Below are 64,509 nucleotides of genomic sequence, written 5' to 3'. Positions count from 1 at the left end.
AGAGAGATTTAAGACGAACATCAGTAATTTGGAGACTAATGGACTTATTTGCATTTATAGTCACTCCAGCTAGGTTTCCTGATACGTTTAATCTGCAACAAGAAACTGACAAACACTAAAAAGTCGCGAAGCTGAAGTCAGTTTCTCATTCGCCAGCTTCTTGTTAAAATTTTCCCGTTCCACCTTAAATGATGCCACTGTTACATTCTGGTGCCTCACATACCATTTAAGGAAAACTCGAACACGAAGCCGGTGAATGAGAAGCGACTTCAGCCTCATAAAAAGTCGAACGTTGAGAGACATTTTACAAGAAACTGTTCTACTTTTGAGGAAAAGTTTCCTGCCAGAGATGTGAGAAAAGCAGCTATAGCTGAGTTAAAGCTTAAAGCAGAGCAAAGTAAGTCTGTATTTTCATTTATATTATACTTTTAGCCTATACTAGTACATCAGCACATACTGAGACATATTTATAGCCAAGATGCTAAAGTGTTACTTAAATAAATGAATATAAAATGTTGTGGCTCCCGAGTCAGATCGATTTTTGTAAAAATGACAAAATGGCTCTTCTTAACATTTGGCTTGCCGACCCCTTGTTTTGTCCACATAATGTCTATGAAACTGATATAGTAAACTATGAGACTGATTAATTAATGAGACTGATTAATATTTAGACACATAAAATATTAATATTGTCTAGCAAAACTCCTACACTAGGTTACAACTAAATTTTTTAACGGGTAATCGGGACTCTGTAAAGGAATGCATTTTTAAAGTTACCCCCTCAACCCTGCATACACGTTTGCAAGTTCAGATCATACCTACAACATACGGTGGTAGTACGAGAGGAGTCTGACTGAGAGGGGAGGGACCTCTGAGAACTTGGGATGAAGCTAGAAGACCGAACCCCACACTTTTTAATTGGTAGGACTGACATAGGACTGAGGAACAGGAAGGAGATGGGATGGTGGTGGGGATTGCGAAGACTTTGTCACAGGACATGGAAGGTAGAAATGGGAATTTATAGGCCATTACATGGGAAGGCGGATGTGTTTCAGGCATGGTCCCACCCCCAAAATTTCAGTTTTTCCAGAACTTTATTTAATGCACTGATGAGCCAAAACATGAATACTCACAAATGAAGTGAATAACGTTGCACTGTGAACAGCCATTTCCAGAAGATATTATACAATTGAAAACAGTTGGTTCCCTTAGTCAATGAGTTGGATGTGGGAGAAATCGGCAGACATGAAGACCTGGCAACTTTGACGAGGGTAGACTCATTAAGACCAGACAACTGGGTCCAAGCATCTCCAAAATGTCAAGGCTTGTAGGGTGCTCCTTGTCAGCAGTGGCGAGCACCTGCCAACAGCAGTCCGAAGAGGACAAACCACAAACCAGCGACAGGTTGCCAAAGGGTAATCAAGGTCCGACGAAGGCTCTTCTGTCTGGTCCGAATTGACAGAAGGGCTACTGTGGCACAAATCACAGACATTTGTGATAATAGTTACAGGAGGAATGTGTCACGTCACAGTTGACCACACCCTGTTGCAAATGGGGCTGCGTGGCCGCAGACTGGTCGGAGTGCTCATCCTAATCCCTGATGACTGTTGAAAGCACCAACAACAGACATGTGATCATCTGAACTGGACTTTGGAGCAATGGAAAGAGGTCACCTGGTCCGATGAGGCCCGTTGTCTTTTATGCCAAGTGGACAGCCAGGTACACATCCTTTAAGTACAGAAGTGATGGCACCAGGATGCACTCTGGGAACATGGTGGAGGGAGTATGATGCCCTGGACAATGTCTTGCTGGGAAACTCTGGGTCCAGGCATTCATGTGGACATCAGTTTGACAAGTGCCACCTACCTAAACATTGTTTCAAATCAGGTACGCTCCATCATGGCAATGGCATTCCCCATTGTCTGCGGCCTCTTTCAGTAGGATAATGCACCCTGCCACACTGAACAGATTTTGAACAGTTTGATAAGCCTCTAGGTGTTGCCCTGGCCTTCAAATTTCCCAGATCTCAATCCAATTGAGCATCTATGGGATGTGCTGGAGCAACAAGCCCGACAACTGACAGGACTGAACGGATCTGCTGCTACCGTTGTACCGCAGTGCACCTTATTCTTCTCTCTCTTGAACAAATACAACGAACTCTGCAGGGTGGTAGATCTCCAGGACCAGGAAGAATGTCTTTTTTAGGGCTTTGTGGCTTTTTCAATTTGAGTGAGAGCTTTAGGAACTTTTTCCAGATCCTGAGAACGTTAGAAAGTTCCTTCACCTTCACCATGGTTGCTACTTGTTGCGTGAAACCTTCTCAGCCAACGTCTTTTATAATGACTCCACATGCAATTTGCACAAGAATAATTTTGTTTTTATCTTTGCAGCATTGAAATTTGGAACTTTTTTTGGTTCATATTTATTAGTCAAAAGACAGCAGGTGTGTAAATCTGAAGGACATATGTGCACTAGAACTTTATTCAGTAACAAAAGCAAAAGTGTCTGTATACTTGCTTCTCCGTGAAATATGACAGAGAAAGCACACTTAATAAGCTTAACAAGCTTGAAGTTTAAAATGATCTAAAATCTGCATTCCCGCCCACCCGTTGTCATGGATACGCCATTTTTCTGCGCAAACACCAGGGGGCAACATAAACTGCTCAGCGGTTTGCAGTTAATGGTTTGTCATGAAGATGATGACCCACTACAAAAAGACAGGCCAGCATAAAAAGAGTCAAAAGCTTGCATGGTTTCCTCCTGTGGAAAGGCTACACTTGTGCTCCAGCTGCGGGCATTCAAACTAAGCTCTGATCTGACCGGCCATCAGAGCATGGCCTTTTTCATTTGTGGTCTCCATGGAAACATTAGAGAAACCAAAAGGCCTTTACTTGTTTATCATTGGCCAATTAGCTTCCAGAGACAGACCTTAGGACTGATCCAGTTCTTTTTTGTGTTTGCTTACACAATGAATGCTATGCTAAAAGTTATGCTAAATGGGCAGTAGGCTTAAATTAAGTCTCAGTATGTCTCGGTCATGAGGACACCATGCAGTGTGTTTTCCCTGCAGCAACACACCTGGTTTAAGTCACCAGGTAATTAAATTATCTGGGATCCACCCACAAATGTGTTCTTCTGTAGCTGCTGTTGGACAAGCTTTCCAAAATGTAGGCAATTGTTTATTCGGCCTAATGAGAAACTGTAGAACAGACTCAGTTTATATCACAATACCTACATTTAGAGCCAGTTATTCATTCAGCCAAATGAGAAACTATAGAACAGACTCGGTTTATATCACAATACCTACATTTAGAGTCGGTTATTCATTCAGCCTAATGAGAAACTGTAGAACAGACTCAGTTTATATCACAATACCTACATTTAGTCAGTTATTCATTCAGCCTAATGAGAAACTATAGAACAGACTCGGTTTATATCACAATACCTACATTTAGAGCCGGTTATTCATTCAGCCTAATGAGAAACTGTAGAACAGACTCAGTTTATATCACAATACCTATATTTAGAGTCGGTTATTCATTCAGCCTAATGAGAAACTGTAGAACAGACACAGTTTATATCACAATACCTACATTTAGAGTCGGTTATTCATTCAACCTAATGAGAAACTGTAGAACAGACTCAGTTTATATCACAATACCTACATTTAGAGTCGGTTATTCATTCAACCTAATGAGAAACTGTAGAACAGACTCAGTTTATATCACAATACCTACATTTAGAGTCGGTTATTCATTCAGCCTAACGAGAAACTGTAGAACAGACTCAGTTTATATCACAATACCTACATTTAGAGTCGGTTATTCATTCAGCCTAACGAGAAACTGTAGAACAGACTCAGTTTATATCACAATACCTACATTTAGAGTCGGTTATTCATTCAGCCAAATGAGAAACTGTAGAACAGACTCAGTGTATATCACAATACCTACATTTAGAGTCGGTTATTCATTCAGCCTAATGAGAAACTGTAGAACAGACTCAGTTTATATCACAATACCTACATTTAGAGCCAGTTATTCATTCAGCCAAATGAGAATGAGACACATATGCAAGTTCATACTGTACTATGCACTGTGGAAGCCATATATTGACAATGTCCGGAAACGCCGCCAACTTCTCTGGTCTAAAGCTTCTAATCTGATATGAACTGATGCACAGTGGAAATGTGTGCTGTGGTCTGATGAGTCAACCTTTCAGATGGTTTATTGAAGTAATGGACATCTTGTTCTCCGGACGAAAGTAGTACAGGACTGTCCAGATTGTTACCAGTGTTAGCAACAGTTGTAGCAGCCATCTCGTAGCCTGAATTTTCATACTTTTGTGCATTTTATGTCACACAGTGTCACTAGGGATGTGTGTGTGTGCAAGAAAGAGACAGAGAGAGAGAGAGATTAGTGAATATTGAAGGTCTGCTGTCTAAAACGGTACTCGAGTTTAATGAGTGCAGGAGCAACTGATAAATTCAGTTTTGAATGCGACTGTGCTCTGGCCTCAGATGCACCCTCTATTATTTTCCTCCATAGAGATGACCTGATGAACTCTCGTGAAAGTACAGAGCACCAGAAGCAGGATTTAATAACCGTAATAAAAGCGCAGCAAGCGGTGTGATCCTTGTCTTTCTTTTTGAAGCAGACTATCTGCACTGTGTTATCAGCGCCGTAGCTTTTAGAACGGGGTGGCCAGGTAAGATCCAGAGATTTTATTGGGGTGGCATACTCCAAGAAAAAAAGCTAAATACAATAACATTACTGTTTTAAAATGACAAAAAATGATGTGTTGGTTTTTCTCAGTATGTAACTGTCATTTCCACACAAATAAAACAGTGCATTAATACAATTTTGTCAAAGAGAACTGAAAGACAAAACTGTGTTGATGAATTTTAGTCATACTTTAGAAAAAGGTGTAGGTAAAATTAAAACTGTGACTATGTTAACTTTAGGGAAAACATTTAATATAGACTGACCATAGAAGTTATTAAATTTGGCTGCCCTCACTATCAGACTGTAATAACTGGTCTACGATGTCAGATTTTATACTGTTCTCCTTGTGTGTATATAAGTACACAATTTAACAGCAAGCCAAACTCCATTCAAACGAATACATGGGAGTCAGGATATAGCCTCCAAGCTCCAGTGCTTTACTGAGCTGCACATTCATGCACTGAGTGAATAGGAGTGAAACTATAGGAAAAAATAAAAATAACAATGTACAGCATAAGTAATGCTTTAGAGCTGTAGTATGCTCAGTATTACACAACAGTACAGGTTGACTGGAGAAGGCTACTGAATACAATGCTCTGCTGATTACGAAACTTACGTACTTTCAGCTTAACATTTAATAAAATAAGCATTTCAAAGCTATGCAAACCGCACTGACAAATTATAAATCTCGAGTATAAATGGCTTTAAGCTCTCATATGGTTTAACACATATAGCAACAAGGAATAGAAGCTAAGCTAACAATGGGATGATATAGGAACAAGGCTATATAGTGCTTTTCAACACGAATAAGAAAAAAGAGCTAAAGCGAACATAAATCTCACATACTTATAAAATATTAAACTAGTGTCTATATGATGTCTGAAACACTTACAGACGATGCTTTCGACAGGGTAAACAAACAGGATTGCACCAGATAATCTTTCACAGCAAAGCGCGGCAGCTGGAGTATCAGACCAAGCTATTTCCTGGTTTTTGCCCTAGCAAGGGAAAGTCAAAAGCTGCCAAACTAAAAGTCCTCAGTAGGGGGTGCTATTTAACATGAAATATGGACAGAACAGATTTTCTCTTTAAAGCGTAAAGCCAGAAACAGACTCGACGCAAACGCTCTGTCCTTCTAAAGACACTCAGTACTGAAGGGGGCGCTAGAGGACAAATCAGAGAGGGATCTACTGTTGTTCCAACAGCCTCAACAGCTAAAAGTGAACATTAGAGGAGAGTGAGCTGCTTTACCTCTTCTGCTGTCGAGTCGAGTCGGTACCATGCAGTAGAACAGCGGCTTCAGTTTGAAGCGCAGAATGTTAGCATAGCTAACAGTAGTTAAAGCCTTAAATTTGTCTCTTGTATGTCAGAACAATATCAGAAACCACATAATCAAGTCTGCTAAAAATTAGTGAACAACACCACACGGTTTGAGGCAAGGGCGTGGCGATTTACGCAGTTAGCATTATGCTAACTGGTGTGGTACAAGCAGTGAGTTTTTCCGACCAACATATGTAAATACATCAGATTTGATTGGCTGTCCTGTACTGTGCCAAATTCAAAAAGAACTCAGAGCCGAAACACAGCCTAGAAATTCAATATGAACGGGCGGGGCTAGACTGCTGTAGGTGGAGTAGGTGGATGTGTGACATCACAGTTCAAAATGTGCTTATTTTGAATGTACACTTTAATGTTTTTATTATTTTTTTTAGTTTGGTTTATATCACAATATTTATATGTCTGTCTGTTTGTTGGCTGTTTGTAATACTGTCTTAAATTCACACCACAGCTGGCATAACGATTAATACTTAAAAAGGCTTTCATGCTCTTTCATATATATGCCATATCAGACTCAGATATATGTACCACGAAATTGCAGAGGCTATCAGAGCTCTCTAATCGTATCTGCATCAAGTAGTGGGAAGAGGAGGCTCAGTGGCCTAGTTTAGCTTTCATTTCTAATGTGAATAATATCGACACTAATGCAACAGTCAGAGACCACCAATCATTTCATTTCCATCCATTCCAGTAAGTACAAGTTATTCCTTTTTCAGGAGATAAGTGCGAGGAGATATAGGACAATCCCCTTGCATAAAGAAAGAGAAAGTCAAGGGAAAATAGGCAAAAATGGGCCTCCTAACAACCACCCGGAAGAGCTGGCAGACCCCAAAACTGCCCCCATCAGATAAACGGCACTTAAAGCTTTCATCTTTGAGAGAGAGGAGAAAATCAAGCTGCTTCAGATCTGAAAACATCCACAGGTGTTTCTGTCGATCCTTCCACTGTGAGAAGACGACTCAGCGCTGTGGGTCTGAAAGGATGTGTAGCTGATCAAGAAGAACCTCACTGAGAAAAGGAGACGGACACATCAAACAAAGAAGCTGGACAATGGACTGACCACCCCAGAGTCCAGACCTCAACACCACTGAATGTGTTTGATTACTTCAGAAAATGATCAACCAGCTTCTAAGACTGAACTTTGGAGGTGTGTCTGCAGATTCTTTGAGGAACTGAAAGTGAGTCTCCTGAAAAAAATGGAAGCTGGAATGAAGGTAAAGAGCGACTCACTGAACACTGAAAATATTAATATAATATTTAGTTGTTGTATTTAATGCCTGTTTTGACTGGAAATGAAATGACTGTTTTTGACATAATCTGAAAATGCCTGTTGTTCTTTACATTGTGTGTAAATTTTATGATGAATGAACCAAAAGAAACGGCCAAAAATCACTTGGAAAGACGTCTGGTTCCATTGACTCACATTAAAAGTAAAGTATGTTTTTTCCTGTAAAGTTACCATTTTGGAGATACGAGGTTTTTTACAAATGCACATGCTTTGAACACAGTTTTATTTATTATTCGGGCAGCTAAATGGACGTATGACCTGGGGTGATTAACGGTAGATGATTCACCACAGATGAATCAGTCAAAATGCTCCAAGTTAAGCTCGATTTTATTTGAGGCACCCATTTCAGTGAGGACAAAAAAAAAAATCACTATTTACAGATCCCAAGAAGTCGGTTAAAACAGTTCTCAGATCAAAACTCTCATGAAAATGTCTTGTTTGTAATGTTAGCAGCTCTTCAGCAGGTAATTTCCTGCACTTAGCTTAAATACAGCTACAAAAATAAAGCCAGTTGGCTGCAAAGCTGAACAGAGTGCCAACACTAACGCTCAGCTGAGAGGATCACCAAAGAAATAGGAGAACTCCTTTTATTTAGTCCTAGCCCTTTTTATTCCTTAACCCCGCCCTCAAATATGGTCTGGACTATACCAATGCTAGGTAGCTATATAAGATACAACTTATATGTCTTCACCCTGTGATCGACTGGCGACCTGTCCAGGGTGTATCCTGCCTTCCGCTCAATGACAGCTGGGATAGGCCCCAGCACCCCACCGCGACCCAGAAGGATAAGCGGTTTAGATGATGTATGTATGTACGTCATAATACCACAGCTTTCAAAAACCCTCTGAAGATTTACATAATATTTCACCATGTTCTTTCTTTTCACAGGCTTCATTTCCGTAATACCCCCCCAACCCTAGAAGAAGATGAACACATCAGCGCCCCCATCAGTAAAGACACACCGGTACACATCAGATGCGTTTAACATATCGTTGCTGTCCAAAGAAAAACAAGTATCTCCAAAATAGTAACTTTACAGGAGAGGCAAAAACACTCTTACCTTTCAGTGGAAGCCAATGTAAAGCAATTTTATTACAAGTGATTTTATTTCTATTTCTATTGGTCCGTTCAAAATCTTCACACAACATACAGGACAGCTGGTGTGTTGAAGTGATGTAGAAAAATAAAAATCAACAAAAACGGAGATGCATGGTTTTCTTTGGACGGCGACAATGTCAATGTTATCAATGAACTCTCTTGGGGTGGGCGTACGCACAAGAGTGATGAGACGGCATCACAGACGACACAAGGCTAAGGGTGTTTTCTCACTGGAGGTTTTTTCCGGACCCGGGACTGCTTGCTCTGTGAGTTCGGTACGTTTGGTAGAGTCTGAAAGCTGTTTTTAAGTCCAGAGATCCGACCTCTGGTCCTATTGAAATCGGTGGTCTGGGCTCTCCTTGAAGCGAACTCCAGTGCGGTCTGTGTGATTGGTTCCATTTTGATTGGTGTGGGGTGGCGTGATTGGTTCATTTTGTAACGTAATTGCTTTGACTTATCACCTCACTTCCCTTTTCGAGTTTCGTGACAGCCAGAGAGGATTGTTGTGGACGAAAATCACTGTTCTTCGCCGCTCGACTGGTTGTATCCAAGGAAAACAATAAAAAAGCAGCACACAGATGGAGAGAGTGCCGGCCATTCTGTAAACCTGCAGCAGTAAAGTGATGTATGGAATTGCGCAATCGATCCAGATGGAATTCTTGTGTGTGAAAGCAAACCAGAGATAACGAGCCCCTCCCCCAAAATGAGCCCAGAATCCATCCTAGGTGTGGACCCAAGAATTCGGTATGTTTGGTCGAGTGTGAACGTTGTTATCGAGTCCAGAGGACCGAGCTTTCCTCCTGAAATCGATGGTCCGGGGCTCGCTTCTAGCGAACTCAGGTGTGGTCTGCTGCGCCTGAGGAAGGTATCCACTCCCGGCGCTGCAATTGGTTCATTTTGTAACATGACTGCTACAATTTATCGCATCACTTCCCTTTTCAAGTTTCATGAAGGCAGGAAAGAACTGTTGTAGACAAAAATCACTGTTCTTCATCACTTGAGTGTTTGCATCTGAGAAAAATGATTAAAAATTAACAAACGGATGAAGCCAGTGCTGAACATTCTGCAAACCTGCAGCAGAAAAGTGACGTATGGAATTATGCAATCAATCCACGGTTCGGATGGAATTCTTGTGTGTGAAAGCAAACCAGCAATAATGAGCCCCTCCTTCAAACGAGCCCAGAACAAGGTCTGGGTGTCGACTCAAGTATTCGGGACAAGTGTGAAAACGGCCTAACTGTGTGGGTGAGAATCTACAGTATGTAGATCTGCTGAACAGCTCCGCGGCGCAGACGCTGTGTGTGAGCTGTGCAGTCACTGCTGCGTCATTCATGACATGCAGAGACAGTCAGTGTGGAAAAAAAAGACAGCCTGGCTCGCGGGATGGAGCAGCACCGGGGAGATTTCGGACCAAGAGAGAACAACGGCGCTCCAACCGTTCGCGCTCCGGGCAAAATCACGCTGCACTGCTCCCTCTCCGCTCCCGCTCCGCACCTCTCACATACTCTGATCCGGACTACAGTGCTTAGAACCAACAGCAGTGAGTGGTGTTTTTCTGAATGTCGGCCTGCACTGTCCATAGTTTTTATCACAGCTTATGAGAAAGTTAGTGTTGGATTTAGTTCTGATTTCAGAGATATATTTACATGAAGCGTGTGTGTGTGTGTGTGTGTGTATGTGTGTGTGTGTGTGTGTGTGTGTGTGTGTGAATGCTCTCTGATTGAGCAGAAGTGAAGTCGATGTTCTCTCATTTTGCTCGAGGGAAACACATCAACACACACTGAACACATCACACTGACACACACTCAGCCAACACACACACACACACACACACACACACACACACACACACACACACACACACAAACATTAGGAGACAGGCCTGGGTGACAACACACAAGGAGGACCTCTCATCTTTCTCTATGTTTTAACCCTCATTCAGTACATCACTAATACAGTAATGTCTAATAATGAAAGAATAATAATGAGGGGCCGTTACATTCAGAAACAGTGAAAGATCATAACCCAGTAACTGACCAACAGGTGGAAAAGAAAGAGAGAGAGTGAGAGAGAGGCAAAAAAGAAAGAGGGGAAAAGAGAGAGAGAGAGAGAGAGAGAGAGAGAGAGAGACAGAGAGAGAGAGAGAGAGAAAGAGAGAGAGACAGACAGAGAGAGACAGAGCAGGCAAAAAAGAGAGGGGCAAAGAGAGAGTGAGGCAGACAGAGAAGAGTGAGGGAAAAACAGAGGAAGGGGCGAGAGAGAGAGAGGCAAAACAGAGAGGGGCAAGGGGGGAGAGAGAGAGGGAGGGCAAAAAGAGAGGGGCAGAAGAGATAGTGAGACAGAGAGAGAGAAAAGAGAGAGTGAGGGGAAAACAGATGAAGGGGCAAAGAGAGAGAGAGCAAAAAAGAGGGGCGAGGGGGGACAGAGCAAGGGGCAGAGAGAGAGAGGGGGGTAAAAAGAGAGGGGCAAAAGAGAGAGTGAGGTAGAGAGAGAGAAAAAAGAGAGTGAGAGGAAAACAGATGAAGGGGCAAAAGAGAGAGAAAAAGAAGGAAAAAAAAAAGAAAGGGGAAGAGAGGGAGGGGCAAAAGAGAGAGAGGGCAAAAAGAGAGGGGCAAAAGACAGAGTGAGACAGAAAGAGAGAAAAGAGAGATAGTGAGGGGAAAACAGATGAAGGGGCAAAGAGAGAGAGAGGGCAAAAAAGAGAGGGGCGAGGGGGGACGGAGCAAGGGGCAGAGAGAGAGAGAGAGAGAGAGAGAGAGAGAGAGAGAGGGAGGGCAAAAAGAGAGGGGCAAAAGAGATAGTGAGACAGAGAGAGAGAAAAGAAAGAGAGTGAGGGAAAAACAGAGGAAGGGGCAAAAGAGAGAGAAAAAGAGAAGCAAAAAAGAGAGAGAGAGGGGAAGAGAGGGAGGGGCAAAAGAGAGAGAGAAGGGCCAAAAAAAAACTCCCTTACCCTGGAAATTATTTGGCAGGGCTGAAAGCTCCCTCTGCTGGCCAGACGGAGAAACGCACTCAGGATCAGCTGACCTGCTCTGAGCTGAATCACATGACGAGCACAAGGGGCTCGAAAATAGGAAGCGTTTCGGCACATCTGAACGCCGTAATCTTCCTGTGGTAAGTTCACATTTTTAACAGCATAAATGCCGTTTTGTAAATAACGAAGCCGCTATATTATAATAAACAGTGTCTCGCTTTGGCCGAACGAGCCTGCTGAGTGCAGGAACTGCGCTAGGCTGAATTTTCCGTTCCACCTTAAATGGCGCAGCAGTTACGTTCCCTGCACAGGCGCCAGAACGGAACTACTGCACAGTTTAAGGTGGAACGGAAAATTCGAAGAAGTCCACTGTAGCCTCATTTGACTGCGTTATCTTGGTAATATTACCTCACACTTCTGCAAGCTTGCTGATTATTTTCATAAACATGTGTAATCTGGAAAGTTTAATGGCGAAAAGCTGCTCGGATCCTGTAAAACTCCTCTTTAAAGGCGTTTTGCTGCGTCTCCTGCAGGGACATGTGAACATGGCAGCTGCTGTGGAGAGGACGGATGATATTGTGAGGGAATATCTGATCTACAGAGGCTTCACCAGCACCCTCAAGCACCTGGATGTGGAAATCAAAGCCGACAAGGAGAAAGGATTTCGGGTAGGCAGCTCTGAGCAGCGCTCTGCCTTCAGTTCCTCACACTCTCCCATCCTTTAACACTGAAGGGGAACTCCACCGGTTTTTAAAAATTTCTGCTTGATTCAGTGGTTGTGAGGTAAACAAAGTCATCCAGAGTGGTTTGGTGTGAAATGCTCTCTTCTACACACTTAAAAAAATATGGTTCCTCAAAGTCTCTTTAGTAAAGAAAGTGGTTCTATATAGAACAATTAACACTCAAAGAACTATTTGCATGCTTAAAGGGTTCTTGCATAGTTAAACGGTTCTTCAGATTGATGGAGAACGTGTTGTTTATGATTCTGTTTACAGCTTTTTTCGGGGGTTCTGTATAAAAAAGGGATCTTCTATGGTTACAAGCTTGACATCTTCACAATAGCAGAACGCTTTTTGGTGCTATATAGAACCCTTTCCAAAAATGGTTCTATATAGAACCATATACAACACATTTTCCATTGATCTGAAGAACGATTTCACAATGCAAAGAACTATTTAAGCATGCAAAGGGTTCGTTGAGTGTTCATGGTTCTATATAGAACCATTCCCTTTACTAAAGAACCCTTGAAGAACCATCTTTTTAAGAGTGTGGAGAGACTTGCTGAGTCAGAGTTGTTCACAGTGGTGGTGATAGGAACCAGACGTCCACCTCTAAAAGCTCCCTCACAGAAAGTTACTACATGAAATGGTTATGAATTCACTGCCTGATGACCAAATCGTTTATTTAAGGTGATAAAATTTTGGCCTAAAATGTATTTTAAACCAATTTTATCCATTCATGGTGGAGGGATACATGCAGGGCACTGTGAGGCAAAATAGTCCCCAAAGAAAACTTATTATTTCAGATTTTCCACTATTTTCCATCATCAACATTCCATATAAAGAAGACTCGTGTAGGTTCACTGGTGGTTCTGGATAGTAAATAAAATGTCTATATCTGTGTTGTAGTCATGGCGACCCCTGGTTCCTATCACCACCACTGTAAAGACATCTGAACCGTTTCACACCAAACCACTCTGAGTCACTCTGTTTCCATCTCACACACTGAATTATGCAAACAATTTGACAAATAAGTGGAATTCCTCTTCCTAATTTGTCAACATGGCTCATAAATTCTGTCCTGCATATTCAAGGAAAGGAGCTTAAACATTATTCCACTGGTTGGTTTGACCTTTAGACCATTATATTAAGTTTTCCATTGGCAGGAAATAAAATATCAGCTTATGAAGGCTGGAATTGTCAGAGGATTATCAGAAAACTGTTTGGAAAGAAAGGTTTGTGTGGGGTCATAATCACAGATATGTTTAGAGACTGAGTTTGCTGATGGCACCACTATATACACACCGAAGTGAAGCCATTTGGCTGCCATATTGGTGCTCCCTCACTGCACTGTTGGGTGCAGTGTAAACATATTCTCCCCAAAATGGAAATGTAACCAAATTGCTGAAGTGTACTGCATTGGTGTACAAAGTACGGCCTGTGGCAAGACATTTCTTTCTAAGTATCCATGTTAAAGTTATATTTTATGAGAAATATAACCGAATCTCAGCTTTCTGATCTATTATTTCATAGGGATAGGTGTAGCTATTCAATACATGGGCATCTAAACTCATCTTAACATTTATATCACTTACATTAGTTACCTGAAAAAGGCATGTGCAGAGCGTGAAGCTTAAAGCTGCAGTGAACGAAAGAAAGCACATGAATTATGATTGCAGTCACAAACTGCATGTAAATGGAGTAAAATGTCTGAAACCTGCTACTGAGAGCTGATTGGTTGGTGAGATGATCAGCTCATTAATATAATAAAGCTTTCATCGTTTAGTGGATGTGATATTTTAAATCTTACTCTTAGCATTTGTCTGTTCATCTTGAAGACTTTAGACTGACTGCCCCTTCAGTTTAAACCTCAAGCAGAGTACGCCATTAACTGAGCGAAATATACAAATAACTCAGTGAAATATGCTAATTACTGAGTGAAATATGCTAATTACTGAGTAAAATATGCCAGTGGCTGAGTGAAATATGCTAATTACTGAGTGAACCATGCTAATAACTAAGTCAAATATGCCAGTAACCGAGTGACAAATGCCAATACCATATTGAATACAATATTGAAATATGCTAATAAATGAGTGAAATATGCTAATAATAGAGTGTGTCAATACCTGAGTGAAATATGCTTATAACTGAGGAAAATATGTTAAAAACTGAGTGAAATATGTCAATAACTGAGTGAAATATGTTAATAACTGAGTGAAATGTGCCGTTAACTCAGTGAAATATGCTAATAATGGAGGAAAATATGCTAATAACTGAGTGAAATAAGCCAATACCTGAGTAAAATATGCTAATAAATATGTGAAATATGCCAATATCTGAGTGAAATATGCTATAACCCAGTGAAATATGCTAATAAATATGTGAAATACCCTAATAACTCAGTGAAATATGCTAATAAATATGTGAAATATCCTAATAACTCAGTGAAATATGCTAATAAATATGTGAAATATCCTAATAACTCAGTGAAATATGCCAGTAACTATTTTACATCAAGGATCATACGAATCCTCTCTGGTTATATATGCTTATAATCAAATCAAGGATTTCACTTGACCGCATGCAAAGCCAGATGTAAACACACCTAGGATTCATTGTGATTGGATTACAATCAGATTACTTAAATCACAGTCTGAGGTGGTGAGAGAGGGATCCTGACCACGTTTAACACAAGTGTAAATAGAAAGCCTTTCCTTTATCCGTGTATAACTAAGTGAGTGGAATTGAGTCTGCTGAGTGCTGACTGGCTTGTGAGACAATAAACAGTGAAATGAAAGTGCAATTGGATGTCCATCCAGACACGGAAGACGTGATGATGCAAGGTGTAAACAGGCTCTGAGTGAAATACACCAGTAACTAGGTTGAATCTGCAGTAGCTGAGTGGAATAGCCACTTGGAAACTGTACATGTGCTTCGAGTGACTTGACATTTCTAGATTACTAAATAAGTGCTGCATGTAGAGCTTTACTCCACTCGCCATCCATAAGATGTTATAAGATACACTCCACTGATTCACTTTTAAGCATGAAATGCCTGAAAAACACAATAAAACAGCAATCTCTCTCTGAGTCTTACGTTGAGTGTGTGCATTTGCAGCATGTAAACAAAGAATAAACCCTGCCAATATGGCGGAATGATCACATAATACAGCATGATGTTGACTCCGAAGCCTTATAACCTGCACCACCCTGCACACATATAGTTCCTAAACTGCCAAAAAAGCATCAAAGCCTCAACTTTAATCAAGGTTTAGACCATCTGACGTCAGTCCATTTTCAACCGTGAATTAAATGACTTTGCTGTGAATATTCCAAAAAAATGACCATAAGTCAGGGTGGACATGATATTCTTGATCAACCATGTCAAGGATGGAGAAAACAACAATTATCAATGTTTAATAAAATCAGAAAATAACACAGTAAAATTATTATATTATTCTTATAAGTAGTGTTTTTATATTAAATGGATGTTTTCTATTAATATAGAAGCAGATATACTTTTGGGCAAAGGATTGATGTTAAAATTAGTTTTATTTAATGAAAAGGATTTTTAATTATCATGTAAAATAATATGTATTGTTGACGATGAGCGTTACGTTGATATATTTAAGGTTAAGAAGAATATAGTTAAGCATATATTCATACTTAAAGTGCACTCTTTTCAAAGAATTACTGTTACTGTAATTTCATATTTATTATTATAAATATGAAAGTACACAAATAAGTTTTATTTATTATTGAATTGCTTGTTTTTTCTGTCTAAGAAATAGTTTTACACTGCATTATTGTTTTCATGAATATTTTCATACTTTTTATTATTGTTGTTGTTATTATTATGTGATTCATTAATAATAATACAGATAATCTTCCATATATCCACATTAATAAGTGCTGTTTTGCCACAGGTTGATAAAATAATCGACCAGCTCCAGCAGTTCATTCAGAGCTATGACCTGGCCGGACTGAAGGAGTACTGGGGCTACCTGGACCGCAGGCTCTTCTGTAGATTGGAGGACGTCTACAGGCCCACGGTCAACAAGCTGAGGACCAGCCTCTTCCGCTACTACCTCGTGCACACCGTACAGGTAAAGCATTGCCTTTACTAAAGTTTTAAGAGCTTGTGAACTGCCTGTAGATGAGTTAGACCAATCAGAGGCCACCAAACCTCCATGTGTTTTTGATATCACAACCACAACTCCCTGGCAGTTTTGCACAGTATGTCCAGGGGTCAAACCTCGAGCCAAAAAAGGTGGATATTCTGGTCTTCTTGGACAAAATAAATCAGGTTTGAATCTCAGTTTATAAGAAATCGCAATTAGATATTTTCCCCCAAATCATTTAGCCCTACAGTCCAAACTAGAGTTTGGGTTTTTATGATGTCGTGTCTTTTCCATTAGTTATCACATTGCAATGGTTAAAGTGCACCAAGCAAAACACGTGGGTGGTCTTTGCATTTTTGATTGGTCAGAAATTTGGCTGGGACAAAAGTGCTCTGTTACGTTTGCCATTATACGATGCCGGGCTAATTTTTTAAGCTTATCATAGTATAAAATCCAGATCCATCCCTCACATGTATTCTTTATCTCACACAGTATGTTGAAGGAAAATAAAGACACATTGAATAAGTGTAATAAAAAAATAAACCTTCTTCTTGGTGATTGTTTTAAAGACATTTTGGTCAAAAATCTAATTTTAATCACTTACGTCAGATGTAGTCAAGCAGCCAAGACGTTTCTAGCCCAGATTTTGCTTCTTTAGTGTAGAACTGGAGTATCAAGGCTAACACTGCTAACAAACAATAGAACTCAATAGTCACCCAAATCGTTTCTGTAAAACCACACCCTCAAAACATCTTCCAGGTGGTTCAGGACACAGTATGACTTCTTGTGATGTATGAAAATAAACCACTTTAGACAACAGGATCTGTATTCACAAACAGCCTCTGGAGCAGAAGTCCTGATCTAGAAGCAGCATTTGTGACCATAACCTTCATAAATACGGAGAAAATGTGACACCTGTTCATTCGCTGTTATTACACTGTTATTAATAAAGGTTCTGTTCAGGTACATTTTTCATTCATCAAGGTACAAACAATGTAAATGTTCCCTCAAAGGTTCAACAGTGGTTTTAAGGTCTGATTGTGAACCTTAAATGAGTTTTTCCAGGTGAAAAGTTCGTATTTGTACCTTTTCATAACCGAATGTTTTAAACAGAACAGTAAAATAAAAGCCTGGAGACGAGACGGGGTGTGTGGAGTCAGTACAGCTTAGAACATATCATTTCAGTGGATTATGGTTCAGTTATGTTCCCTGACTAAAGGTACTGAGATGGACCCTTGAGGGTTCCACCCCAGTGACAAGAGGGGAACTGACCCAGTGACAGTTTAGTACCTTTATTTCTGAGATTGTAGTAGCAGCTTGTGCTGCAAGAACGACACAAGCCTCTGTCAAGAGTTAAGTGTGGAAATAGGAAGATTATGCAAACAGAAAAATCACAGAAATGCTTGCAAGTTGATTAATCCAAGTCAGATCTTGAGACTTTAGTAGAGCATTTGGGTTTAGTCTCAGTATTAGCTGCAGGTATTGCTTTGTAAAGTAAATATATTAATACCTCTCAGCTTTAACGCAGTTTCAAATAACAAGCCTTAGCAGCGGCATGTACCCCCCAAAAGTCTCAGAAATGATGACGTATTGTGTGTCCACAATGCTCAGTAGACTCATTTCAGCCAACACAAGGCTGTTTTCAGTCTAATTACAAGAGTGCCAGTAGCTCCCCCTTGTGGACTGTCTTATTAAAAAAGAGCGGATGAGTTACAACAGAGCCAGTTTATGAGGAGCTTGGCCTCTTCCTATTTCCCCCATTACATCAAAAACAGGGCTGCAAATCAGCAGAGGGCGCCTGCGAGCGAGTCCACAATGAATGGGAGTGAATGAAGCTCAACGGCTAAAAATGAACTGTTACAATAGTCTCTAAACACTCGCCCAGAACCTTCCTTTAATTTTAAAAATTTTAGAAAGTAGAAGGATGAATTTCAGTAAAAAAAAGCAAAGAAAACTCACCTGTATGTTTCCTTTTTTTCTACAGTAAACAGGTTTTGGGCAGCAGAACGCTAATATTACTGCTACTGAGAGCTGATTGGTTGGCGAGCAGAGCAGCTCATTGGCTGTTCACGCTCACAGACATCATGGACGTACATGAGGCGCTGTTTTAAACTCCTATAACTTGAGTTTAAAAGCTCTTAACAATATAATGATTGTATTATTTTATAATAAAATATTTGAGCATTTATAAACTATGATTTTACTCAAAGGCATCATATCAACCCATTCATTTTGGACTCACTCAGGAGCGCCCTCTAGTGTTTGAGAAACCTGGAAGACATTACAGAGTGTAATTCTCCTCTCTACAAGTTCTCTGGTTACAAGCCAGGTCCATGAGGAGCGTGGCTACAGTTTAGCATGATAATTGTTCATACTTACGTTGTTGACATGGTATTTCATGTTCAGAGTTGATGAGTAGGATTACTGTTTGTTTCTCCTCCTCAGATGAAGAATCAGGAGAAGACTCAGGAGTTCTTCCAGAAGCAGGCGGCGGAGCTGCAGGGGCAGGCGGAGTGGCGGGATTGGTTCGTTTTGCCCTTTATCCCTGTGCCGGAACAGAATCCAGCCTTTTCTCCGTATTTCTCCCGCCAGTGGGCCGACACTTTCCTCGTCTCGCTCCACAACTTCCTCAGCGTTCTCTTCCAGTGCATGCATATCCTTTCATCGTCACTACTGCCTGACTTTAACCATGTTCTTATTGCAGTTAATGGATGACACTTTAGGGTCTAACATTTCTGGAAAACACTTCATGGCCAATTTATTAGAAACCCCTCCCTTGTAGAGCTTTCAGTTAGAGACTGAAGCAACTGTTGGTGCATAGTGTGGGTTAGCCATCCTCTAGCCCTTCATCAGTGGTCAGTTTCTGACCACAGAGCTTCTCTTTCTGATATAGTGAGAAAATATAATAAAGTGGCCAGTGAGTGGGAGCACAAGGTAGATGTTTCTAATAAACTGGCCAGTGAATGGAAGTAGAAGGTTGGTGTTTCTAATATAATGGCCAGTTAGTGGAAGCACAAGGAGGGTGTTTCTAATAAAGTGGCCAGTGAGTGATAGCACGAGGTGGGTGTTTCTAATAAAGTGGCCAGTGAGTGGAAGTAGAAGATAGGTGTTTCTAATAAAGTGGCCAGTGAGTGGAAGTAGAAGATAGGTGTTTCTAATAAAGGTGGTTCTGACTGTTGATGATAAGTTTCCATAAAGCTCCTTAATGTTCCCACCCCAGCCAGTCCTCCTGAGCTTTGATGCGGAGGTGCAGAGGACCACCAGCATCCAGGAGGAGAACGAACAGCTGCGGCAGATAGTAAAGCGTTTTTACATTCATACAGTCACTGAAAGTTTAGCACACACTGCATTGATTAATATTATCAGTGTATTATGGATGTTATGAACTAAGCAGAAATAGAAATTTCTCTGCATACTTTGTTAGCCCCCTTTTTACCCTGTTCTTCAGTGGTCAGGACCCCCATGGACCCTCACAGAGCAGGTACTATTTGGGTGGTGGATCATTCTCAGCGCTGCAGTTACACTGACGTGGTGGTGGTGTGTTAGTGTGTGTTGTGCTGGTCTGAGTGGATCAGACACAGCAGTGCTGCAGGAGTTTTTAAACACCTCAGTGTCACTGCTGGACTGAGAATAGTCCACCAACCAAAAATATCCAGCCAACAGCGTCCTGTGGGCAGCGTCCTGTGACCACTGATGAAGGACTAGAGGATGACCAACACAAACTGTGCAGCAGCAGATGAGCTATCGTCTCTGACTTTACATCTACAAGGTGGACTGACAAGGTAGGAGTGTCTAATAGAGTGGACAGTGAGTGGACACAGTGTTTAAAAACTCCAGCAGCACTGCTATGTCTGATCCACTCGTACCAGCACAACACACACTAACATGTCAGTGCTCTGTGGGGGTCTTGACCACTGAAGAACAGGGTAACAAAGTGTATATATATACACTGCACAGCCAGAAAGCTAATATTTGACTTTTGTGTTCTACTTTTCAGTTGTTTGCACTCCAAGGAGAATTGAAGCCCAAGAAGTCCGAGGAGATGGTGCATCACAAACTGCCCGCCTACGTCCAGCACATGGACAGATTGGGTGACACAGAGCTGTGAGGGCCACTTTCAGACCGGGACGTTTTGGGGGCGGGGTGTTTTTATTTCACTACAGCCTTTGTATATACACTTCAGACAACTAACTTATTACACGACTGGTACTAACCAGCTTTTAACAGGGAATAAAAATTCACTTGAACTGTGGTTTTTCTCCCGACGGTCTACGGTCTTGTTTTTCTGACTTGTTTTTGCCAGAAACTCTCAGCTTTCTGTTTTTTGTTCCAGCTAGATTTCTAGCTGAATCTGATCAGCTGCCCAGTCTTGCTTATTATGCCTTACCTTGGGCTTCTCTATTGACTCTTTTCATTGGACCTTCAGTCCAGGATCCAGTCCTGGATTTGGTACATACCAGTAGTTAAAGGAAATGTTGATGTAAACGATTGGCCATCTTGTCTCATAATTACAAAATCCAGGATTTGATTTAAGGTCTGGAATCGAGGACCTGGGGCACAAGACGTGTGCAAAAGTTTTGGCGCCCCTGGTCGAATGACTTTTTGTTGATTTTGTAAAAAATAAGTGAACACATCCTCTACAGGGAACACACGTCTTTACATTTTAATACACATTTTTTGGAGGAGAATAAAACATAAAATTTAGCCTGGGCTAAAGCTAGGGCACATTTTATGTTTTGTGTTTAATTTTTTTAAGTAGCCCAGCCCAACTGGTAGGCCCAAAGTTTTATTACAAACATCTATAACTTAAGAATAGCTCAGCCAGTTTGCACTGAAGTCCCTGTAGCTACTGAATAATAAGCCTTAGTATGCAATAAGCCTCAAATACACAGCAATTGTGCACTGTAATCTTTAAGCCATATTTAAGTTTGCTTCCTTTAGAGAATGTGTATTAACTTGTAATTTGACCAGGGGTGTTCAAACATTTGCATGAAAGTGTATATGTAGACTACATAGTTAGTTAGTTAGTTAGTTAGTTATGTAGCTCTTCAGACCGAAGGCTGGCAGCTTATAGAGCACATTAGTCATACATGAAAAGGACCTTTAAATTAGTAATGGTTTAGTCTTTCTGTCATAAAATCTCTAAAAGTAGGCAGAGCTTCTTCTGCTGAAAGGAGTAGTTCATAAATTTTGCACCTGTAGCCAGTCAGTCATGACATGTTTGCTTCTTTAGTTGTAGCGCTGGAGCTACGAGGCCAACGTGCAGTCTTTAAATGCTGGTCGAACCACATGTTGTTTTTCAAAGAGTAAATAAGTTTTAATACACATTTTAATACACAATTATCGTTTATTTGCTAAATATGCTCTAACATATTGGAAGTAATGCAAAGATAAAATGTGGTATGTACAAGCATTTATGTTTATCTTCTGCCACAGTGTTACATTCAGCCAGTAAATTAAAATGTGTGATAAAACATGCTGGAAAATGTAATACTTAAGTTCTCTTTTAAGGATGTTTGAACTTATTTTGACTTAGAAAATCAACAAAATGTGTAATTTGACCAGGGTGCCAAAACTTATGCAAAAGTAATGGTAATCTGTCTCCCAAGTCGTGTGCCTCATATCTCCAGGGCAAAGACTAAACATGCAAACACCAAACATGTCTTAACTGATCGACTACATTTGGGGTGAATTTGATTTTCCATTATCACTTTAAGGTCACAAGACGATCTTAAAGGGAAATTCCACTATTTTTATTTTGAAATCTGCTTAATTAACTGGTTAAGATGTAAACAGAGAGTCAGAACTGTTCACAGTGGTGGTGACAGGAACCAGACGTCCACCTCTAAAAGCTCCCTCACAGAAAGTTACTGCATGAAATGGTTATGAATTCACTGCCTGATGACTGAGACACTGTTTTATGATAGTTTAGAGAACTTAAACTCCATTCATGGTGGAGGGATACATGCAGGGCGCTGTGAGGCAAAATAGTCCCCAAAGGAAACTTATTATTTCAGATTTTCCACTATTTTCCATCATCAACATTCCATATAAACTCAGAAGACTCGTGTAGGTTCACTGGTGGTTCTGGATAGTAAATAAAATGTCTATATTTGTGTTGTAGTCATGGCGACCCCTGGTTCCTATCACCACCACTGTAAAGACATCTGAACCATTTCACACTAAAATACTATTTTGGTGGAGTTCTCCTTTAACATTCTTATGTTGCAAACAGCTGCTTCTCAGAAAGCAGCAGTGCTCACACAGACCTTATTGTTTCCAGGGATTGTGGGGGTGCATTGATTTATCCGTCCAGAGAGCAGATGATGACAGAGTGGACAGTGTGAGTGAGGAGGAGAGAGCAGTGTGTGACGGTGTGTTTTTGCATGTTAAGGAGAGTGAAGTGTGTGTGTGTGTGTGTGTGTGTGTGTGTGATGTTTTTGGTCACAGGGATCTGGTGACGAGTCAGCGCGCCACTAACCCCTCCACGCCTTCCAGAAACTTCTTCTCCACCTTCTTACCCCAGGGCAGAAGAGCCACGACCCGAACCCCGCAGGGACCCCCGGGTTCCTCCCCCACCCAGGCAGCCCTCGGCAGGAAGGACACCGCAGCCAGTCAGGTAAGAGTCTGAGTAGCTATGGGGACAAGCCCACCCCACTCAGTGTTGTTGTTGTCGTTGTTGTTGTCTCCAAACTGTCTGTTTCTGCTGAGTCTTTATCTTCTAATTCGACTACTGTGAGTCCATATTAATACATTCTGTCATTTTAAATCTAACAGTAAGTATATAAACAATGTAGTCTCAGTCAATATTTTAAGTATCATGAATATATTCAGTTATGAAATAAATGGCGTAATTATATTGTCATATATTTAGAGTTTTCTGTGAAGTTACCACATTTGAAATAAAAGGTGTTCTGGATATTAAATTTATTACAGTTTTATTATGAATATTATTGTCATTCTAAATATTAATTTTATTGCAGTTTCATTCTGTTTATTTATTTTATTACTGCATCAGTTAGGATTTTAATTTTGTTACCACTTAATAAATTTATTAATTTATTAATCTTACTAAAATGTTATTCCAGATACTAATTTTATTATAATTTTATTTTTGGATTGTAATATTTTTATAAAAAACTTTATTCTGGATATTAATTTTATTAAAACTTCATTCTGGATATACATTTTTTTAGAACTTCACTGGATATTAATTTCATTATAGTTTTATTCTGGATATTAATTTTATAAAACAGTTCTAGATATTCTATTAGAACTTCATTCTGAATATTAATTTTATTAGAACGCTAGAGTAAAGCTAGAGTAGAAAAACTTTGTTTTGGAAATTAATTTTATTACAACTTCATTGTGGATATTAATTTTATTAGAACTTCATTTTAGATATGAATTGTATTAGAACTTCGTTCTGGATATTAATTTTATTCAAACTTCAATTTGGATATTAATTTTATTGGAATTTCACTGGATATTAATTCTGTTAGAACTTTATTGTGGATATTAATTTTACTGTCACTTCATTTGGGATATTAGTTTTATTAGAACTTAATTCTGTAAATTAATTTTATTAGAACTTTATTCTGGATATTACTTTTATTAGAACTTCACTGCTTATCAATTTCATTATAATTTTATTCTGTACATTAATTTTATTCTAGCTTTATTCTGGATATTAAGCTTATTAAAACTTCATTCTGAATATAAATTTTTATTAGAACTTTATTCTGGATATTACTTTTATTAGAACTTTATTCTGGACATACATTTTATTAGAACTTTGAATGTTAATTTTATTAAAACTTCATTCTAGATATTAATTCTATTAGAACTTCACTGGAGAATAATTTTATTAGAACTTCCTTCTGGATATTATTTTTATTAAATCTTCATTCTGGATATAAATTTTATTAGAACTTCATTCTGGATATTAATTTTCTAGAATTTCACTGGATATTAATTCTATTAGAACTTTATTGTGGTTATTCATTTTACTGTAGCTTCATTTGGGATAGTAGTTTTATTAGAACTTCACTCCGGATATTAATTTAATGAGAAATTTGAATCATTTTGAATGATGATTCCAGATTTGAATGTGAACAGAAGTGCCTGTGCAGATCTAACTCCCACTTCAGAACAATCACTGAAGGCTGGTTTGATCAATAGTTCTAATGTTGATTCTGAGAAAAACAGTTTAAACTGTGTCTTTGATCTCCAGGCTGTGAAGGCGAAGGACCCTACAGCCTCAAAGGATTCCAAGATGGTGGTGACCATAGAGCAGGGCACTGGTCACTCCAGACAGAAGAGACAGATGGACCATGAGAAGGAGAGGAAGGAACTGTTCTCCAAACAGCCAGCACAGGTCTAACACGCTTAGAGAACATGTTTAAACTTACGGTTCCTGATATATAGTTACGGTTCTTAAAACTGCTGAGTGATGTTCTGCTTTTACTAAACGAGACACTGTAGTGAAGGAAAAACTTATTATTCAGTAACTACTATGAATTATTCCACAGCTATTATGAATTATTCAGTATCTATTACAAATTATTCAGTATCTAAATTGAATTCTTTGTCTCTGTGTGTTTGTGTACAGAGTTCTGAGAAGAAAGCAGAAAGTTCGGACACAGAAACTCAGCCTGAGAGTGAAACCTCAGACTTGCCTACCAATCAGGCGCGAGTTGGAGGCGAAGTGGGCGGAGCAGGGGCGGGGGCGGAGCAACCGTTCATCAAGCTCAGTCAGGAGGAGTACGGAGAGCATCACTCGTCCATCATGCACTGCAGGTAGGCATCGATAAACGGTCTGAATGAGGTGACCGGTGCTGCCTGCTGGTTCTAGAGCTACTGGAACCTTTTGTGAGGATTTTTGAAACCAAGACTTATATTTTATTAACCTTCACTTTTAAATCAAACTTTATTAACTTTTATACACTAAGGGTGAACAAATATTCAGAAACTTTTGTTTTTGTTGTTTAATTTGCTTCCAGTACGTGTGTCCACTTCAGATTTACACACATGATGTTTTTTGGCTTTGCACTTGCAAATACGAGTAAAATACTAATAAATATGTATTTCTAAGAATAAATAAATATGTTAAAAAAAGTGATAGATAGAAAAAGTTGTTTACACATTTCACACATACCTAGAAAGGTTTTTTATCTAATCAAGTTCTAGATATAAACACTACCATAAATAAATGCTCGTCCAAATTGCACCTGGTGTCATTATAAAAGACGTTGCCATTGCTTAGGAAGCAATCATCATGAAGATGAAGCACCTTCCTAAAGCTCTTAAGGAGAACGTTATCAAACAACACTCGAATGAAAGAAGCTACAGAACCACAACAGAGAACTTAAACATCCCTTTTCTGGATATCCTTCTGGATATTAAGTTTATTAGAACTTCATTCTGGATATTAATTTTATTAGAATTTCACCCACAGTGAAGCATGACGGTGGGAGCATCATGATATGTGGCTAAGCCGTCTCAAAGCTGTAACTGCCAACAACAAAGTACTAATGTTGTTCATTTGTGGTGACTGAATACTTTTTTCCATATCAGTTTTTGTCAGTTTGTCTTTATTTCTGCTTATGAATACAATAATCCTTTTTTAGTCATGTTTATTAGTCAAAAGACGTGTAAATGTGAAGAGGATATATGCACTGGAAGTTTATTAAATAATAAAAACAAAAGTGCCCAACTACTGTATTCACCTTTGCTCTTTATTTTGTTTTAAGACATACTGTAAGCTTTTTTATAAATGCATAATACACATATTATTATTATTATTATTAGTAGTAGTAGTAATGTTTGTGTATTATATTATGACATTAATGTATTATTAGTAATTGTATATTACTAATATAAAGTATAAATATGTGTTTAATGTTTTTATTTATTTTAATTAATTCCTGTACTTGTTCATTTTAAACAGAGTGGACTGTTCAGGTCGAAGAGTAGCCAGTCTGGATGTGGATGGTGTGGTAAAAGTTTGGTCCTTTAACCCCCTCATGCAGACCAAAGCCACCATCATGTCCAAATCTCCTCTGCTTTCGCTGGAGTGGGCCACCAAACCAGATAGACTGGTGAGAGACCACCTGCTTGTATTCTTGCTTCCATTTTTCTTTAATACAGTAATACAGTATGATTATTAAATATGCTGGAGGTAAATTAGGGCTCGCAAATCCTGATCCACACAGTTTAGTTTGCCTTTTATTTTTAGAACATGAGCTTCAGCAGTCAGCGCATATTAAAAGAGAGTGCTAACAAGTCGCCATCAGTTTAAATGGAGAAATGCACTCAGAAAGTAACAGCTATCTTGGGTGATTACAGCTATAAAAGTGTAGTGAAAACTGTGATGCAGGTGAAGTTGTAGTGTTTATGGTAGTTGTAGTCCGTCAGATAGTTTCAACACTAAAGAATGAAATAGATAAAAACATCATAAAATACTTCTAAAACTACAACCCCATTTCCAAAAAAGTTGGGATGCTGTGCAAAATGTAAATAAGAACAAAACGCAATGATGTGCAGATAATTTAAACCCTATATTTCACTGAAAATAGTACAAAGACAACATATTAAATGTTGAAAATGAGAAATTTCATTGTTTTTTGAAAAATTTATGCACATTTTGAATTTGATGCCAATAACACGTTCCAAAAAAGTTGCGACGGGGGCAACAAAAGGCTGGTAAATTTGTGTAATGCTAAAAAAAAACACCTGGTGGTTGATTGGCAACAGGTCAGTAACAAGACTGGTTATAAAAGAGCATCTCAGAGAGGCGGAGTCTTTCAGAAGTAAAGATGAGGAGGGGTTCACCACTCTGTGAAAGACTGCACGATCAAATAGTGCAACAATTCAAGAATAACGTTTCTCAACATAAAATAGCAAAGAACTTTTGCTTTTCATCATCTACGGTACATAATAACATTAAAGGATTCAGAGAATCTGGAGAAATCTCTGTATGTAAGGGACAAGGCCAAAAACCAGCATTTGCTGGCCGTGATCTTTGGGCCCTCAGGGGGTACTGCATTAAAAACAGACATGATTCTGTAGTGGAAATCACTGCATGGGCTCAGAAACACTTCTGAAAAACACTGTCTGTGAACACAGTTCATCACTGCATCCACAAATGCAAGTTAAAACTCTAAAACGCGAAGAAGAAACTAGATATAAACAGGATCCAGAAACGCTGCCACCTTCTCTGGATCCAAGCTCATTTAAAATGGACAGAGGTGAAGTGGAAAAGTGTCCTATGGTCTGATGAATCAACATTTGAAATTCTTTTTGGAAATCATGGACACTGTGTCCTCCAGGCTAAAGACCACTCAGCTTATTATCAGTGCACAGTTCAAAAGCCAGTATTCATGATGGTGTAGGGGGGCATTAGTGCACTTGGCATGGGGGACTGGCACATCTGTGAAGGCACCATTAATGCTGAATGATATATACATGTTTTGGCAACATATGCTGCCATCCAGACAACGTCCTTTTCAGGGAAGGCCTTGATTATTTCAGCAAGATGATGCCAAACCACATTCTGCATGTATTACAGCAGCATTGCTCTGTATTAAAAGAGTCCGGGTGCTAAACTGACCTGCTTGCAGTCCAGATCTGTCACCTCTGATAACATTTGGTGCATTATGAAATGAAAAATACAACAAAGGAGACCCTGAACTGATGAGCAGCTGAAATCCTGTATCAAACAAGAACAGGAAAGCATTTCACTTTCAAAACTACAGCAGTGTCTCCTCAGTTCCCAAACACTTACAGAGTGTTGTTAAAGAAGAGGTGATGCAGCACAGAGGTAAACAGGCCCCCGTCCCAACTTTTTTGGAACATGGTGTTGGCATCAAATTCAAAAAGGGCATATATTTAAAAAAAAAAATTCAACATTTGATATGTTGTCTTTGTAGTATTTTCATTGCATTCTATTTTTATTTACATTTTTCAGAACGTCCCAACTTTTTTTTTTGGAAGTGGGGTTGTATTAATCCCAGTAAGTGTAACAAATTGTCATTTTAACAGTGTGATAAAAAATATTTAAAAAACATGTAGTTTGGGGTTGTAATGTCAGTTGTAAAGCCACCTACGATAAAGATTTTACAGTTCACCTTATTTTTAGAATTGTTTTTTTTTTTCTTAGAGTTATCTGATTAAATAAAAACTCATATATTAAGCCAGTCTAAGCCTTACCTTTACTTAATAAACTACACTTCTAATGTTGAACTTCATGATTCAAGCTATACGTACATTTCTGCTGGTGTGGGTTTTCTCTCACTCAATAATGCAGAAAAATGCTACTTCAGTGCTAATAGCACCCCCTTGTGGTGGATCTGAAGTATTGTGTACATTATGTGTACATTGCCTGTTTTTTTCCACCGTTAAATGACAATTTGTTACACTTACTAAGATTAATACTTTAATAAGCATTGTACGTTGTTTTTATCTCAGTGCTTCTATTTGTGCTTTAATACTGGCAACTTTTACAGCACCAACGCTACCTGCTCAAAAAGTTCACATGCATCCTTATGAAGCGTCACATAACTTCTTGCATAGCCACTGTTGTCTTTAAATATATTCCTACTTCTTAGTTATTAATCTTGCTGCTTGATTTTTTTGATTATTTATGTCTCTTTTTATGACAAGCTTAACAATATTAGTTATGGTATGAGTTAAAGAACACGTTACTACATATTACTTTGCATGTTGTGGTTGGTCTGCAGCTGCTGCTGGGCAGCGGCGTCGGCACGGTGAGACTCTATGATACAGAGGCTAAGAAGAATCTGTACGAAATGACCATAGACGAGGCTCATCCACGGTGAGTGACCAGCCTTCCACAGCGTGATTCAGTCTGAACTCTTCTAACTGACCTAGTACCGACCAGATCTGTATCTGTGCCAAATTGCAAAACTGTCCCTTCGGTGGTTTTTCAGTTATAAATGTTGAAAGTTTGCCTCATCAGAGTTCCAACCTAAACACTTAAAAATGATGGTTGTTCAAGGGTTCTTTAGTAAAGAAGATGGTTCTATATAGAACCATGATCACTCAAAGAACCTTTTGCACGAGTAAAGGGTTTGTTGCACTGTGAAAGCGTTCTTCATATTGATGGAGAATGTGTTGTATGTGGTCGTATATAGAACCTTTTTGAAAAGAGTTCTTTAATTGTGTCAAGCTTGACATCCTTATTTGGTGCTTTACAGAACCCTTTTAAAAAAAGTTCTATATAGAACCATCTACAACATGTTCTCCATCAGTCTGATGAACGCTTTCACAATGCAAAGAACCATTAAATCATGCCAAAGTTTCTTTGAGTGTTCATGGTTCTAGATAGAACCTTTTTGAAAAGGGTTCTATAGAGCACCAAAAAGAGTTCTTTAATTGTGTCAAGCTTGATATCGTAACAATAGCAGAACTCTTTTTTGGTGCTGTGTAGAACCCTTTTCAGAAAGGTTCTATATAGAACCATATACAACACATCTTACATTAATCTGAAGAACACTTTCACGATGCAGAGAACTATTAAGTCATGCAAAAGGTTCTTTGAGTGCTCATGGTTCTATATAGAAACTTTTTGAAAAGGGTTCTATATAGCACTATAAATGGTTCTTCAGTTGTGTCAAGCTTGATGCTGCAACAATAGCAGAACCCTTTTTTTGGTACTGTATAGAACCCTTTTCAAAAATGTTCTATACAGAACCATATACAACACATTGTCCATCAATCTGAAGAACCGTTTCATGATGCAAAGAACCAGTTAATCATGCAAAAGATTCTTCGAGTGTTCAAAGTTCTATATAGAACCTTTTTGAAAAGGGTTCTATATAGCACCAAAAAGGGATATTCATCATAACAATAGCAGAACCATTTTTGGTTCTATGTAGAACCTTTTTCAGAAAGGTTCTATATAGAACCATATACAACACATTCTACATTAATCAGAAGAATGCTTTCACGATGCAGAGAACTATTAAGTCATACAACAGGTTCTTTGAGTGTTCATCGTTCTATATAGAAACTTTTTGAAAAGGGTTCTATATAGCACTATAAATGGTTCTTCAATTGTGTCAAGCTTGACATTGCAACAATAGCAGAACCCTTTTTTTGGTGCTATATAGAACCCTTTCAAAAATGTTCTATACAGAACCATATACAACACCTTTCCATCAATCTGAAGAACCCTTTCATGATGAAAAGAACCAGTTAATCATGCAAAAGATTCTTTGTGTTCATAGTTCTGTATAAAACAATTTTGTTTGCTAAGGAACCCTTGAAGAACCTTTTATTTTTAAGTGTGTATCTCTGAAAGCTGGGCTTTCTGAATGTTGTTTAACTGGACTCAGCTGAATTATTGGCTGGATATAAATACAGCACTTATAATATCATATTTCACAATAAATTTACTGTCTGCATGTTAGTAATTTTACACAACAGATTCATTAATTGAAAGGTTCACTTTTCATATCTGAGCGTAACATCACTCATTTCTACATGGCCCATATTTAAAAAAAAATGTTTGTTTATTTATTATTTTTTTATGTATTATGTAAAAAAAAATAAAAAATTCAAAACATACCATTCACTCTGGAATCAACAGCCTCCGTATTTGAAAACTAAGCTGCAAAAACTGTTTTGAATTCACTGTTGTTTTATGATGTCACAAGAACCAAAATATCTGCCCATTCAGCCCACAGTAGCTTAGCCCCGCCCACTCATGCAGGAGTCATAAGAAGTGTTTCATCCCAGAAACAATGCACAATCCAGGACAGCCAATCAGAGCCAAGGTCATAAAGATGTGTTTTGCAGGATCTTGTCGTTGGCCTGCAGTCCCAGCGGGACGTCCTTCGTGTGCTCCGCGGCTGCCAACATGTCCCGTCCAGGGAGCATAACGGAGACGGTGCCTCGTGCTTCTCTGCCCGTCTCTGGGCAGCTACTGCTCTGGGACACCAAGACAGTCAAACAACAGGTATTGTCACCAACTGTTATAGAGGAGTTAGGAACAGGCCAGTCTGATTGGCTGAGAAGGGTTCTACCTGTGCACATGGGTCGGCAACATGCAGCCCTAAAGCGGTATGTGTCTCTTTTACTGCCCTGTTGAGGCTCCACAGCTGAATCAGATTTGTAGGTAAAAATAAAATAATCCTCCTTTACAGTAAAATAAAGCTCTGCTGATCGTTCAACACAGTTTAACAATAAATGGTTTTAAACTCTGGAGTTAATGTAGAACTGCTGATTCACCCTTTAACCCTGAAGATCAGCACAGACTGCTGGTCACCATAGCAATGCAGACAACAATCTTGCCTAGCTAGTAGCTAACGAAACGGCAAAGAGAGAGATTTAAGACAAACATTGATAATTTAGAGACAAACTGACTTATTTGCGTTTATAATCACTCCAGCTGGTTTCCTGATACGTTTAATCCGCGACAAGAAACTGTCGAACACTAAAAAGTCGCGAAGATGAAGTCAGTTTCTCATTCGGATTTTCCCGTTCCACCTTAAATGGTGCAGCAGTTACTATCTAGCTCCTCAGGCATCATTTAAGGTGGAATGGGAAAATTCAAACAAGAAGCTGGTGAATGAGAAGCGACTTCAGTCTTATAAAAAGTTGAACGTTTAGAGACAAGAAACTGTTCTACTTTTGAGGAATATTTTCCTGCTGGAGATGTGAGAAAAGCAGCTATAGCTGAGCTAAAGCTTAAAGCAGAGCAAAGTAAGTCTGTGTTTTTGTTTAGATTATAATTTTTAACCTATGCTAGTACATCAGCACATACTGAGACATCTTTACAGCCAAGATGGTAAAATGGACATAAAATGTTGTGGCTCCCAAGATGGTTTGATTTTTTGTTGAAAGGACAAAATGGCTCTTCTTAACATTCGGGTGGCTGACTCGTGCCCTAGAAGATGATATTTCACCTGCAGAGCGTTTGGTCAGATTGTGAAGAAGTTATGTGTTGTGTTGTGTAGCTGCAGTTTGCTCTGGAGCCCGGTCCCGTTGCTGTAAACTGCACCGCCTTCAATCACAACGGGAACCTGCTGGTGACCGGAGCTGCTGACGGCAGAATTCGCCTGTTCGGTAACACTTATGCATTTTTGTCTTTTAAGGAATACTCAGATATTTTACCTTCTTTCACTTTACTTCAGTTATTGTCATTTGCACATCTGAGAAGTCAAGGCAATTAACTGGTCCAGAAGGGACAGAGGGAGGGACGCTGCTTACTGACAGTACACCACTGCAGGAATTCACAGTGTTCAATGTTGTATTTCCACTAGAGGTGGCATAAGGCAACTTTTTCTTTTGAGAAATATGTTGGATATACAAGGCGATTCAAAAAGATTCAATATTTTTACAACTGTGAGGAGTCTAGGAACCAATCACAATCCAATTAAAAGAGGGGGTCATAGAGTTTCTGACGGTCAGTGGAAGATGGCTCCCCCTTCAGTCTGAGAGGAGATGAGACCCCTGAGTAGAAAGCGTTCTGCGTTCTCCACTTCAATAAGAGTGAATCCGTCATAACTGTGCAGTGTGATTTTCATCAGCAGTGAAGCTCCAACAGCTCAGAGCGTTCGGCGTTGGTTCCACAACACTGGATGATCTCCGAAATCGCACTGAAAGAGCCGTGAGTGCAGCGACACCCGACATGCTCAATCCAGTATGGGATGAGTTTGACTATGGTGTTGATGTTGTCTGTACAGCTGGAGGAGGTTCATACTGAGACCTTGTAGAATTACATAATAAACTTTATGCTCATTTAAACCATTTACAGTTTACTGCATTGATCTATAATGACTTACAAGTGAAATAAATCATTTTGAAATTGGATCAATCTTTTTGAATCACCCTGTATAATAACAGAGAAAGAGTGTATGAGAGATTTTACTGAATAAAAGAGAAAGAAGGGGATAGAGCAAAAGGAAAAGCGAGAAATAAAGATGGAGTAAGAAGGTGAGAGAACAAGACAGAGAGAAAGTGAGAGAAGTTTTGGGATTAAAGGAAAGAAAGATAAAATGAGAGAACTTTAAATGATTACTTGTTTGAACTGATGTGTCACTAGTGAAATTTTAGTTCTTTAATAGTAAGAACAAGTATTTCACATTTTTACGTGTAAGAATTGAAGTTGAGTCTCTCCGTCTTGTGCAGATATGCAGCGCTATGAGAGCGTGATGAGCTGGAAGGCTCATGATGGGGAGGTGTACAGTGTGGAGTTCAGCTACGATGAAAACACCGTCTTCAGCATCGGAGAGGATGGGAAGGTGAGAGAGAGAGTGTAGTCGTCAGTTTGTGCTGGTTCAGGATCTACAGAAGTACCTTAGATCTTTCACTTCTTCTACAACAACCTTAAGGCCCAATCCCATTTCACCCCTCACCCCTACCACATAGCCCCACCTCTCCGTTTTGCACGTTCATGCCTGAGGTGGGGGTGTGTCCCGATTCATGTTGTGATAGAGGGATCGGGAAACATCTTACATGTGTATCTCAAACAGGTTCATCAAACGTCATTAACGGATCACTAACAGAATCCAAAGTCACTATCATTATACACGCAAGCTAGCATGTTGTGTAGCTGGGCTATCTACAACAAAACTTGTTTGCATGCTATCCTACATACCACAAACCAGTCCACCAGCATTCCCAGTCTATCCAACATACCCCAAACCAATCCACCAGCATTCCCAATCTATCCTACACACCACAAATCAATCCACAGAATACCCAGTCTATCCTACATACCACAAACCAATCTACCAGCATTCCCAGTTTATCCAACACTCCACAAACCAATCCACCAGCATTCCCAGTCTATCAAACACTCCACAAACCAATGCACAGCATTCCCGCAATACCACAAATCAATCCACCAGCATTCCCAGTCTGTCAAACACTCCACAAACCAATACACAGCATTCCTGCAATACCACAAACCAATCCACCAGCATTCCCAGTCTATCAAACACTCCACAAACCAATGCACAGCATTCCTGCAATACCACAAACCAATCCACCAGCATTCCTGCAATACCACAAACCAATCCACCAGCATTCCCAGTCTGTCAAACGCTCCACAAACCAATACACAGCATTCCTGCAATACCACAAACCAATCCACCAGCATTGCCAGTCTATCAAACACTCCACAAACCAATCCACCAGCATTCCCAGTCTATCCAACACTCCACAAACCAATCCAAGACATTCCTAGTTTATCCAACATATTTTTATCCATTTTATATGTCTATATATTTATCATGTTTTATCTTTACTCCCCAGTTCATTCAGTGGAATATCCACCGCTCTGGTGTGAAGCAGTCAGAGTACTTGCTATCCCAGGATGCTGTGGGGCCATTTGTGCTGTCGGGCTACAGCGGCTATAAGCAGGTTCAGGTGCCGCACGGACGACTGTTTGCTTTCGACTCAGAAGGGCAGCACGTCCTCACCTGCTCCAGTACCGGAGGACTCATCTATCGAGTAAGCACACCTGACCCCCACTCTCGGACACAGTCTTAGGCTGACAGTGTCCTTCAGACAACAAAAGAACTGAACAGAATCGAACTATATGGTGATTTAGGCGAATCACAGGCAGGGGGCGGTGTCAGAACAAGCTATTTGACAGTGATTAAGACCAATCACAGTCAGGGGGAGGTCTCAGAATAAACAGTGATTAGGACCAATCACAGTCAGGGGGAGGTCTCAGAATAAACAGTGATTAGGACCAATCACAGACAGGGGGAGGTCTCAGAATAAACAGTGATTAGGACAAATCACAGTCAGGGGGAGGTCTCAGAACAAACAACAGTGTGATGTGGACCAATCACAGTCAGGGGGAGGTCTCAGAACAAACAACAGTGTGATGTGGACCAATCACAGTCAGGGGGGAGGTCTCAGAACAAACACCACATTGATTAGGACGCTGATAAACAGAGAAGTATTACCGCTTTAACACTGTGTTTGTTTGTGTGTCCTGTGCAGCTGAATAAAGGCGAGTCGGGCCTGGAGAGCGTGTTGTCTCTAGGAGGTCACAAGGCTCCAGTGGTAACAGTGGACTGGTGTTCTGCTGTAGACTGTGGAACGTGCCTCACTGCCTCCATGGACGGAAAGATCAAACTGAGCACGCTTCTGGCACAGAAACCCTGATCCCAGAACTGCTGCCTTGCAGCCTTTATCACTGTCAACATTCAGAACAGCTGATCTGAGAGCAGCTCTTCACACATGACCTGTGAGTCAGTAACAGGCTGGCAGGTCTCAGCTAGACTGTAGCGATGAACAACAAAAGAAATGATCAGTGTTTGGATTTATCTCAATTATGGTCCTTTACTCCTGCCACTTACATACATACATACTGTGCAAACATCCAAGACCACTGTTTATTTATTTAATTTAGAAACACAAGACGGACAAAAATGGGCCTCCTAACAACCACCTGGAAGACCTGGTCGACACCAGAACTGCCCCCATCAGATAAACAGCGCTTAAAGGTTTCATCTCTGAGAGAGAGGAGAAAATCAAGTTACTTCAGATCTGAAAACATCCACAGGTGTTTCTGTCCATCCTTCCACTGTGAGGAGACGACTCAGCGCTGTGGGTCTGAAAGGATGTGTAGCTGATCAAGAAGAACCTCACTGAGAAAAGGAGACGGACACATCAAACAAAGAAGCTGAACAATGGACTGACCACCCCAGAGTCCAGACCTCAACATCACTGAATGTGTTTGATTACTTCAGAAAATGATCAACCAGCTTCTAAGACTGAACTTTGGAGGCGTGGGAAAATATCCCTGCAGCTTTCGCTGAAATTGAAAAACTGAAAGCAACTTAATTCACCTGTAAATTAAAGAAATAAAGGGTGGTGTCTGATTTTTGCACAGCACTGCACATTATGTTAAACTAAAGGGTAGTAAAGGAGCTAAAAATAAATGTTGGTGAACCATTTACACAGAAAGCCTGCTCATAACTCTGAATATGCCTGTTTAATCCCACTATAGATCAAAATGATGCCAGTTTATTTGGAGAACTATGTTACATGTAAAATAATAAATGTGTCAGATGTGACGTTACAGTGAAAGGATTAATCTGGAAGATTATTTAGGGCATTAGTTCATACTGAGTACACCTGGTCTCTGGTATAAGAATGCATAGTTGTGTACAGAAATCTGCTCTCAAAGTATTACGCATTACATGCTAATCGAACCAAGTATTAAAAAACGTGAATATAAACTTTTCCTTCTTTTCTTTGCCTTTGTTCAACACAAGTATTCATACCTAAATATGAGGAGAAGCACATACGTGTAGTAAATAAACTACTTAAGAAGGGTCAGCAAGGAAAGATCAAAGAGTTGGGTGACACATTTCAGTTTAAATTCCTGTAATCACATCACAGTTAGCGACTTAAGAATTATGTTACTTGCGTTACTCAAGACACACTGTATCCCAGAAAGTATGTGGACACCTTTATTATTGAGTTCAGGTGTTTCAGCCACACTCATTACTAACAGGTGTATAAAGTCAAGCACATAGCCATGCAGCCTCAATAGAGAAACACTGGCAGTAGAGTGGGTCGCACTGAAGAGCTGGAGTGGTGTAAAGCGCCGCCGCTGGACTCTGGAGCAGTGGAAATGTGTCCTCTGCAGTGATGAATCAGCTTCACTGTCCAGCGTCTGATGGATGAACCTGGGTTTGGTGGATACCAGGAGAATGTTACCTACAGGAATGCACAGTGCCAACAGTAGAGTTTGGTGGAGGAGGGATGATGAGCTGGGCTGTTGTTCAGGGTTTGGGCTCTCAGTTCCAGTGAAGGGTGATGTTGATGCTGCAGCACAAAGACATTTTACACAGTTCTCTGCTTCCAGCTTTGTGTCAGCAGTTTGGGGAAGAGCCTTTCTGTTCCTGATCTCAACCTCACTGAACACTATTGGGATGAACTGGAATGTCGATTGTGCGCCAGGCCCTCTCATGAATGGGCAGAAAAGTCCCACAGACACACTCTAAAGTCTTGTGGAAAGCCAGAAAAGTGGAGGCTGTTATAGCTGCAATCTCCATATTAATGCCCGTAGTTTTGGAATGGGATGTCCCACAAGCTTATATAGGTCTAATGGTCAGGTGTCCACATACTTGGCCATATAGAGTACAACAGTTTCTCACAGTTCAGTATTGTGTCTTCCTAGCTAGAAAGCCAAGTGAAGATAACATAGCTATTGAGATTTTGCTCTGCCCTTTTGAGCTTGCCAGGCCCCACTTGGCACCAAGTACCATGGATGAGTGCTCCAGTTGAATTGGCATTCGTTTTGAAAGGCTAAAAATAATATGAAGATAATAAAAATACAAATTGTGGAAGGCAAGTAGGGAAGTTGAAAGGCTTTATTTTGATATGTATACACATACACAACCAGTGAGCATTTCACCAACTGTCCCAAAAAGAAGTACAATAGAAGAAGCATAAATTGTTGTTCAAATAACAAAGTGAAATAATTAATAAGAACCCCTTATATGTTTATGTTGATGATCTGTTTATAATCACTTCTGGATATTGATTTACTTAGACAGACAGAGAATATGTGCTAGAAGGTTTATGATATATACAGAGCTGCATCTCGTCTTCCTGTTGCATCAGCGCATCCTGTAACAAAGGACACATGATTTCTGATGTTTTCTTAATGCAGATTGGAAACTAGATGTCCTGTCATTAGTTCAAAATACACAGAATTCAAATGGGATGGGTCTTTAACGAAGTGGTTTGTTGCAAAATCTAATTGGCACCCAAGTTCACCTTCTGTAATTTAGAACTGGAGTTGCTAGTCTAACAGTGCTAACAAACACTGGAAGTAAATAGTCACCAAAACAGTTTCCACAAAAAAGTGCCAAAATCTTTAGACACTTCTTGCTTCAAATTATGTCAATAGGCTACATATACTTGTAAGAAAAAAATAGATTTGAAGCTACATTATCATCCATATAACGCCCTGCATTCCGGTACTATTCCACCTTCAAACTCGGAGGATGGAGTGCAGATCATTCTTTGCCTGAAGAAGGTCTCCAGCGAGATAAAAATCAACAACACCTCGAAGATGTGAATTTGAGGTAAGCATTGTTTCCTTTTCTCCGTTTTCTTTGTGCTGTTGTGCCATTTATAGCTATGTGGATGAGGCTGAAGTTGGCTTCCTAATGACCAGCTTCTTGTTAATTTTCCATTCCACCTTAAATTGTGCAGCAGCTATGTTCTGCAATTCTGCAGCAATGCAACTGCTGCACCATCTAAGGTGGAACAGAAAATTTGAATAAGAAGCTAACTTATCCCAAATTGCTGCCCCTTCTTTTAGCTACATGGAGAATTTTTTTGCATTTTTATAGTTCATAGTGAGTCATACTATGTTTTAAACCACATGGACTTAAAGACCTGGATGCACTTTGACCAGGTTGAGAGAAGTCTTGGGGATGTATTTATTGAAACGGTTTGGGTGACTATTCAGCCCCAGTGTTTGATAGCAATGTTAGCCTCATATCTCCTGTTTTAAACATCTGGGTTAAGTGGAATATCATGTAAATTTGATTTTCACTGACCTTTTCCTTTAACCACTGTGATAGTACATCCAACTGGCAGTGATGTGATGTTACGTGTTGTTACAAAACGGAATGTGTATTCTGTTGCTTTTGAAACACATCCCAAAATGCAGCGGGCCATACCTTAACTGCAGCAGTAGAAGCGGACATCGTTAAGAGAGGTGTCATCTCCTGGTCCTTGAGGAGCCTCTACCTTAGTTTCAATGCCGCAGATCCCCCTTCCAGCACAGGTCGGGCTCCAGGAGCCCCAGCTCCCCCAGCCCATTCCGTCACCCTCCCACACGTCACCTCCGCTGCATCTGAACCTGAGGAATTTTGAAGCATTATTTGTCATTGCAATCATTCAGTCAAATTCATTGCAATTCAAAGCCAGGTTTGTGGTATTATGCTAGTGTAGTGGCCAAGTGGTCACCAACTCTGTTTTCTGGAGATCTATGGCCTTGGTTTTAAGGTCTTACCTTAATTCTTGGTTTTAAGGTCTTACCTTTATTCACCACACCTGAAAAATGTGCCTAGGCAGCTAACTCTAGACTTATAGTCGTACGGAAACATTTTAACACCCTTGGTCAAATTACATGTCAGAACATAAAGAATTTTTTGTTTCTGAGAGAATGCCAGTGAACTGTGGTGTGCCCCAAGGCTCGATTCTTGGGCATCTCATATTTAATTTTTACATGTTTTACATGGGATATCTTACCAATGGTATGCAGATGATACTAAGATCTACTTGGCCCTCTCCCCAAACAAATATGATCCCCTTGACTCACATTGTCAGTGCCTTGATCACATCACTAACTGGATGGGACAAACTTTCTGCAGTTGCCTTAAACTCTAAAGGATTAGTAAGTAACCTTGGTGTAATGGATTTTGATCTCAGTTTTAGCAGTCACTAAACCAACTTTTTTAACACCTTAAGATCATCAACAAGATCAGAGATTTTCTGATGAAAGCAGACCTGGAGAAACTCATCCACACCTTTATTTCTAGCAGCATTGATCACCGTAATGGTCTCCTAAATGGACCCCCAAAAAAGACAATGAAACAGCTTCAGCTGATTCAAAATGCAGCTGTCAGAGTCTCACTAGGAGTTAAAGAAGGACGCCCCCATTCTTAAATCCTTACACTGGATACCAGTCTGTTCCAGAAAAGACTTTAAGGAGCTGTTCTATAAACATCTTAACGGTGCCGGAGCAGCGTATTTATTTCATATATTCACATATGTATAGACATACATATGTTATATCCACATATATTAGAAAATTAGAGTTAAAACAACTGTTAAATTACATCAACTACTTTTTTAAAGAGTCGAAGATCCTAACAAAAAACATTTTCAAACATGCAAACAGCTATTCTTTTGAAAGCTAACAGGCTAACAGTCTGCACTAATAACAATTAGGCTTAACAAGCTTAGGTTTTACAAGCTCTAGAATTCAGTGTTTACTGGGAAAGTAAATGTACACCACAGTTAGCTTGGTGCTAAAATAACACTGCAAATCCACAGAGGCTGAATCCCATAGCTAACTGAAATTAGCATTATCATAGCTAATCAGATACCATGAAAAAGGATATTTAGAAAGCGTCTACACTGAACTCTGATATATAATGACATAAAATAAAAAGGTCATGAACTCACCTGAATATCTCATGCTTATTTTATGTTGGTACATGTTGTGATATGTAAGCTAACACACTATTAGATAGATAGATAGATAGATAGATAGATAGCATTAGCTAACCAGGACGTGGACTAGCTTTACCACTGGAACATAGTTCACAGATAGCAATACAGCTCAGCTAGCACTGCTAACATTGAAATAATAAAAAACTACATTAAATAGCGATGGAGGCAGCGCTCCAGAAAAGTACTAGCATCCAGTTTTACAGAAGCCATTCCATATGGTGTTTGATAGAGTATAAGATGCCTGTACTGTAAATATTTTTCTAGAATTCAACACACTTTTGCTGTATAAAACTACAAGAAGTGCTAAATTGCTAATGAACAGTATCATACTGGCTCAAACATGTCACTGTATTATTATTATAGAATTATATTATTATAGAAATGATAGAATTCCTCAGAGTGTAGCCTGAGTATCTAAGTTAACAGAGAGTGTTGAGTTAGCCGTGGTTGTCTTTATTAGGTTTAGTGAAGCTAAAGCTTGTTGAAAATGCTTGGTTAGATAGGAACCATGTCCGTCTAATGTCTATCCATAAAGTCCTTAATTAACTGTGTTAGGTTTGGGCTGAAGAAGTAAAGCCTCCAGCAGGACAGTTGGTGACAACATGTGCAATAAGCATTTCTTTTAGCTAATACTGAGTCGTTGGATTATTGTGTGGAGTAAAGAGGAAATCACCTTATGTTGTTGGCAGCAGAATCATCTCCAAATCCTTGTTTGGGCTCCACACGCAGCTGGAAGGCTACCAGTTGTCCATTTGTGCACCACTTATTTTGTGTCCATTGCCCCCAGCTAAAGGCCACAAAAGCAACAGAAAGAGCAGCCGTTATCTGTAGTTAGCACAGACCAGTAAACAGTAATGTACTCCACATCAGTGGTATCATTAATGTACAATATATGGATCATTCTAAGCTGCTTCAAAGTCAGAACTGAAAACAGATTTGGGACGTTGAACCAACTTGGACTTCAGACTAAAATCCTTTGGCTTTATGTGAGCCTATATCTTAAAACGTTTATTTTATTAAAATAAATGAGTGAACATTCCATTTTGAAGAAGCCGGCTATTAGTTCTCTCTCTCTATGTCCTGTAATGCTAGCTTTCTTCCTGGCTAGCTTTAAATGGAACTGAAGATAAATGCCAACTTGTTTTGTAACTTTGCTTCAGAATGACTCGCTGCAGTAAAACAACCAAGCTAAAGTGAATTGATGTTAGAACAGCCCTGGAACTTTAAGATGTAGAGAAAGTTTCTCTCATCCCTGTCTTCGACCAGGAAACAGGTAACAACTAATCTTAAATATGTACACATGATGTTTTATTCACTTTCACTGTTGAAGCATTGCATCTGTTGTGGTTTCCCAGCGTGTGATTTACCATCTGAGAAAAAAAAACTTGCAGTGTTTTCCATACAGTGAAAGTGTCTCGCTGGTTCTGATGGGTTAAATTATGAAAATGATGGTTTTCCAAAAAGCATCCATGACTGAATTTCAGAGTGCCATCGCAATAGATAGATAGATAGATAGATACTTTATTGATCCCAAAGGAAATTTAGCAGCCAGTAGCAGTCACACAACACAGGACAGTAATAATAATAAGGGTGAAACAATGTAAAAAGAAGAATAAATACAAAAATCCTATCTACAGGCATATAAACAAATAGAAATATACAAAAAACTGCAAGAAGATCCATAACCTGAGATGAAAAAGGCAGTGCAATAACAGCATATAATGACAATACTGAATAAATATGTGATATAAACATGTGCATATATTGGTACTGAAAATAAATATGTGTATATATTGGTACTGAAAATAAATATGTGTATATATCGTCACTGAAAATAAATATGTGCATATATCGGTACTGAAAATAAATATGTGTATATATCGTCACTGAAAATAAATATGTGTATATATTGGTACTGAAAATAAATATGTGTATATATCGTCACTGAAAATAAATATGTGTATATATCGTCACTGAAAATAAATATGTGCATATATCGTCACTGAAAATAAATATGTGCATATATCGGTACTGAAAATAAATATGTGTATATATCAGTACTGAAAATAAATATGTGTATATATTGGTACTGAAAATAAATGTGTATATATTGGTACTGAAAATAAATATGTGTATATATCGGTACTGAAAATAAATATGTGCATATATCGGTACTGAAAATAAATATGTGCATATATCAGTACTGAAAATAAATATGTGTATATATTGGTACTGAAAATAAATGTGTATATATTGGTACTGAAAATAAATATGTGTATATATCGGTACTGAAAATAAATATGTGTATATATCGTCACTGAAAATAAATATGTGCATATATCGGTACTGAAAATAAATATGTGTATATATCAGTACTGAAAATAAATATGTGTATATATTGGTACTGAAAATAAATGTGTATATATTGGTACTGAAATATATTGACAGTAATAGGCTCATTTTCTAATAGGTAAAGCTTGTAGTCACGGCTTTAGAAATCACTCTTTTCTCACACTTCTATTTTAGAGTTTTGCAGTCTAGTTTTTCCACTAGGCTATTAGCACACGTCACCATGGATCTATATGCACAGGTTTTATCTCCTCATGTAATTCATTTATAGTAAAAGTTTTCAGAAAGAAGTTTTACCTTCCTGAGTTGGATTGAACTGTAGAGTAGTTGATAATGGCGTTTGACGGCTTATTAGGTGGAGTGCAGCGAAGAGCAATTCCATTTAGGGCGGTGTCATCACCCCAAAATCCCTGATTTGATTCAACCTAAAAAAAAAAGCACCTACTTAGCATTTAGGAATGTCTCAGTTGAAAACTAACAAAATCTCCCAAAATAATGACATACTTTCTTTTTGTGTAATAGCTCACAATTTTGAGTTATTGCGTCTACTATCGTTTTAATTTCGATAGTATATCGAATAGTATTTAATTTCGATGAGAACATGCATGTTGAGATATTAAGTCAAGAAGTCATTATTTTGAGATTCTTATTTGATATAAGTGTCCAAGTAAACTGGGTCAATTAAATTTTCATGACCCAGCAAATTGGGTCCAGCGACATTCCAGTAAAAAAAAAAAAGTCCGACAAAATGACCATGAACAGAATATCACAGCTGAGATTTAAACCTCCTGACCCTATAATGCAGCCCTGCACCGCTCAGTTAATGTTAATAGTTTGCCAGATTTACTGCAGTAATATCACATACTTACCTTGAGACTGAAACCTGTGGCATAGGTGCCCAATGGACACATCTCTCGATTGCCCCACGAGCCCCAAATCTGTCCATTGCCCACAGTGATGATTCCAAGGTAAGGCCTGTCAAGGGATCGTGTCTTGTTAGTATTACCTGCTGCAGACTGCCCTCTGATCTGCACCCCAAAAGAGAGCAGAAGCAGAGGCAGGATGATGCTGATGAGCTGATTCATGCTGTTAGATTAGGCTAAATGAATGAAGTGGGCCTGTACTACAGTCGCTCTCTCCTTTCTGAAAAGGAAGGCTGCATGAGACTGACTGGGCAAGATAACGGGGTATTTATACACGAGCCAAACTAGACTAGACAATCAAAGTAGTTACATGACAAGTTTGGGCAGTTATCACATACTTCCTTGTACATGGCGGCATTTCAAGGAACAGGAAGATGCATGAATAAATCAGAGGGTTGTTTTTAGCAATTCACTCAAAGCAGAGGGTCATCCAAAGTTTTGAAAATTGCAATAAAAATTTCAATCAGAAGATCACAGATGGCAATGTAGTACACTTTACACACTTTAAACCCCCGTCTTACTCTTATACTTTGATCTTTTTGTGATCTTTTGACTCTGAGCTGGCAGAGAAAGAATGATCATAATCTTTTCTGTTTTTTTAAAATTGCTTTTCTGTTTTTTAAAATCGCTTTTTTTTGCTGTTTTCTGCAGTTTGATTTGTTTCTACATTGACATTTCCACATAGGCCTGTGACCAGTGACATTCAGCTGAGAAAAACTCATTTACCTCTCATTTATACAACTCCATTTCCAAAAAAGTTGGGATGCCGTGCAAAATGTAAATAAAAACAAAATGCAATGATGTGCAAATCATTTAAACCCTATATTTCATTCAAATAGTACAAAGACAACATATCAGTTGTTGAAACTGAGAAATTTTATTGTTTTTTGAAAAATATTTGCTCATTTTGAATTTGATGCAAACAACATGTTCCAAAAAAGTTGGGACGGAGGCAACAAAAGGCTGGTAAAGTTGTGTAATGCCTGGTGGTTAATTGCCAACAGGTCAGTAACAAGACTGGTTATAAAAGAGCATCTCAGAGAGGCGGAGTCTTTCAGAAGTAAAGATGAGCAGATGTTCACCACTCTGCGAAAGACTGCCGATCAAATAGTGCAACAAATCAAGAATAACGTTTCTCAACGTAAAATAGCAAAGAACTTTTGCTTTTCATCATCTACGGTACATAATAACATTAAAAGATTCAGAGAATCTGGAGAAATCTCTGTATGTAAGGGACGAGGCCAAAAACCAGTATTAGCTGGCCGTGATCTTTGGGCCCTCAGGCAGCCCTGCATTAAAAACAGACATGATTCTGTAGTGGAAACCACTGCATGGGCTCAGAAACACTTCTGAAAACCACTGTTTATGAAAAGTGTGTCGCTGCATCAACAAATGCAAGTTAAAGCTCTAAAACGTAAAGAAGAAACCATATATAGACAGGATCCAGAAATGCTGCCACCTTCTCTGGGCCCGAGCTCATTTAAAATGGACTGAGGGGGAGTGGAAAAGTGTCCTGTGGTCTGATGAATCAACATTTGAAATTCTTTTTGGAAATCAAGGACACTGTGTCCTCTGGGCTAAAGACCACTCAGCTTGTTATCAGCGCACAGTTGAAAAGCCAGTATTCATGATGGTATAGGGGGGCATTAGTGCACATGGCATGGGTGACGTGCTGATGTGAAGGCACCATTAATGCTGAACGATATATAAATGTTTTGGCAACATATGCTGCCATCCAGACGACGTCCTTTTCAGGGAAGGCCTTGATTATTTCAGCAAGAAATGTCAAACCACATTCTGCATGTATTACAGCAGCATTGCTCCGTATTAAGAGTCCGGGTGCTAAACTGACCTGCCTGCAGTCCAGACCTGTCACCAGTGATAACATTTGGTGCACTATGAAATGAAAAATATGACAAAGGAGACCCCTGAACTGTTGAGCAGCTGAAATCCTGTATCAAACAAGAACGGGTAAACATTTTACTTTCAAAACTACAGCAGTGTCTCCTCAGTTGACAAACACTTACAGAGTGTTGTTAAAAGAAGAGGTGATGAAACACAGTGGTAAACAGGCCCCCGTCCCAACTTTTTTGGAACATGTTATTGGCATAAAATTCAAAATGGGCATATAATTTTCAAAAAGCAATAATATTTCTCAGTTTCTTCATCTGACATGTTGTCTTTGTAGTATTTTCCTTTAAAAATAAGGTTTACATGATTTGAATATCATTGATGGTATAGGGTTTTTTATTTTTTATTCTATTTTTTATTTACATTCTGAACAGTGTCCCAACTTTTTTGGAAATGGGGTTGTAAAAACATTTTTTTTATTGACTTCTTCCAAACCATAACAAGACTCTAGCATTCCCATACAAAGATGTAACTGACTTTTAAACTTGTTGGCTGATGTGATATCCTACATTAATTTATTGTACCTAACATAGATGAGAATGTTCAAACTATGCTTTTATTATGTTCTTTTTCTTTGACAAAGATTATGCTTATTAAGTTCCTATGTAGGCAGCCTTCAAATAATGTTTGACTTTAAAAAATGTGTGATGGACTTCAGTTAGATATAATGCTTTACTGATTGACATTATCTTAAAGCTGCTTATCAGAAATGCTGATTTAGATTGAGCTGAAAATAAGAGGCAAAAGGAAAAATCCCTGAGATGGTATGAGGATGAAAGCTTGAGAGGAACCAACATTAAAAAGCGCCATTGTTTAAGCAACTCAATTCAGTCTCACTCTAATCAGTGACAGTGATCTGGTTTGTTTAGATGGCTGCATCACCTCAATGTCACGTCAAGAATGTAGTGTGATTAACCATCAGAATGCACTAAGTTTAATTAATGTTATCATTTTATTTATTAAAGGAAAAATTCTGGCCCTATGCGAAAAAGTAATTGCCCCCTTAACTACGAAATCAATCAGTTAACAAAATTCAATTGACCACTGGGTTCAGTTTCAATGGCCACACCCAGACATGATTACAACCAGACCTTTTAAATCTAAACATCATTTAAATAGAACCTGCCTGGCAATGTGAAGCAGACTAGAAGGTCTCAAAAAGCAGCAACGTTCTAAATGTCTCAAATATGGGAAACAAAATAATTGAAATCTACCATCTGGAAAGGGTTACAAAGCCATTGCTGAGGCTCTGGGACCCCAGTGAACCACAGTGAGAGCTGTTATCCACGAACTTGGGACAGTGGTTAACCTTTCTAGGAGTGACCGGCCTAGCAAAATTTCACCAAGAGTGCATCAACAACTCATCCAGCAGGTCACAAAAGAACCCAGACGAACATCTAAAGATCTGCAGGCCTCACTTGCCTCAGTTAAGGTCGATATACATGATTCCACAATAAGAAAGACACTGGGTGAAAATGGCATCCATGGGAGAGCTGCAAGTGCAAATCACTGCTGTCCAAAATGAACACAAAGGCTCATCTTGCATTTGCCAAAAAGACATCTAGATGACCCCCAAGATTTTTGGGATATTTTCCTGTGGACTCATGAGTCAAAGGTGTACATTTTTGAAAGACATGCGCCTCGTTACATCTGGCGTAAAGCTAACACCACATTCCACCATAAAAACATTATATCAACAGTGAAACATGGTGGTGGTAGTGTTATGGTCTGGGGCTGCTTTGCTTCTGCAGGATCTGGATGACTTGTCATAATTGATGGAACTAAGAATTCTGCTCTCTGTCAGAAAATCCTGAAGGAGAACTGCCCGTCAGTTTGTGACCTAAAGCTCAAGCGCAGTTGGGTTGTTGAGCATGAGCACACAAGCAAGTCCTCCTCTGAATGGCTCAAAAGAAACAAAATTAAGGTTTTGGAGAGGCTGAGTCAAAGCCCTGACCTGAATCCCATTGAGATGCTTTGACAAGACCTTAATGGAGTAGTTCATTCTCGAAAACCCTCCAATGTAGATGAATGAAAACAATTCTGCAAAAAAAGTGGGCCAATATTCTTCCACAGCAATGTAAATGACTCATCACAAGTTATCACGAGTTGCAGAACAGTAACAGAAGTAAAAGCAAAAACCCCTGAGATGGTATGAGGATGAAACCTTGAGAACCCGAATGTTAAGACGATCCATTTTGTCCTTTCAACAAAAAATCTAACCACCTTGGGAGCCACAACATTTTCTGTCCATTTTACCATCTTGGCTGTAAATATGTCTCAGTGTGTGTTAATGTCATAGTGTAGGCTAACAAATATATTTTAAACAAAAAAAAAACGCAGACTAACTTTGGTCTGCTTTAATCTTAAGCTCAGCTATAGCTGCTTTTCTCACATCTCCAGCAGGAAACTTTTCCACAAAAGTAAAATAGTTTCTTGTAAAATGTCTCTCAACCTTAATTTTTTTACAGGGCTGAAGTCACTTCTCAGTCTCCAGCTTCTTGTTCGAATTTTTCCGTTCCACCTTAAATGGTGCCTTAGACGCCAGAATGTAACTGCTGCACCATTTAAGGTTGAACGGGAAAATTCGAACAAGAAGCTGGCGAATTCAGCCTAGTGACTTTTTAGTGTTTGTCAGTTTCTCATTGCAGATTAAACATAGCAGGACACCTGCTGGAGTGATATATATATATATATATCAGTGACTGCAGGAAAAGGTTATAAAACTTTATGAAACATGTTGCTGAAACTTGCCAGAATACAGTTGCCAGTATTCTTGCAGCTCTTTGAAAAGTCGTATTATCTTAATTTTTATAATTGTTAAGTCTTAACGGTTAAATAGCATATATTTGATTTAATGGGCTTTTAATTACAACATAAACATGAACTTTATTTATTCATCCATCTGTTCTTTTTCTTCTTTCTCCCAAAATAAGACATTTTGACTCATTAGAGTCACATTTCTGTCTATCTTTAGACCGACCTGCTATACTTACCTGCTGGGACAGTTTATTACAGTAGCTCGTTGCTGGGAAACCTAAAGGACACTTAAACTAATGGTTCCTACCTAAAACTGACCTCTGCACTGGACAAAATATTTAGCACTGACCTTTATACTTAATCTGCAATGCTTTTTTGAATAAGAAAAGATGATTTGTCCTTAAACCTAAAATAAATGTAAGAGAAAATAAGCAAATAATAAACGTCAAAGCATTAAATTAACTTTCACAAAACCAACGTGGTGAATATTTAAGTACAAAAAAGATTATTTGCTCCCAGCAAAACGGTCAAGCGCTGACACTGGACTGCTGTACATTTTGGAAAAGTGAAAGTAGCACAAAGAGCTTCATCACTTCATTCAGAAGCTGAAACTGATTTCTTCTACAATGTTTGTAAACCAGTTTGATCTGCTTTTGGAGATTCTAATCTTTTAAGCTTTTAGTGGAAAGGTTCTTTCTGCTGGACCACAGCTGCTCCATCAGCTCTGTTGTAATGCCAACAGTAGAGGCGACCGTGATTGGTCAGTTTTTGACACCAGTAAAAGTTCGCAAACGTCGAACTGAGGGCAAATAAAATAATGTCACTTTGTTCCAGTCCGAAAAATCACAAGATATCATCTGTTATACATACATAAATTATAATTAATTTACTGTGATGCCATTAAATCACATTCAGACTCAAATGCATGAACCATTGGGTTTTGTGGAATCTCCTCAAAACACCTTTCAGCTTCATCTTCTACCATAATGTGATTGAAACAGCAAGCACTTTTCTTTCAAATTCTTTGAAATTCCATGTACCTTACTGGGACTGCTGTCTTCTCAGGTGGACTTTCCAACTAACCAACCACATGACGTAGTCACTGACGCAACGGCAATGGTGGTAAGCATTAGTTTCTATCAAACGTGAATCTACTACTCTTATAATTGTTTTATCTAAATTGTTCTCAAAATAAATTCCAACACACTTTTTCCTTTACAAAATTCATCAGAATTAGTGTGTCATGTCCAATTTTAACTGAAAAAAAAATCATTCCAATGTTATTTTATTCCACTTTTTCACCAATAGAGCTCTAGTTTTACCCAATGTACCTTTAAATTTGCACAGCCTTGATTCATATACATGGCAAGATATATATGATGGGTATCAGTGACGCTTAAGGACATCAAAATCTACCATAGAACACATATGTGGTGCTATATGGTAACTAGGCCTCTGTCTTAGAAGTTCCATTAGTTGGGAATGATGCTTTTTAACAGTGTTATAAATGAAACAAATGTCCATCACTTTAGTCTAAGGCCCCTTATTTTTGAAACAATGTCAAATATTTTCTACACATTCAGTAGAAGCAGAGAAGTACACTGCTAACTGTTCTGGGGGAAGTACACTCTCAGAAATTAAGGTAGTAAACTGTCTCTGGGTCAGTTCCCCTCTTGTCACTGGGGTGGAACCCTCAAGGCTCCATCTCAGTACCTTTAGTTAGGGAACATAACTGAACCATAATCCACTGAAATGATATGTTCTAAGCTGTACTGACTCCACACACCCCGTCTCGTCTCCAGGCTTTTATTTTACTGTTCTGTTTAAAACATTCGGTTATGAAAAGGTACAAATACGAACTTTTCACCTGGAAAAACTAATTTAAGGTTCACAATCAGACCTTAAAACCACTGTTGGAGCTTTGAGGGAACATTTACACTGTTTGTACCTTGATGAACGAAAAATGTACCTGAATAGTACCTTTATTTCTAACAGTGTAGTGATGAGTGTATATGAAAGACTAGGTGAAAATGAGACACAACTTCCCTAAAACTCTTCTTAGGAAGTTGCATTGATTTAACTTTAGGCATTCTATTGTTACACTTTCTATCATTGACATTGTTTTATAGCTGCTAATCAGAAATCCAGACTCTGATGAGTGAACTGAAAGTAAAAGGGGCAAAGGGAAAAACCTGAGAAAGTATGAGGATGAACTGTACTGTAATCAGTGACGGTGATCAAGAGTAAGAGCTTTTGCAGTGTATTGAAGCGTTCCAGCTCAAAGTAAAAACAACCTCAACCTTATCTCAGTTTCGACGGCTTCTCAGCTGATGATGAGCAGATGAAAAATTAGTTGCGTAATGAAGAAGGAAGAATAAATGGACAAGTTATACTGAAAGCAGTCTTCACTGTTTTCATGTTCCTCCTCAAAAGCTGTTATGATTTGAGAGAGCAAGTCTCCAGCAAGGAGTCGATTGTCTTTCACAGAAGTCGGTGTTTCTGGAAAACGTCTACAGTGGCATTACAGACCATGACTACAAGCACGCCTCCCTGCCTGTATGTGTGCATGTTTGTAAACTACTTTCTTGCCACTAAGCTGTTTCAACATCGCCAGCTAACATGGCTGAGCTAGCTTTTCCATTTTAGTTATTTTCATTTATCCATTGTTTCATCACTCTGTGGACATTAGCCGACGTTATCGTTCCCTGATGCTGTGAAGGAACAATATCCCATTTTCAAGCTTGGTCTCCCACACTGTTGTGTGTTTGGTGTTCTCCAACAATTGTGCACCATCAATTTTACATTAAGCAGACATTCTTATCGCTGCTGTTGGAAGAAAACTTTGTATGTCCATTTTTGAAAATTGAAAATGCCTGTTGGCCTTTACATTGCGTGTAAATTTCATGTGAAGGGAAAAAAATAAGAATAAACTCCAATTTAGTTTTATGTGTATAATGCTTTACTGATTGACATTGTCTTAAAGCTGCTCAGATTTAGACTTCAGATTTAGATTGAGCTGAAAATAACAGAGACAAAAGGAAAAATCCCTGAGATGGTATGAGGACGAAAGCTTGAGAGGAACCAAGATTAAAAAGCGCCATTGTTTAAGCAACCCAATTCAGTCTCACTCTAATCAGTGACAGTGATCTGGTTTGTTGAGACAGCTGTAGCACCTCAGTGTCAGGTCAGCTATGTAGTGTGATTAATCATCAGAATGCAAGTTTAATTAAGGTTAATTCTGTTTATTTTAAGAGAGATTTAATTACTGTCATGCAATGGCTTATTGTTCAGTGCAGCTACAGGGAGATTCACTGGAAATAGGCCCTGAATATTCTGTAATAACTCTCTCTAGGATGAAGCAATCTGAACAAAACCCTGCGCAATGTGCTCCTCAGTATATGGAGCTTCGAACAAGCTGGGATGCCCCCGCGTCGGAGTGATGAGGTAGGCGCCGGACTGCCGTCACGATGTTTAACCACCGTTTGCAACTCCCGGGTGCATACCCCCGTACCCCTTCATGGGTCTGGCAGAAAACGGAGATCACTTCCAGCATCACATGTGATTCAATCAATTACACATACATCAAGGTATGTGGCGTATTTATTTGGTTCAGATTGCTTCATCCTAACGGGAGTTACAACAGAATATTCTGAGAATATCTCCCTGTAGAATCACATCACAACCCTGAGAGAAGGAAAAGGGTCTGAGTGGGATGAGGTGGGAAATTCTTGCTACTGGCTAAAAAAGCTATACCAAAGTCTATTGCTGCAGAGGTTTCCTTGGGATCCTTACTGTAAACATGGACAAATCTCAGGCCCTTTTCATATTTTCACAAAGAGCTGTCCAAGATTAAGAGCTGTTGCAGCATACTTAAGTGTTCAAGTTTGAAGCAAAAGCAAACTTACTACAGTATTAATGGTTTCTCAGCTGAAAATAACTTAGGGAAAATTTGTTTATAATTAGGAAGGAACAATGAACAGAAAGTACCTTTGTGTCAGTACTTGAAAGCTGCCGATAACAGAGGGAACTACAAAAGTTGGTCTTTGGGGGAAACGTCTACAGTACCATTACAGATGATCACTGAGGCATGCACCCCTCTGCCTGTATAGGTGCATGTTTGTTAACTAGCATGAATCAGTGTGATGATCAGTTATTAATCTCAGCGTTACTGAGCTCTACTATTTATTTAACCTCACACATTCTGCTGTTTCATAACAGATCGAATTCTAATCTGCGCTTGTATATTCTTCATATAACATTGTTTATATATGAATTTTCTGTTAGTGTTTGGGAAGACGTGTGTAGATTATGGGGGAGGGAATAAGAACAAATTCCAGTTCAGTTTTGATTGTATAATACGTTGATGTTATTTTATCATTGATGTTATCTTAAAGCTGCATATCAGAAATTTAAGTTTACAACTGTAATGAGCGAACTGAAAGTAACTGAGGGACAAAGAAAAATCCCTGAGAAAGTATGAGGATGAATGCTTAAGATGAACCAAGATTAAATCAAGGAAGCTAAATTCAGACTCTAATCAATTACAGTGATCTGGTTTGTTTAGACGGCTGCAGCACCTCAATGTCACGTCAAGAATGTAGTGTGATTAACCATCAGAATGCACTAAGACTAAGTTTTATTAAGGTTAATTCTGCTTATTTTAAGAGAGATTTAATGACTGTTCTGCATTGTTTTGTTGTTCACTACAGTAAGAAAGGAGAGTAAAATGATTTTGGTGTCACAACCCTTTGAGGACTGCCCTGCGATGGACTGGCGACCTGTCCAGGGTGTATCCTGCCTTCCGCCCAGTGACAGCTGGGATAGGCTCCAGCACCCCCCGCGACCCAGAAGGATAAGCGGTTTAGATGATGTATGTATGTATGTAACCCTTTGAGGAAGAAAAGGGTCAACAAGTCTACAAGAGGTGGGATATCCTGGCTCCTGGCTGGGGAACCTTACTGTGAACACAGTTCTCAGATGGGCCCTGTTCACATTTTTCCAAGATGTTCAGGAGTAAGAGCTTTTGCAGTTTTCTGCAGTGTTCAAGCTCCAAGCGAAAACAACCTTATCTCAGTTTTTACGGCTTTTCAGCTGAAGATGAGCAGTGGAAAAATTAATTTGTGCAATTAGAAAGGAGGAATGAACAGAAGGAAAGTACCTTTGTGTCAGCATTTCACCACTAGAATTACACTGAAGGCAGTTCACAGTTTAAAGCTGATGCTGTTCCTATCCACTTTCAGTGGAACTGTTTCCTTGTTCCCCCTCAAATGCTACCAGGAGCTGAAGTCGTCAGCGGGGAGTCTTTGTTGAAAATGTCTAAAGTAGCATTACAGATGATCACTGAGGCAGTTTGTTAACTAGCATGAATAAGTGTGATGATCAGTTATTAATCTCAGTGTTACTGAGCTCTGCTAAAGCCTGAGTAGACTGATAAATCAATGTGATCAGTTATTAATCTCAGTGTTACTGAGCTCTGCTAAAGCCTGAGTAGACTGATAAATCAATGTGATGATTAGTTATTAATCTCAGATATGTCTCCATATTCTGCCCTGATAGATCTGCCCCAGTCAACTGTAAGTATTGTGAAATAGAAGGAGCAACAACAGCTCAGCCATGAAGCAGCAGATCACACAAACTCACAGAGTGGGGATGTAAAATGTAGACGTAAGACGTAAAAACTCCTCTGTTGCCTTACTCACTACAAACTATCTCTGCAAGCAACATCAGAAAAAGAACTGCGTCAAAAGCTTCATTAAAAATGGGTTTCCATGGCCGAACAACTGCACACAAGCATAAGATCAACATGTGCAATGCTAAGCGTCAGATGGAGGGGTGTAAAGCACCACCACTGGACTCTGGAGCAGTGGAAACATTCTCTTATTGTGTTTGGTGATGTAAGACTGGCATGCAGCTGCTCAGCCATGGAAACCCTGCCATGAAGCTCCCAGCACATAGTTGTTTGTTGATGTTGATGCCAGAGGAAGTTTGAACTCTGCAGTTATTGATCAGCAGAGCGTTGGTGACTTTTATGCTCTATGCTCCTCAGCACTCGGCGACCCGCTCTGTAACTTTACGTTGTCTGACACTTCGTGGCTGAGCTGCTGTGGTTCCTAAACACTTACACTTTTTAATAAAACCCCTCACAGTTGATCGTGGAACATCTAGGAGGGAAGAAATTTCACAATCTGACTTGTTGCAGTGGTAGCATCCTATTACAGCACCACACTTGAGTTCAGTGAGCTCTTTAGAATGACCCATTGCTTCACTAATGTGTGTAAAGGCAGACTGCATGGCTAGCTGCTTGATTTTATACATTTGTGGCAATGGGACTGAATTAAACACATGAATTCATTGATTAAGAGGTGTGTCCCAATACTTTTGTCCATAATTGCTTTTTGAGATTCTAAGCTTGTTAGGCTTCACTTAGCACCTAGTACCATGGATGAGTGTGCTGGTTGAATTGGCATTCATTTTTAAAGACTACAATGCATAAATCATATGAAAAAGTACTCACAAAAAGTCAGAAGGCAAGTAGGGAAGTTGAAAAGCTTTATTTTAATAAAGCTTTATTTATAATTGTTGTTGGAAAAATAAAATGAAATAATCAATGAGTACCTCTAAGTATGTTTATGTTAATGATCTACTGTGATTATAATCTTTTCATGATATTGATTTAGTAAGATAGACAGAAAATATGTGGTAGAAGGTTTAATGATGTATACAGAGCTGCATCTCTTCTTCCTGTAGCGCCAGTTTATCCTATAACAAAGGAAACAGATGTGATTTCTGATGTTTTTCTTAATGCAGATTGGAAACTAGATGTCCTGTCATTAGTTCAAAATACACAGAATTCAAATGGGATGGGTCTTTAACGGAGTAGTTTAGTGCAAAATCTAATTTACATCAGTTTCCACTCAGCCCAGATGCAGTTCATCAGACAAGACATGTTTGGTGTCCAAGTTCACCTTCTTTATGGAGCTGCTAGGCTAACAGTGCTAACAAACACTGGAAGTAAACAGTCACCAAAAACAGTTTCCACAAATAAGTGCCAAAATCTTTAGACACTTCTTGCTTCAAATAACCTAGATAAGCTACAGTAACTTATAAGAACAAAAATGATTTAGTAGAATGACCTTATTTCCACATTTAAGCTATAATTGAAAATTGAAGCTACATTATCATCCACATAACATCCTGCTTTCCAGTACTGTTCCACCTTCAAACTCTGGGAGGCTGGAGCGGAGATCATTCTTTACCTGAAGTTTGTAAAGAAGGTCTCCAGCGAGATATTCTAAAAACTACAAAGTACATTTTCACAGATGAAAAAGTGAATTTGAGATAAGCGCTGTTTGCTTTTTCTCCATTTTCATTGCGCTGTCATGCCATATGTAGCTAAGAGGACTAGGCTGAAGTTGGCTTCCTAATCACCAGCTTTTTACTAGAACTTTCCGTTTCGCCTTAAATGGTGCAGCAGTTGTGTTCTTTAATTCTGCAGCAATGCAACTGCGGCACCATTTAAGGTGGAACGGAAAATCAGGATAAGAAGCTAATTCCAGCTTCATGCTAAGAGGTGGTCCAGGAGTCACTGGTGGGTCAATCATCCAACTGATGCATTTCTTTTTGTGCTTATTCAGGTTCAAACATATACAGCTGAGACTCATTTGTTCAGAAAAAAGTGGTTCTGAAATTTGCAAAATGGACATTAAATTGAGTCTTGCTAAGCTTAGCTTTTCGACTTGCGTTAGCTTCCGGTGCACCTGTGTTATGAAGCCCTGTGTTTGGTCGTAATGTGCAGAATGATACCAAATTTTGCTCGTACTGTGTTTTAAACCACATTGACTTGTCTGTGTGACCTAAATTAAGACCTGGATGCAATTTGAGAGAGGTTTTTTGTATTTATGGAAATGTTGGGGTGACTATTGACTTCTAATATTTGTTAGCAATGTTGGCCTTGTAGCTCTAAACTAAAGAAGCAAAAATAGGACCCCAAGCATTTCTCGGCAAACTGATTACATCTGGGGTGAGTGGAATATCATGTAGATTTGTTTTTTCGCCAACGTATTTCTTGAACTAGCTGGATGAACTGTGATATTATACATATTGGTACAAAATGCAGTGAACCGTACCTTAACTGCAGCAATAGAAGCGGACATCATTAAGAGAGGTGTCGTCTAGCGGTCCCTGAGGAGCCTCCACCTTAGTTTCAATGCCGCAGATGCCCCTTCCAGGACAAGCTGGACTCCAGGAACCCCAGGACCCCCAGCTCATGCCGTCACCCTCCCACACGCTGCCTCCACTGCATCTGAACCTGAGAAATTTTTAAGCATTAATTGTCACTGCAGTCATTTTCAGTCAGATGTCTTGAATTAGAAAGGCAGGTTTGTGGAATTGCTAGTGCAGCGGTCACCAACCCTGACCCTAGAGATTTAAGGCCATGCAGAGTTTCAGCTCTATCCTTAATTAACCACACCTGTCTGACCTGAGGTCTGTTGGGATGGTGGATCACCAATGCAACTTATGCTTTACACGTAACCTGCTGCGTATTAAGAATAATAAACAGCTCCTGGACCAATCAGAGCCGAGCTTCTGATCAGTCAGGGAGGAGGTGGCATTTGTTGTATATGCTGCATTCAGCCTATATAAACACAGACATTTTCTATGTTGAGCAGCATAAAGATCAACGCTACAGATACAAGCCTGGCCTCCTGGTCCCAGTTCTGATATAGGAAGGATCATGATGTATTGTGCTCCACATTACAGAAGGGGCTTTAGAGGCGTGGTATGCAAAGCTGTGGCCGTCCGTTAGAAAAGACAGTTGTTGGTTTTAATGTGTTTTTTGTTGTTGTGTTTAGGATGTGTTTATGTGTTATTTGTGCTTTACTGTGTTGGGCTGTGGGATAGAGTGGGCATTAGTGTCTACCTTGGAGCAAAGATGTATGTAATAGACCTGCCCCCAGTTTGGCTGCTTTTCAGTGGCCTTTTTTGCTGATTCTAATAAAAGAACATCACTTTGGGGAAAAACAATTGCTTCCTTGCATCTTTCTTTTGGTTCTTCTCCACCATGAGGACACATTGGTGTCAGAAGTGGGATAGCAGCACAAAGCAGCGAGAACAATAGCAGAATCCTAGTGCAAGGCAGTCTGGAAACAGCTGCAATCGTGAAAGTGCAGCTAACAGCCGAAACATATTCAAACAGATATGAGGAAATTAGTTTAATGAGGAAATGAGTTAGTTTGGTGGTCTGGATGCGCCTTTCGCTCTTCCCCCTTTTGAGAGAGGCAGGCCTAGACTCTAGGCCTTACATTGAGCTAGCTGTTAGCACTCCGACCATGTGTGAGGCACGCCGTGGCCAAATATAACCCCGATAAAGCGCTAAACTTGTGAATAGTTGTGTTCACCTTCCTTCATGTATAGGGGAATGCTACAGCATTAAACCCAGTGTGGGAAAGTGAATGTACACCACCATTTGTCAGGCGCTAACACAACACTTGAAATCCTACAGACACTGAATCCCATAGTTAGCTAAAATTAGCATTATTTTAGCAGTGTTAATCACACACTTACAAAGTTTTCTACATTAAAGTCTGCTATATAATGAAACTAAAAAAAGTTTATGAACTCACTTAAATATGTTTTTTTTTAAACACTGGTACAGGTTGTGCTAGGTAGGCTGGAAGGCTTTTAGATAGCTACTGTTAGTTAGCTAGGCTAATGTTGACTAACTTTACCACCAAAGTTACTACCTAGTAAAGTATATAGTTGTTGTATTTACTCTGGTTCATAGATATTTAAGCTCAGCTAGCTCTTTTACCATTTAAATAATAGAAAACTGATAATGAAATATAAACTTGAGTTATAGAGAAATTTGTCAACCGCTGTGGTAAAACGAGTTAAATGCTGCTGTATTAGGTTAAGTGAAGCTGAAACTTGTTGAACATGCTATCATGTATTTTGGATTTGGGTTGGAGGGTTGGTGACCACAGTACTAGTACAATAAGTCAGAACACAGCAGTCCTACTGGATTCTTTGCATTACTGTGAGAAGTAAAGAGGAAATCACCTTATGTTGTTGGCAGCAGTATCGTCAGAATACCGTCCCTGATAGGACTCCACACGCAGCTGAAAGGCTACTAGTTGTCCAGTTGGGCACCACTTGTTTTGTGTCCATTGCCCCCAGCTGAAAGACATAGAAAAAACACACGAATAGCAGTGGTTACTCACAGTTATCACAGACCACTTAATAGTGTTGCAATGGTGCTACATCAGTGGTATCAGTAAAGTACAGCATATGCATTACGCTATAAAGCAAGCTTTGGGAACCCAAGCCAACCATTTTTTTGGCCTGTTTCACTCCATAATAAACCAAAAAGGTATTATACAGCCTGACTTTGTTGTGCTAAAAGGAATACTGCAAAACTAGGTGACAACAAATGGTGGAATCAATCAAGATCATTGATTGATTTCAAAGCTAGAAAATATTACAAAATCTTCAATACATATGACATAGGCTTATATGTAATATTACACGTATTATATACGTTTTATATGCTAGCCCAGTGTTGTAGACAGAAATTACGTTTCTGAAACACAGAACATGTTCTTTTTTTTGTTTGGGTCTGTTATCCTGATAGTTCACTTTTCAAAATAAAAAAATGTCAGAAAAGGACATTTGCTAACTTCTTGTTTTTCACAGCCCACCATGGCGCCTATGGTGTAATACTAGCTGTTGAACCATTTTTGGTGGAAAATTCGAACAAGATGGAACATAAGAAGCTGTTTTATATTTTGTTTTAATGCTGGTAGTGTGATAAGGTGATTGAAGCTATCAGAATATCCTACCTAGAGGTTTTATGTGCAGATCTAACTATAAATATGCACTATGATTTAGACATTTCAACAAGTTAACGTTAGCACAACTCACATCCATGTTTTGGCAACAAGTGCTAGCAGTGATGTTATAAATAAGGAGACCAGTCACTGGTTGAAATATGAATGGGAAAGCTCGTAGCAGTCAATGTGATGTCTGTTTGTGGAGAAAGTCCTGCCCTTGAAGGAAAAGAGCCAATCAGCTTGCTGGTTACACTGCAAGCAAGGAAGGGTTGACAATATTGTGGTGCTAGCATGAAAAGCCCTTGTCTCGTTGTGGTGATTTGCACAAGCGCAGTAACCAGAACAACCTGAAAAATCAAAATTTTTTTTTCTGCATTATTGAGCCAAATGCTACAAACTATTTATGAGAATTTGTCTGATTTTACCAGTGATTTCAAATATGTTTTTTTTTTATTATTGGTATTTTGACTTCTAGTTTTGAATATTTAGGTCTCTCCCCATTCAAGGATATAGGAACTTGAGGCCTTATTACAGAAACTTCTTAACTCTAAAATCTTATGTGTTTAGCCACCATGATGACTTCAGTTAGGACTGAATTTAGGACAGAATAGCAGTTCATAAACTTATCCATTAACTCCAGATAAGAAAACAGCATCACACAAACATCCTAACTAGACTAAACCTCCTAAATCCTGTCCTAACTTTAGGATGAACCCCAACAGGGTCCTCACTTCTGTTTAAGGTCCGTTTCTATGGTTTTTAGGCAGCTGTGTCAGCAGCATAGTTCACTACCAGCATAATGAGCTCCATTTATTTCTACTGTAAAACGCTGCTTTCACTGTGAGATGATTTTCTTTTCTAACTCTGCGTTTTAAAGATCTCAGACGCTGCAGACTCGATCTCCACCGCCCCTCTGATCACCTTCGTGTGTTAATGTTGATGATGAAATATTACAGTGATGGTGGTGAATAATGAGGAGATGGAGCTGAACGTGTGTCTGTTTATTAGGAGGAGTAACGTTAGCACGCTCGGCTAAAGCGTTTGGGAAATGGAGACTGAAACTGGGGAACGGTGACGCTCTGATAAACAGCAGGGGGCGCTCTCACTGTATTCACTACTTACACTTTATCGTTTAGTTTTGTTAGACCTTTTCTACATCAGTAACGGTAGCTAGCTAGTTAGTCAAGTGGTTAACTTGATTATTTTGATCACGTTTACATGTTAGCTGTGTGTGTATGGTTGGTTGCTAGGTAACAGACATGACAGTTGATTGTCGACTTCGATCAACTAACTCTCTTGCTCTCTCTCCTTGTGGCCCCCTGCTACACTAAGCACTACTGCTGTGTGTCTTGTGCACATACAATAGCTTTAAGATGAAAGCTTTACCTTCCTGAGTTGGATTGTGTTGTAGAATAGTTGATAGTGGAGCTGGACGCGGTGCGAGGTGCAGTGCAGCGGAGAGCAATTCCATTTAGGGCAGTGTCATCACCCCAAAATCCCCGATTTGGCTCAACCTACAAAAAAACAACAAATACTACTCATTCGCCAGCTAGTGATATCTAGCTGGCCTGGAAAACAATCGTGTAATCAGTATATAGTCTGTCTCAAAGGAATTATTGCATTTGTATTACATATAATTACACTACATAAAAACGGTTGCAAACATTATTAATATCTTTGATTTAATATGAAGTAAGGCTACAAGTGTTAACATTACTCTGAATGCTCTGTGGTTGTATACTTGTCCACTTGCCCAAAACAGTCTAATTTATGGATGGCCATTCCCAGCAGGCACAAAGAAAAAACAGCTACAGTTTTTCTCTTTCCGTAATTCTGGCAGGAGTACATCAAATATTTGACTTGTTTTCTCAAAATATTGAATTGGCATCTCAAAATAATGATTCAGTATCTTTATCTTGGAATAATGACTTACTGTGTTGAAATCAAGTGGTAGTAACTTGTAATAATGACTTATTTTCTCAAAATATTGAATTTGCATGTCAAAATAATGATTCAGTATCTTGGAATAATGACTTACTGTGTTGAAATCAAATGTTAGTATCTCGTAATAATAACTTAGTATCTTGTAATAATAAATGAATGTGTTGATACAACTTTTTATGTCAAAATAATGACTTATTTTCTCAAAACATTTAATTACTAGGTCAGCATAATGATGATTTTTTTTCTGTCAAAATCAGTACTTAGTATTGTGCAATAACGACTCAAAATATTGACTTTGTGTCTCATGGTAATAACTTGCTATATCAAAATGAATTAGTATTTTGTAATAATTACTTTTCATTTTATAAAAATAATGGCTTAGTTTCCTATAATATTGACTTACAATGTCAAAATAATGACTTACTTTTTATGTCAACATAATGACTTAGTATCTTATAATAAAGACTATGTCAAAATGACCTAATATCTTGTAATAATGGCTTATTTGTTTAATAATTCACAATAATGATGTATTAACACCAGAAATAATTTACTTTCTTGAAATTTAACAACCCATTATTTCATCAATGTTTTGAGAAAATACATCTTGAGACATTAAGTCAACATTTCTAGAAAAGAAGTCATTATTTCGAGAAAATGTACTGCAGTACCACCATAAAACATGACATACTGACCTTCAGACTGAAACCTGTGGCGTAGGTGCCCAATGGACACATCTCTCGATTGCCCCATGTGCCCCAGACCTGCCCGTTGCCCACAGTGATGAATCCAACGGTAGGCCTGTCAGCGACTCGTGTCCTGTTGCCACTGTCCCCTGCGGACTGCCCTCTGATCTGCACCCCAAAAGAGAGCAGAAGCAGAGGCAAGATGATGTTGGTGAACTGATTCATGCTGTCAGATTAGGCTAAATGAATGAGGTGGGCCGGTACTACAGTCGCTCTGTCCTTTCGGAAAAGGAAAACTAGTTTTGTAGACAGACGCACAGCTGTGTTGGACTGTCTGTGCCTGTGCAAAGTGAGGGGGGTATTTATACATGAACCAAACCTGTTACAGACTTGCTAATCTGACATCTGAACAATTCTGAGATCTTTCGCCTCACTAAACTGACCTGCATTCTGCCAAGAAAACATTCTTGTGTTATTAGCATCACCAAATTACACAAGCAATAGTTTTGTTAACAGTTGTTTAGCAACTGCTGTGTTTCTTTGGCCTTGTGCTAGGGATCGCTTTCCTTCCGAAAGGTGAAGTTTCTCCCAAAAAGCATCCCCACTTCATGATGCTGCCACCACCATGCTTCACTGCTGGGATCATGTTCAGCATTCAGCATTTTCAATTCCAACCTAAAGGCTCCATTTTCGTCTCATATGACGATAAAACTTTATCCTACATTTTAGCTGGATCCAGATGAGCTTTGATGTGTTTTTTTTCTTCACTGTTATGGTGCAACATGTTCACGTAGGCCTGTGCCCAGTGACAGTAAACTGAGTTACCACGGTAACAGTCCCTGGTGGTGGTAAAAACTCATTTACCACTGTTTATTTGGTTCATTAGTTTGATTTACAGATGGATTTATTGATTTATGCAAACCTCACATAAATATAACTGAACTTTTGAACTTGTTGGCTAAAATAATATCCTGAGATGGTTCTAGAAACCCAGCTGTTGAGCTCCACTATTACAGACTAGCCACTCAAAGGAATAACGTAACAAGAACAGACAGTTATTGAATTACTTGCTTGTACATGACAGTAAATTAAGGTAGGAGAAAATGCAAATAGAAAACAGAAAAATGTTTTTCTTTTTCAATCAGTTCAGCTAAAGCGAAGAGTTTGGAAAAGTTTGGAAAAATTGGGGAAAATGCAATGTAAATACAATCAGATCACAAACGGAAATTTTGTGTTTCAAAGCTTGTTGAAGCATCCAATTTTGTTGTTTTTTTTTATTGATTAAGTTCATTAAATTTAACACTGGAATACAATGAAATATGTAATGCAACACCATGATGAACATTGACGACCACCATTAGAAGTTCCAGTCTTTTTAAAAATGCATAATGTATCATATCATATTCCTTATTTGAAACTTTCGCATTTGATTTCGCTGTCATACAATTCTGGTCCAATGTGGTAGATTTCTTGCTGGGGGAAAAAAGTTGGTGACCTTGTGGCATCTGAACAATTCCAAGATCTTTCGTTTCATTACTTTTCAAGGAAACTGTATATATAATATTGCATTTCACTTTTATTGTCCAATTTGTGGTGCAAAAGTGTTCAGTCTGGTTTATTATTCAGTTTAGGGACCCCACATTCTTACTCTGAAATATTATACCTTGTTTGGGAGTGACGTTCACCCGTTCTTCCTGGCAGATTTGCTCCAGGTTGTTCAGGTTGGTGGATGATGATTGTGGACCACAATTTTCAAATAGATTCTTGATTCGATTGAGATCTGGACTTTGACTGGGTCATTTGTAGAATGTTTATCTTTTAGTTGTTCAGCCACTGCTGTGTTGCTTTGGCCTTGTGCTTGGGATCGCTTTCTTTCTGAAAGGTGAAGTTTCTCTCAAGCTTTAGTTCTTTAGCAGACTGAAACAGGTTGTATCAGTAGCAGTATCTCTATGTATTTTGCACCATCCATCTGTCCTTCAGTTTTAACACGAAGCTCAGCCCCCACTGAGAAAAAGCATTCCTGCTACATGATGCTGCCACCGCCATGCTTCACTCCTGGGATTGTTGGCCTCTTTGTGAGTCCCATTCTTGAGTTTTGAAGGACGACCTTGTCTAAGCTGTGTCTGGGTGGTTATGATGAAGCTTCCATTTCCTCACAGTTGATCCAACAGTGCTCACTGTGATATCCAAACACCTCTCACACTTAGCACTAATGTTGTGGATAGCGAGGTACACATGGCCAAGAGCTGGACCCGCTTTTATTCAACTCGGCAAACCTTTTGAGTGGATAGGGATGAATCTGATTGGCCTGTTACCCAAATCAGGCAGGGGCCATGAATACGTCCTTGTCATTTTAGATTACGCCATCCGCTACCTTGAGGCTGTTCTTCTCCGAAAAGCCACCTCTAAGGCTACTGCCTGAGAATTATTTCTACTTTTCAGTCAAGTTGGTGTTCCCAAAGACATTCTAACAGACCAAGGCACCCATTTGTTTATTATTTGTTTGCTATACTTTACTAAGTTTGTTAAATGACTAATACAAATCTAGTAACACTCACAATTTCTGGTATAATCCTTAGTTGCTTAAATAAATCTAATGA

The 64,509-nt window shown here is 39.2% G+C and overlaps 3 protein-coding genes across 3 annotated transcripts; 1 reads left to right on the top strand and 2 right to left on the bottom strand.

Moving 5' to 3' along the window:
* Window positions 1-11,423: 11,423 nt before the first annotated feature.
* On the top strand, window positions 11,424-35,713 carry wdr91 (WD repeat domain 91). The gene is made up of 16 exons (XM_036588620.1): window positions 11,424-11,559; window positions 11,953-12,087; window positions 16,067-16,246; window positions 18,707-18,914; window positions 19,477-19,559; window positions 20,259-20,365; window positions 22,712-22,880; window positions 24,495-24,638; window positions 24,873-25,060; window positions 26,211-26,361; window positions 29,002-29,096; window positions 31,082-31,241; window positions 32,242-32,350; window positions 33,416-33,528; window positions 34,544-34,741; window positions 35,243-35,713. Exons 2-16 carry the CDS (start codon window positions 11,965-11,967, stop codon window positions 35,405-35,407), a joined length of 2,193 nt encoding a protein of 730 aa, XP_036444513.1. The 5' UTR covers window positions 11,424-11,559; window positions 11,953-11,964; the 3' UTR covers window positions 35,408-35,713.
* A 2,076-nt stretch (window positions 35,714-37,789) lies between these two features.
* Window positions 37,790-43,944, bottom strand: LOC118820382 (vitelline membrane outer layer protein 1-like). Its single transcript, XM_036588695.1, has 5 exons — window positions 43,729-43,944; window positions 43,157-43,284; window positions 41,184-41,297; window positions 38,950-39,131; window positions 37,790-37,885 (listed from the first exon to the last, which is right to left on the bottom strand). Exons 1-4 carry the CDS (start codon window positions 43,942-43,944, stop codon window positions 38,951-38,953), a joined length of 639 nt encoding a protein of 212 aa, XP_036444588.1. The 3' UTR covers window positions 37,790-37,885; window position 38,950.
* An 11,145-nt stretch (window positions 43,945-55,089) lies between these two features.
* On the bottom strand, window positions 55,090-62,134 carry LOC118819766 (vitelline membrane outer layer protein 1-like). The gene is made up of 5 exons (XM_036587670.1): window positions 61,919-62,134; window positions 60,666-60,793; window positions 58,510-58,626; window positions 56,577-56,758; window positions 55,090-55,209 (listed from the first exon to the last, which is right to left on the bottom strand). The coding sequence occupies exons 1-4, from the start codon at window positions 62,132-62,134 to the stop codon at window positions 56,578-56,580; spliced, it is 642 nt and encodes a 213-aa protein (XP_036443563.1). The 3' UTR covers window positions 55,090-55,209; window position 56,577.
* Window positions 62,135-64,509: the final 2,375 nt, after the last annotated feature.

Source organism: Colossoma macropomum, unplaced genomic scaffold (assembly GCF_904425465.1).
Source record: "Colossoma macropomum unplaced genomic scaffold, Colossoma_macropomum, whole genome shotgun sequence".
Classification (NCBI taxonomy): Eukaryota; Metazoa; Chordata; class Actinopteri; order Characiformes; family Serrasalmidae; genus Colossoma; species Colossoma macropomum.
The sequence above is the reverse complement of the archived record's forward strand: the minus strand, read 5'-3'. Positions and strand labels throughout refer to the sequence as shown.

What these genes read in the sequence shown, in the direction of transcription:
- wdr91 (XM_036588620.1), top strand. Translation starts at nt 11,965, where the DNA reads ATGGCAGCTGCTGTGGAGAGGACGGATGATATTGTGAGGGAATATCTG. An exon ending in AGGACACCGCAGCCAGTCAG is followed by an intron (nt 22,881 to 24,494) that starts GTAAGAGTCTGA and finishes TTTGATCTCCAG; the next exon opens with GCTGTGAAGGCGAAGGACCC. An exon ending in CCGGAGGACTCATCTATCGA is followed by an intron (nt 34,742 to 35,242) that starts GTAAGCACACCT and finishes TGTCCTGTGCAG; the next exon opens with CTGAATAAAGGCGAGTCGGG.
- LOC118820382 (XM_036588695.1), bottom strand. Translation starts at nt 43,944, where the DNA reads ATGAATCAGCTCATCAGCATCATCCTGCCTCTGCTTCTGCTCTCTTTT. An exon ending in CCACAGGTTTCAGTCTCAAG is followed by an intron (nt 43,285 to 43,728) that starts GTAAGTATGTGA and finishes TTTTTTTTTTAG; the next exon opens with GTTGAATCAAATCAGGGATT. An exon ending in TCTGCTGCCAACAACATAAG is followed by an intron (nt 39,132 to 41,183) that starts GTGATTTCCTCT and finishes AAAATTCCTCAG; the next exon opens with GTTCAGATGCAGCGGAGGTG.
- LOC118819766 (XM_036587670.1), bottom strand. Translation starts at nt 62,134, where the DNA reads ATGAATCAGTTCACCAACATCATCTTGCCTCTGCTTCTGCTCTCTTTT. An exon ending in ACACAATCCAACTCAGGAAG is followed by an intron (nt 58,627 to 60,665) that starts GTAAAGCTTTCA and finishes TATGTCTTTCAG; the next exon opens with CTGGGGGCAATGGACACAAA. An exon ending in ACTGCTGCCAACAACATAAG is followed by an intron (nt 56,759 to 58,509) that starts GTGATTTCCTCT and finishes AAAATTTCTCAG; the next exon opens with GTTCAGATGCAGTGGAGGCA.